Source organism: Nymphaea colorata, chromosome 7 (genome assembly GCF_008831285.2).
Source record: "Nymphaea colorata isolate Beijing-Zhang1983 chromosome 7, ASM883128v2, whole genome shotgun sequence".
In the NCBI taxonomy this organism is placed as follows: domain Eukaryota; kingdom Viridiplantae; phylum Streptophyta; class Magnoliopsida; order Nymphaeales; family Nymphaeaceae; genus Nymphaea; species Nymphaea colorata.
The window spans coordinates 10,340,794-10,412,882 of NC_045144.1; the positions used below are offsets into that span (position 1 = coordinate 10,340,794).

Below are 72,089 nucleotides of genomic sequence, written 5' to 3' on the forward strand. Positions count from 1 at the left end.
GTCCATATTTGATTGAATGTCCTTATAGGGTAGTTTGTACATGTATATGTAAATTTCCACAAATGACCTTTGTGCTAGAAAAGGTATATGTGCATATTTACTTGAATGCCTTTCCATTGCATGGATGCAACATATACTTACTTAACTTTCACACTGCATGTATTGTTTTGAGCAAAGGAAGGAAGACAGTCAGCAAGAAGAAAAACAAGAGAGAGAGAGAGAGAGGTAGCTGCTAAAGGAAGGAAGGAAAGAAGAGGTTGCCGGTGAAGAAAGATTGGCCTTGAAGCAGAAATGGCGGGAATGACAATAGAAGGAAATGATGGTGAGTTCACAATGAATTTGCTGTGGTCTTTTGTTTGTGAACATTAAATGACAAAGGCAATGGCTTTTGTATGGCTTTTTTTCAGTGGTTGGACAATCGAAAAAATTAAAGGAGTAGTTCTTGAGGAACTAAAGGTGAAGGTGATGACATAGCTTAAAAAGGAAGTGTCGACACAACATGTAATGAGTGCATTCCAGTTCATGTGGTAGATAATGTTAGGATGTAATGGTCTGAGATAGTTCATTTGAGATAATGAAATTGTGGCATAATGAATGTGTGAGATAATGACTTCAGCAGATAAGTTGATGCATCCCAGTTTATATCATTATATTTTGTAACCATTCCTCTCGTTATTGATCAATGGAATGAGAGAAGACACATGCACAAAGTAAGTGAAAAGTAAATGAAGAAGAGATAATGTGATCACATAAGGAAAGGAATGGTTATAAAGTAATGAGATAACAATGAGTGTACCACGAAGGTTAGGAATGGTAACAAGATAAAGAGATAATAATGAGTCTACCACTAAATGGTGTGAGATAAGGTCCGATCAACAGACTTTATGGTTAGATAATGTTGAATGTTATTTGATGGAAGGTATTTATGCGTGAAACAAATAATTCATGAGATAATGTTAAAATGTTATTTACTTTCTATCGACTGTATACATTGCATATGGCACAATGTATGAAATATCTACATCATCGAATGGCGACAAATAAGAGATTGAGTCATGCTTTGAGAAAATGAAGTATCCTAAAGAACATGCTTCTTCTATAGGAATGGAGTTCGAGATGGAGGAAACCAAAGAACATGGTCATGCTATAGGATTGGATCTTCCTTTTGTAGGAATGGAGTTAGAGATGGAGGATCCCAAAGAACACGCTCTTGCTGTAAGAATGGAGTTTGATATGAAGGACGCAAGATACAATTTCTACAATTCTTATGCTCTTCTCCACGGGTCCAGTGTAAGGAAGTGTAGGATGTAAAGAAACACACAGGGCGTAGTTGTGCAAAGGACATGTTTGTTCGAAACAAGGATGGAAGATATCAGTAACATATTTAACCCTTTGCTCTATTTGTGTGGATGAACCATCACTCCAAAAGTTTCATTTCGGTGATGCATTTTGCTTTGATCAGACTACTGAGATATTTGAGTAGTTATTCAAGGTATTCACTGATGCCATGAATGGAAAGCACACCTAAAGTTGTACTGACTGATGGTGATAGTGTAATAGCAATTGCAGTGTCCCTCATATGGTCATAAGCGCATCATTGTTTGTGTTTATGGCATATATTCCAAAATGCAGTGAAGAACATAGGGCATGTAATGAATAAAAAAACTGGCTTTAATCAGAGTTTTGCAAATTATGTCCTTAAGTGTGAAGATGGTGAGACTTTGAATGTATGTGGACACAAATGATTAAAGCATATAACCTATAGAAAAATACTTCACTTCAAAAATTGTATAAGGACAAAGAAAAGTGGACATTGGCATATACAAGACAATACTTTTGTGCAGGCATGATAAGCATACACAGAGTAGAGAGCATATGCATGGTACATTGAAAATGGGATTGTACTCTTGCTTAAAAATATGTCATTTCATGAAACACTATGATAGATTTTTGGATGGACTTAGGAAGTACAAGCTTGAAGACGATGTCAAAGCATTTGTTTGTTACCCTCAAAGTCTAGGTATGAACATCCTTGATCAAGCTGTAGTTGTGTACACATCAACTGCATTTGAATGGTTTAAGGAAGAGTTCATTCAAACTATGACATAGAATTACATGAACAACAATCAAGTTGACACGTATCATGTGATAAAAAGGGGAGAGATTCAACTAAGATCAAAGATGCACTCATGAACTATGTCATCAAAACAGGTGATGTTGAACTTTCTTGTAAGAAATTTGAATTTAAAGGTATTTTGTGTTGCCATGCTCTAAAGACTCGATTGAGAGAACATTCGGGAATTGCAAGAGAGATACATCCTAGGTAGATGGATAAAAAATGTTAAGATAGAACTAGTGAAGATTTCTCCTAAAATTCCTTCATGTGATGGTCAATAGTCCTGCAGCCTATCCTGCTACCAGCATCTATGCAAGACACTTACATATGTTGCAAACCTAGCAGCAAGAAATGGCTAGGTTTATGAATACATGATGTAGTTGGAGAACATAGCTGTATAGATCATTTCAAATATATGTTGTGACAGCAAGGTGACAATGAAAATCTAGCAGGAAGAAACAAGTCCCATCACCCCAGACCCCTCGAAGAAGAAGAAGTATCATGGTTCTACTAATATGGTGTTCGATAATGTTGGGGTGAAGGTTGTAAAATGTGAGGGAACTAGTCTACTGGTCTCGGCTTTCAAGAGGAAGCCTGATAGGAGTTTGCATAGGACAAAAAGTGCCCTAGAGAAAAGAGGCAGAAATAGGAAAATCAAGCAAGAAAATCATTCTCAACAAGTTGATTATGTTTCATATATAAATGGTGCAATTGAGACCTGCATGTCATCCACATGTATGCAAAATATATATGATCATGGTGGTTTTACGGAAATCATGATAAGTTTATTATATTATACATATTATGTATGTTTGAACTTTAAGCACATTTTGATAACATATTTTATGTAATTGTTATAGTGTCGTATGGATTCTGTTTGTCAATCCCAATAATAGCCATCTCTCTCAATGTATCGTATAGTAAATGATTTTGTAACAGCCTTTGAGATGGAGACGCAATAATGTGATAACTACACACAAACCTGGTGCAGGAATGAATACGAGAGAATGAGATAACAATGCGTCTACCAAGAAGATGATAAGAGAATGAAGATGAATTAATGCGATAACTGCATAAAGGGCCATACGAATAAATTAACGTAACAAAACAATGAGTTTACATTAATGAGAGAACGCGATAATGACAAGAAAGGCCTGAACAGATACGAGAGAATGAGATAATAATGTATCTGCCTAAAGACGATAAATAAACATAGACAAATTAATGCGATAACGCAACTACAAGATTTGTTATATGATAGCTTATCTCGCACACATATGATAGGAATGGTCCATGGGAATAAGATAACAACATAATACGAGTTGTATATGGACACCAAAATATGAATAAATTAATGTAACAAAACAATGAGATAACAACAAGTCTACATTAACCAGAGAACGCAATAATGACAAGAAGGGCCTCAACGGATACAAGAGAATGAGAAAACAACACATCTGGCTAAAGAACATGATTACAATGAGTCTACTATACCAGTTTGTTATATGAGGAACAACACATGATATGTACTATCGGTTGTTGTTTCCGATACCCATTCAGCTGCATTTAATGAAACGTCAATTGCTGCAGCTGCATTAAATAAACACAGTTGATAGCACACAACACACAATGTACGAGCAACATCCCTCCCTCTACTCTATCTTGGCAACACAAAATGGAAACGTACCACTGCAATATGTGGCATGGTGGGAACAATTTGAACTATATTTGTAGACACTATATAGACTGCGATGATACATATCGATAGTACACAATGCAAATGAGATTACAACGGAAAGCGATAAGTTATCAATGAGACGAATTAATATGATAATGATGGGAAGGTCCTGAACGGATATGAGAGAATGAGACAACAATGTGTTTGCCTAAAGACGGCAAGTGAACAGAGACAAAATAATGTGATAACACAACTGCAAGATTCATTATACGGTTGCTTATCTCACATGCATACGACAAGAAGGGTGTGTGGAGATACCAATGGAATGCAAGATATATATGGACACCAAAAATGCAATAAATTAGTGTAACAAAACAATGAGACAACAAGTGTACAATAATGATAGAATGAAATAACGACACGAAGGCCCAAAATGGTTACAAGAGAATAAGATAACAATGCGTCTATCTAAAGATGATAAGTAAACAAAGACAAATGTGATAAGTGCATTTATACGATTGTTGTGTTTACAAATGTGATAGATGATTTTACAACTGTGTTAACTAAAATAAATGGTTACAATGACATGAAAATTAACAGAAATGGTTACAAAGATGATATTATTCAAATTTTAGAATGTATACTCATTTGAAGCAAGTTTCTGATAGATCTTCTCATGTTATTGATAACATCATCTTGGGTGAAGCTAGGTTTCTTTCCTAACATTATCTCTTGCATAAATTTCATCACAAACACATCGCAGTCATAGTTGTTTCTTTGTTGTGGATATTTTACTAGTCAAAGTTTGTATTCGTCCAACATTTGGATGCCGAAGACATGTTGGAGACAACATTTCTGCAAACAAACCAAAGCTTATTAAGAAAATAAAAAAAAAAAGCTACCTTAATAGTCTGTAGAGGTCTTCCACAATTTGGTAGTCATCATATCCAATGCATGAACTGGATATCCGCACTTGTTTTTTGATGTTGTGAAGGACATACAATACCCAATGTTATTTCTCCACCCACACAAAAGGAAATAAAACCCAAAACAGATGGACGTTAGAAAGCAACCAAATTATGGTAAAACAAGAGCAATAGATTTAGGAATCTATGGAAGGAGAAACAACCATTTCAACATCAGTGATAGGTTGGCTCTTAATTCCTGAAACATTTTCTATGACATCTTTTGTTATAGCTGCAGTATCGTCTGTTAATGGAAACGACACAACATGTGTCAATATGGTCAATACTAATGTCAACGTGAATGTCACTTAATGGAATAAGACGAAGGATATGTTCCATGAAATTTGATCTTATAGGATACCTTCCAAGGCCTAGATTCCAACGCCTATGCTCTAAAAGGTCAACAAAATAATTGAGACTAATGTTTGTAACTAGAGAGTAGATTGTCCCTAAGTTCCCTCGAACGTGTCTCGGACTCGCCGGCTAGTTTGTTGGACTCGTCAGCTGTTTTGCTAGACTTGTGGGCTGCCTTGCTGGACTCGCTGGTTGGTTTTTTGGTTGAACATCTTCTGGATTCACCGGCAAGTTTGCTAGTATTGCTGGCATCCGCTTTTCTAGTTGAATGTGTCCTCATTGTTGCAAAGCAGGGCAAACTTGTGGTGTCGATGGGATGCTTATCCCTCATCATGGAGTCTCTCTTTCTTTCTTCCATGAGTCAATCTTCCTTTCTGCCTAAATCTACCCTAATTTATTCTAAACATCCTCTTTTGTTATGGGAAACTGCAATGAAAATATCATTCCTATTGATATGAGCCAACAGTTGTTTTGGGTTAACGATGTTAATTTATTTTTAAAAATTTTGTAAACCACCACATTCTCCTATAACAACAGCACTAATGCTTATGTTCACACTTGAGCAATGATAATACTACTCATACATGATTACCTCATCTATGATATATCTATATGATTGTCATATTATGTGTGTTACAATAGTATTATCTCATCCATGAAGTAACCATATTATTATCATATACATATGTGTAAGAATAGTATCTGAAATATCCTCATGGTTGTCATATGTATCTATGTAAGAACAATGTTATCTCATCACTAATATATCCATATAATTGTCGTATATATTCACGTAATAACAATATTATCTCATCTCTGAAACATCCATATGATTGTCATACCAATCTTAGATAAATGACAAAATAACTAACATGTATATCCATACCAAGCTTATGTTCATGTTTGAGCATCGATAGTACTGCTCAAACATATATATACACATATGGTTTTCATATGTGCCCAATCAATCAAAGATAATAATTCTTATGTGACATTTCGATCATTGGAAATCATATGCTCAAATTAGATCTTAGATAAATGACCAGCTAATTGACGTGTATCCATAGCAAGCTTATGTTCATGTTTGACCATCGATAGTACTGCTCAAACTATGTGCACAATCGATCAATGATAACAGTACATATGTGACATTTTGATCATTGAAAATCATATGTTTAAATTAGATCTTAGATAAATGACAACCTAATTAACATGTATATCTGTACCAAGCTTATGTTCATGTTTAAGCATTGATAGTACTACTAAAATATATATACACATATGGTTTTCATATATGCGCAATAAATCAATGATAATGGTGCCTATGTGACATTTCAATCATTGAAAATCATATGTTCAAATTATATCTTAGATAAATGACAACTAAATTGACGTGTATATCCATATGCACCCAATCGTTCGATAATATTGTTCATCCAATGATTGTCACATTAGATCTTCAAAAAATGAAAATCTGTTTGATGTTTGAATATAAAATAACGCATTTGGCTACACCAGTTTGTTACCAGTTTGGTATGCACTTCTTTTACGATAAGAAGGCACCTACTAAATGGCGATCAACACTCAGATGAAATAAATTGCTTTAATGCAACTACATGATTTGTTATACGATACACTCAACAGAAATCATGTTTATAAGGAGTGATACCCACTCAAAAAAATTAGATGTGACAAGAACAAAATACAACGATGACATAGTACCAAGTGATTTTACGATAACCAGGCACTTACTAAGAGGATGCAATAAACACTCACAAAAATGTAATGCAGCAACGACATTGTATCGTGTGGTTTTACAATAGCAAGGTGTGATAAACACTCAGAAAAATGTAATGTGACAATGACATTGTATCTAGTCGTTTTAGATTACAAGGCGCTTACTAAGAGGATGCGATAAACACTAAAAAAAACATAATGCGACAACGACATTATATCGAGTGGTTTTGCGATAACAAGATATGCACTTCTTTTACAATAAGAAGGCGATACTAAAAGGTAATAATGTGTGGTTTTACAAATTGCGATAATGCAACTATAGGATTCATTATACGATATGCTCAACTAAAATCGTATTTATAAGGATGCGATACCCACTCAAAAAAATCAAATGCGATAAGGACAAAATGCGACAAAGACACTGTACCGAGTGGTTTTATGATAACAAAGTGCTTACTTAGAGAATGTCATAAACACTCAAAAAAATGTAATGTGACAACAATGGCATGCACTTCTTTAGGATAACAAAACACCCACTAAAAGGCGAAAAGCACTTGGAAGAAACAATTGTGATAATGCAACTGCAGGATTAGTTATACAATACACTCAACTAAAGTCGTGTTTATAAGGACATCATACCCACTCGAAAAAAAATCAAATGTGGCAATGACAGTATATCGAATGGTTTTATGATAAAAACACACTTACTACTAGAATGCAATAAACATTCGAAAAATGTAATGCAACAACGGCACAGATATGTAGTTCTTTTACGATAATAAGACGCATACAAGGTGAGAAGCACTCAGACAAAATAAATTGTGATAACACAACTGCAGGATTCGTTATACAATACATATAAACTAAAATCATGTTTATAAGGATGTGATACCCACTGAAAAATTAAATGCGACAACAAAACTGTATTGAGTGGTTTTACAATAACAAGGCATTTACTAAGAGAATGTGGTACCCACTCGAAAAAATTTAATGCGACAATGACCCTGGTATGGACTTCTTTTATGATAAAAAAGACACCCACTAAAAGGTGACAAGCACTCGGATGAAACAAGGAGTGACAATGAAATAACAATGTGTTTATGAAAGAATGAAATAATATTAAGTTGTTATCGATCATTCTTATGAACAAAAGAATGTTGTTTGTAAGCAATAAAAAAAAAAAAGATTATTTTCTACCATGTCGTGATAGGACCATCAACTCAAAATTTCTCAAGTCAAATCAGCAACATGATCAATCAACGATTTTACTACTGTGACTGAGCTCTTTTCCACTTGGTGGTTAGGACTTTAGGTTGCATTCTCCACATGGTCCTGACATTTTTTGCTTCTTACCTCTCTGCCCATATGGTCCCAGCTTTGTTTTCTACTGTTGTGCTTGTTAAGCTCTATTTAAGCCTTTGTAACCCTTATTTCAAAGTGTGAATAAAAATTAAGAGAGAGAGTGAGCTCGACAGCTAGTGAGCACCAGATCTTCTCTATCGTGTTTTTTTATCCCTTGAGTCGAGGGTTTTCCACGTTAAGATAATCTTCTTGTTACTATTCTACATGGTATCAGAGCCAACGAGGTTCTAGGTTTACTGTACTTTTTGGACTAAGAATCTTGCTGTCACCAAAGTTGCCCGACTCTGCCATGTTTCCTTGAAGCACTGAATCTTCTCTATCATGGTTTTTTTATCCCTCCGCCTTGCAGACACTGTCGTCTCAGTCTTCGCCTAAACCCAACGAGGGTCTTGCTCTTGTCGATGGCAACATCTACCCGATGAGGTCACCTGCGCAGTCGCTCAAGCATTTTGCGTATCGTCTGAGCTCCTATCACCTACATGCACATATGAGCCCCCATCTACCACCCGACCTTTTTGCTTTCTTCGCTCCAACCTTTGCCACTAGACCATCTACTGTGACGGCCTGCGCAGTAGAACCATCACTGCTTCAGCTGCATTTCGCCCTTGTCGTTGCCTGCTTCTACTGCCACCTGCACTTGCTTCTATCGCTGCTGATTGTGCATGCTTCTATTGCCGCTGCTTACGCAGTTGCAGTCACTGCTTCTATCTACAGCTACTGTCACTACTTCTACTTGCAGCTACCATCGCTACTTCGTCGTGCTTGGACTTGAGCCTCGATGATGGCTGAATTAGATTCATTGACTATTAGTACTGACCGGGCAGATGTTGGGGTCTTTAAAACCAAAAATATTCATGTTCAAGTCACCTCTATTTGTCTCACCAAGGATAATTATCTTCGATGGTATGCTGCCATCACTATGGGGATTGCTGGTCAGTGGTGAATTGCCTATGTCAATGGGAAGAAGACTGAACCGCTTCAAACTAGCCTAACATAAGATATGTGGTTTCTTGAGGACAACTAAGTCAAAACTTGGATTGTAAACTCTATGTCTTATGATATTCAACCCCTCATTCTTCGTAAAAGGAACGTCAGGGATATGTGGATTATTTTAGAACAGATATATGGCCAGAAGAAGAAGGATGTTCATGTATATTAGTTGATGAAGGATGTCTATGCCCTACATCAAGGAGAACTTTATGTGGCAGACTTTTATGTGTGTTAAAATCAAAATGGAAGAACTTGACTACTACTTCGAAGATGCTTAGAATTGTCCCCAAGACCAGCTACGTCATTAGGCCAAGGAATGGAAGAACAAGGTTTTTTTGTTCTTGGCTGAACTGAATGGTGACTTCGAATGTATTAGAAGTCAAACTCTTAATTCAAAAGATATGGTCAACATTGAGGATGTCTACTCTCTCGTGGAGGCTGAAGAGCAATGACGTCTTGTTATAATAGGAAAAATGAGGGCTCATACCACATGTATGAGAGGTCTGGTTTGTTAGCCGATCTCCTATGGGGCTACCTAATCCTTTCGAAAATGTACTCACTGCAAGAAAGCTGGTCACACCATTGAGTTCTGTTGGGATTTGCATCCTGAGAAGAAGAATAGTCGTGGAAGACCTTCTAGTGGGAAGAAGTCTATTTCTGAAGTTGATATTCCAAATAGGGGAAAAACAACAATCTCTGCCGATCATATTTGTGAGCTTCGGGCATACCTTAGTCGAATTGAAACTAGTCAGGCCAAGGCATTAGATGATGTGAAAGTTAATCAAGTCCTTCCTATCTCTGAAGAAAAAGGTAATTCTTGTATGGGAGATTGGATTGTTGATAGTGGTGCCACTCACCACATGACCAACAATCCTAAGGTTTTTCATGAGTATAAGCTCTCATCCGGGAAGGAAGGAGTTTCTCTTGCAGATGGTTCCTCTATATTTATAGCTGGGAAAGGGAGTCTCTCACTTTTAAACAAGTTTGTAGTTCACATTGCCTTACATGTTCCTCACATTCTCTTAAACCTTTTGTCAGTTAGCAAGATTATGAAAGAGTTAAATTGCGAACTTATTTTTTCTGCTAATTGTTATGTCTTGCAGGGCTTGGTGACGGGAAAGAAGATTGGGATTGGTTTGGTTTATGAGGGGTTATATTGATTACCCATGCGTGTTGCCACAACTCTCATGATGGTAGTTAGCAAAACAACGAAGAGTAGAGAGGACTTCCTTCAGTTGGCCTTGTGCGCCTTAGGCATCTTTCTTTTGGAATACTTAGATAGTTGTTTCTTGATTTATGTTCTAGTCTAGATATTACTATGTTATCTTGTGATGTGTGTCATTTGGCCAAACATGTTAGGGCTTCATACCATGTATCTACAAATCATTCTAATGAAGTTTTTGCTTTGATTCATTCTGATGTGTAGGAGCCTTCAAGAATTCCTTCTTGCCATGATTTTTAGTACTTTATAACTTTTATAGATGATTGGTCTCGAAACACCTCTGTGTATTTGCTGAAGGATCATAGTGAAGTGCTTAATGACATAGAGACTTTCATCATTCTTGTGGAAACTCAATTTGGAACTTCTATTAAGACTTTTCAGTCTGACAATGCACGTGAGTATATGTATCATTCTGTTGATAGTTTCTTTCATCAAAGGGGATTGTTCATGACATATTATAGTTATATCCTCCTCAAAATGGGGTTGATGAAAGAAAGAATCGTCAGTTGCTAAATGTCAGCAGGGCCCCCTTGTTCCAATGGCATCTTTCAAAGCAGTATTAGGGGGATGCTGCGCTCACCAGTGCGTATTTGATTAAGAGTATGCTTAGACGTGGATTGAATATGTGAACACCTCATTCTATGTTAGCAGGGAGTTGTCAACCTTTTTCTCTTCCACCTCAAGTTTTTGGCTATGTTAGGTTTATTCACAATCACAGTCATAATATTAAAAACTTGATCCGAGGTCGATTAAGGGCATGTTTCTAGGTTATTCCCCTACTCAAAGGATATAAGTGTCTATGTTACCAAAGATGTGACCTTCCTAGAACATATTTCCTATTTTGGTGAGAATTCTCCTCAAGGGGAGACGTCCACAACAAGAAAAGAGTATTCTCCAAATCAAGAAATTTAGTTTATAGATTTTCTAGAGTACAAAAAGGAAGAGATTTAGGTTAGAGACCTTCTAAAGCACAACAAGGATAATGGTTGATCAATTGGGAATAAAGAGAAATGTGACTGCAGGTTTGGGCAGGTTTACTCTAGGAGAAGATTAACTGCAACTGAGCTCACTGGTGAGTTGACTGGTGACAAAAATTCTACTCCCAATCCTAATGCTACACCTTCCTTGCATGACCCAAGTTGTTCTCAGGAGATGTTGGTCGCAGGTACTCAGATAGAAGCAAAAAACGAAGAGTTACTCATTGCTCTTAGAAAGGTTATCAGGTCATGTACTCAACACCCTATTGGTAATTTTATATCATATTTTAAACTGAACAAGAACTACAAATGTTTTATACAATTTCTTTCTATAGTTGTGATTCTCAGGAATGTAACTGAGGCTTAGGGCAATTCCAAGTGGGCTCATGCGATACAAGAAGAAATGGAAGTACTGAATAAAAACAGAATGTAGGAGGTGGTAAATATCTCTGAAGCAGCTCATCTGATAGGATCCGAGTGGGTCAACACCATTAAATATAAGTTAGATGAGAGTGTAGACAAATATAAAGCTCGCTTGGTTGCCAAGGTGTCCAGTTAGAAATATGGGATTGACTACTTGGAAATGTTTGCTTTTGTTGCAAAGTTAAAGACAATTAGAGTTATTATCTCCTTAGCAGTAATAAAAGAATGGAAAATATACAGACTTGATGTTAAGAACACATTTCTTAATGGAGACCGTGAAGAGGAAGTGTATATGTGCATGCCTCTAAGATATGAAGAACTTGGAAAATATTGCAGGTTGAAGAAAGCTTTGTATGGACTCAAGCAATCTTCTCAGGCATGGTTTGAACGACTTAGATTTGTAATGAGACAACATAGATACCATCAAGGGAATAGAGATCATACTCTATTCGTGAAAAGAAATGAGCATAAATTTACTCTTCTATTGGTATATGTTGATGGTATGATTGTCATAGGTAAGATGAAATAACAAAGTTAAATGAACTGTTGGCTATCGAGTTCGACCTCAAGGACCTTGGTAAGTTGAAATATTTCCTTGGCATTGAAATTCCTAGATCAAACACAAGTTTTGAGTTAAATCAACATAAGTACACTTTATATTTATTAAAAGAGACTAGAAAACTTGGGTGTAGACCTACTTCTATTTCTCTGGATATTGGACACAAGTTTAGTCTTAGAGATGAGGAGCCTCTCTGTGAAGATGCCAAGGGAAGATATTAACGTCTTATTGAAAAGTTGATTTATCTTACTCTCACTAGACCTGATATTATCTTTGCTGTGAATGTGATGAGTCAGTTCATGCATGCTCCTATGGATGCTCACTTGAAGGCTATTGACAGGATTTCATGTTACTTAAAGAGGAATCCTAGCAAAGGCCTCTTGTATGTTAAGCAAGATTCTCTTGAGATTGAAGGGTATTCAGATGTTGACTAGGCATGATGTATTGATACTAAGAGATCCACTTCAGGCTACTGTATTTACTTGGGAGGGATCTCGTAGTGTGGAGGGTTAAGAGACAAGACGCTTGCTTTTGCTCCAGTACTGAAGCTGAATGTAGAGTTGTGGGGGAGTCTTTGAGTTGTTGTGGCTGAAAGTGCTATTGGCCGACATCACAATAAAAAGTAAGGGACCAATGAAGATGTATTGTAATAGCAAGTCTGCAATCAACTTGACCAACAGTCTGGTATTACATGATAGAAAAAAACATGTAGAGATTGACTGTCATTTCATTCGGAAGAAAATTGATGTTAAAGAACTTGTTATATAACACATGAAGTCCAAAGACCATACATGTGATGCTCTGACCAAGGCCTTGTCATCAACTTCATTTGAGAGAAATGTATCCAAGTTGGGCATGTTTGATCTGTACGCCCAACTTGAGGGGGAGTGTTGACTTGTTTGTATGTTTGGGTCCGGGTTTAGACTGTATCTAATCCATTGTTCTTGTTAAGCTCTATTTAAGCCTTTGTAACCCTTATTTCAAAGTGTGAATAAAAATTAAGAGAGAGAGTGAGCCCGACAGCTAGTGAGTGCCAGATCTTCTCTATCGTGGTTTTTAATCCCTCGAGTCAAGGGTTTTTCACATTAAGATCGTCTTCTTGTTACTATTCTACAACTACAAATCTTCATTTAATGTTGTTCAAATTTTATTTTTTAATTAAAATACATTTTTAACCATTCTGATTCACAAACAAGTTCAATTAGAGGTGGGCATTGGGCCGAGCTGGATTCAAATTTAGTAAAAAAAATTTAATATTTATATTATATGCAAATATATGTATAAGAGATATATAAAAAATACATTTAAAATTAATACAAATAATTGAAATCGGGTAAATGTCAACCCAGACATGGGCCCAAGTGCACCTAGTTTCTTGTTGGGGCCTGGCCAGCCCAAACCCATTTTCATGCCCCTGGCCCAGCCCAACCCAACAAGCCCTTGGCTTAGTGTCCAGTCTTAATTCTTGTTCCAATTCGATTTACTGCTTCGCTAAACTTTTAGCTTTTCGATTTGATTCAAAAAATGACTTTTGGCAACATTGGTTTTAAAATATTTAAATTTCTACTCTATTTTTCCCACTAGCTGGTAACCATATAGTCACCTATAAGTTAAGTTAATGTACTTTTATTTTTAAAATGGTTTTAATTACATAGTTGAACCAAGTGAGCTTAAACAAGTCGAATTCTTACAACTCAAATGGACTCGTTTAAGGTTTAGAGTATGAGTTAAACTCGAGCTTAATTCATTTCTGAACCAAGCCGGTCTGACTTCTTAATTCCTTTCCATATTCAGATTTCGGATCTATTTGGATATCAGCTTAAGGTTCAGATTCAGATATCAGCTCATGATTCAGATTCAGAGTGATTCATGGTTCAGATTTGGATCTGTTTGGTGCTCATAATTTCGGATTCAGAATATTTCAGATACCTGAATTTGGATTGGGTATTAGTTTATGGATTCAGATTCAGATATACTTCTTACGATGCATATTATCTGATCGGGTATTTATTTAAAGCTGAGCCCTGAACTTGTATTGATCAGATGTTATTTCTTAAATCTGAATCCGGTCTGACTTCTTAATTCCTTTCCATATTCAATTTTTTTAAGTAATTGGGTCAGATATCTGATACAAATCCGATAGCGTTTACACTCTTATTTGCCCAAAAGATCGTATTAGGCCACGCATGAAAAGAAGCATCTACGTGCAACATTAAGTTATGGCCCCAGTCAAGTCTTCATAATAGCCTCCATTCAATTTTATTGCTACCCTATTCAAGAATCGCAAGCCTTGCTTGCCGTAGAACTAATAATATGTGTACCAACTTGTATGTTGGACACTGCTATTTCTTTGTTGTGACTACATACCATTGGTCTCGAAACAGACTCTACAGCTTCAGACAAACTCATATGCATGGTTTGCCTATAAATGATGATGTGCATGGAAACTTCCATACATGTGAGTTGGTGATCTATTTTGTTTTGCGGTTGTATAGTGTTAGAGAATGAACGACATTGTTATATTGATATGAACGAAAGGAAAACGTGATGGAGCTCTTTATGAAGATCGAAAGGGCATCTTTGTCCTTTTAGATGCTCTTGGTGTTGATGATCCAAACCCTGGTAAGTATTTCTGTTTTTTATTGTGGTTATTCAATTTCACATTTAGGAAATTGTATCATCTATTTATCACCATTCAAACTATTGATTTTGTTTTATGTATCAAGTTCTTGTTTTCGTACTTTTAGTACATCATGTGAAACATTGCTTATTTGCTAGGCAAGATGGAACTTGCAATATTACAAATGTGTACTAGAAACATGATGAAGCAGGAGGCAAAATGAACCCCAATGAACTCCAGTTCATGCAAGACCCTCTAAGAGCCACAACATGGGACAAATTGAATCAAGGTAATTATGGTTTCGACTTGCTTGAGAATAAAACCATGTTTTTTACTTGTATCTATATCAAGGGGGTTAAGTGCATGATCTGACCAATATAGTTACAAGAATCTCATGCTTTCAAAGCTTTACAAGAATCTAATTTTCCTGAATACATTTGTGAAGGTAATATTTTTTTCTACGCTTGCATATTTCATACCGCTACTTCCTTCATCTAACTTCTGGTGGTTTGTTTGCAATGGCTCATGAAGGCTATTTTTGTACTGTACTGTTGTTTCCTTGCCAATTGCAAGTGATATTATAGCCAGTTATGATACGTTGCAGGAGATTGTCGTTTTTTGGCCTTTGTATTGTCCTTGTCTTACTCAGTAATAGTAACCGGAAAACAACAATAGTAACAAATTTTATTCAGGGTAAATTTTTCGTGTTCAACTAACTTAGAAGTTTTTTTTTTCCCTTTTTTTAAAGAAAAAAACCCTGAGGCCATCAAAGAATTGGGAGAAACACCCGTCCTACACTTTTTCTGGATTTTTTTACCATGAAAACTTTAATCGCAGCCTTAAGGGTGAGGTACAAGTCAAAAAGTCCCATGACTTGGGTTTCCAAAGAAAAAAAAAATTAAGACAATCATGATATTTTGTTTAAATAAAGTTGTAAAAATTTTCAAATACCACTGAAGCCAGTTGATATTCACTCGACATAACAAAATTCTTTGGCACCCAAATGGCATTAATTTTACCGATCTTACTGTTTCTCAGTATTTGCTACGCATTCTTAAAAAGGTCTTAACTTGTCATCACGATATTTTCTTCGTACGAAGAATCTGTGGCATTAAATTCAAACTACCCGGTTTTTAACTTATCAACCACCAAACCGAACCAGTTGGGTAATGACAAAATTCGACGAGTAGAAAAAGTTCAACGGAGAGAGAAAAGAAGACAGAAACAGTTTTTTTATTGGGAAAAACAGCCTATGAAGCATCTCGCGCCACGTGAAACGTAAGAGCATTTCCTTCGTCAAAAGTGTGTCATTCTTCAACATGGATGAAACGGATTGACCTTCACGACAATATCGGTAGACGGTGGTTTTTTTTCTTTTCGAAAAGTTCTTTTGGTGTCGACGCGTTTCCGTGGCCGCCGGTCTGGAATCGGGCTTCTCCCCATTTTCTCTGTTCTCCCGTTCGGCTTGAGCGAGGAGGAAGGCGAAATGGGTTGTTGCGCGAGCACGGAGAGGAGCGTGACTGCCTCGAGGGCGTCGCGGTGGCGATCGACGGGCATAGTAGCGATGAGAGATTGCAAATTGAAGGTCAGAACTCCTTCCTGGCTTCGACGTTTTGTCCTTTGGTGGATTTTCTAATGATGGATGTTTTTGAATTTCGAAGGTATTGATGTGCTTTGACTTTTGTTCCAGAAAGGAATTACTGTTTAGTTAGAGAAATTTAGATGGGTTACTGTGGTAGTTGAACATTTTTTTTGGCGTCGTCTTTAGAAGTATCGTGAAAGGTATTTTGGTTAAAGAAATCCTTATGTTTCTGTATGATCACCTGGCATTTCTGTTCCTCCTTCCTGCAGAATTGGTGGTCTAGTCAAGGTTGGTGTTCTTGACACTGGCAACTCATGATTTATAAAGAGAAATTATTTAGATCTTTCTTTATATACTGGGTCTATAAAATATATGAACTGACTATGAGCCACTCGATCAACTTGATTGATTATGAATTTACTTTTTTAAAAATGTTAATGAGTAGCATCTTGTGAATCCTTAATCATATTGATCCGATATTACTTAATCTACATATTCCTATATAAGGGATCCTCCAGATAATTCAAATCGAAGTATTTTGATGTCCTACTCGGCCCTCACCCCCTGAAAACAACATTTCTTTGGAAATACAAAAGAAGATTTTTTATCGAAGGGAAAATGAGAGATTTTCTGTTCCACACAGGGCTGTAATCACAACAAGTGATTGCTGAGATTCGTGCTAGAACATCCATTTTCCATTTTAAAGAGAGCGTTCCAAAACATCTGACTTAGAGGGAGAAATGCGGTGGAGTACAGGTGTGTACCATGCAGCAAAAGGAAGGAAAATCCATGGACCGACCCTATTGTCTCCACTCGTAGGAACTACTGCACCAGGTGCATTCCCCCAAGGGTGTTCCACACTTCCTCCACCGAACTGTAGCGTGGAATCATCCCAAATATTTCAACCTAACCTAAAATGAGAAATTGGGATTTTCCAACTTGAGCAGTAATCAAAGGGATGAAATGGAATCCGTTTAGGTTGACTGCCATAGTGTTGATACGTAAAGCGGTGAACCAAATACCTATAACAGGCCAAGCAATTAGGAAGAAGTGTAAGTAACGAGAGTTGTTGAAACTAGCATATTGGAAGATCATCGGCCAAAATAACCATGAGCAGCTACGATATTATGGGTTTCTTCCTCTTGACAAAATCTGTAGCTTCGTTAGTAGACTAGAAAATGTTCAGACTTTTTTTGTTGAAGTAAGGGCAAATGATCTGATTCAATATTTCATAAAAATTGATTTGGTGAAGTCTCCTATTTTGCATACCGGAAAGAGATCAAAAGAAGAACAAATAGTTTATCGTTTCTTTGTGGATTCCTTTAAGAAGCTTTTGTATATGTGTCTCCGGATACTCCTTTATCATTTCATCCAATAAAAATGGTTCTTCTAATGTATGAATCCTTCTAGAATGTTCTTTTCAAGAGAAGATGCGTATGAAGGAGATATCCAGCAACAAGAAGAAGGAAAAGGATTGGATAGAGGAACTCCCAAGCATTTGGTTGTCTCAGATGCATCCACTTCAATGGAATGGGTGACTTATTATTTTGATAAATCATTTCTTTGGGTAGAAGAAGATTCTGTAAACACTTACTCGAAATCCATTATATATATATATATGTGTGTGTGTGTGTGTGTGTGTATATATGTGTGTGTGTGTGTGTGTGTGTGTGTGTGTGTGTATATATATATATATATATAAAGGCTTGCTTTGCCAAGACAGAATTAGGTTCTTTTAGTTGTTAGTCTATATGCTCATTGGATGATCTGACTATTTTGATCTTTGATTGGATAAAGTAGGATCAGTTATTTGAGAAGTCTGTTTTGCTATCATACTCATTGTGCATGGATACTAGGGACTGCAGGTTCGGTGGTTCGAACTTATGCAATACTAATTCCCTGCATAAATCTTTCCAGGTTTTGGCGTACACCTAATAGAGGGATTTGTAGCTAATGACAAGTTAGTGTCTCTGAACATTTCAGGGATGCATGTATTGTGATAGGTATTTTACTTCTTAGGTTGAGAGAAGCCTGTGATGTTTATGTTTTATACAATTGAACTGCAAAATGTTCTTTGAAGTTATATTCTATTTCTGGACTTGGTGCTGCCTCATGAATGTGGTTTGTCAAAATCTCTATCATCCACTTTGTTGACCTGGACAACTTCTCCAAATTGTTGCTGCAAACATTTCGTTGTTTTCATTTTTCTCCTTGTTGAAATGATGAGTTCAAGTGGCAGTAGCCATTCACTTTAGTGAAAACTGAAGCAACATTTCTTACTTTCAGACTGCTCATTTTTTCACCTATATGTTACTATGCAGGTTTTTCCAAGTGAAGTTATTGACCTTGAGAGATCTGTTAGGACTCTTGACCTAAGTCATAATAAAATAGGTACTTTTTTTATTGTAATAAAGTAGGTAGTTCTTTTATTGCTTTTGTTATGTTTAATTCATGCCTCTGGTTGTTACATTTAAACTAAATAAAAATTCCAGTTAATTTGAAATTCTGTATGAACTTTTAATAATAAAGTCTGCCGTTTGTTTTGTGGCTAGAATACCTCCCTCAGCCAAGCTTACTTTTGGTATATTTCTCTCGTCATTTATTGTCCTAGAGGGCTTGTTAGAGTGCAGTTGGTCTATGCACATATGCAGTATGCAGGAATATATATAGATTGCTTCATAGTAGCGGAAGTTTTGGTGCACCATGTTATTCATATTTTAGGCATACCAGTAGCAGATACCAGAATGAACTTAGCTTCTGAAACCTCAAAATTGGAACATCAAATGATTAAGATTGTCCAGATCAATTAGGAGGCTTGTGCATTCTCAAGCAGCAACTGGCTTTTAGTGTATCATAGATAGTATTGGACTCCTTTCAATGCTTTGACATGCAAAATAGTATCTTAAGTAATTGAAGCTCATTAAAATTTCTTGAGAATATCAATATGTACTGCAAGTAAAAGAGTAGAAGAACCTTTTAAACTTTCGTGCAGCCATCATCATTACATTGTAGCTGTAGGATCATGGATATCGAAGAAGAGAAGAGAAACACGGGTTTAACATGGAAAACCCTTCAAAACTGAAGGAAAAAACTACGACGGAAGTGGAGGAACAACGCTCACCAGCTGCAGTTCTCTCACTCTCTTAATTTCAGTAATAAACAAATTAGGGTTAAAACACCCCTCTTAAGTGATGACAGTCACCACACTTAAGAACTAGATGGGTCGAGTCTGGACCAGCGACCCGTCTAGATACAAACTTGTTAATGCTCCCCCTCAAGTGGTGCATACAAGTTAAACATGCTCAACTTGCTTACGTTCTTCTCAAACTGAGTAGACGACAAAGCTTTTGTTAACACATCTGCAACTTGCTCATCAGACTTTATATATGGTAAGACAAGCTCCTCGGAGTCAATTCTCTCACGAATAAAATGTCAATCAATCTCCACATGCTTGGTCCTATCATGTAACATTGGATTGTTTGCAAGATTTATAGCGGACTTATTATCGCAGTACATCTTCGTAGGTCCATCAATCTTAGTCCCGATATCAGCCATCAACACCTTTAGCCACAAAATTCAGAAACTCCCATGGCTACAGCACGCTACTCAGCCTCGACAGTCGGCACTCGAACGGGAACAAACATCTTGCCTTTTACTTCTCTACATTGCCAGGTTACCTCCCAAATAGACACAATAACAAGTGGTAGACCTCCTCGTATCAATGCAGCCGACCCAATCAACATCAGAATATCCTTCAACGTTCAGCTGATCTTGTCTCTTATATAGAAGGCCTTTACCAGGATTTTTCTTCAAATAGCACAAGATCTTCTCAGCAACCTTCCAAATGAGCATCAATAGAAGCATGCATGAATTGACCCATCACATTTACGACAAAGGTGATATCAGGTCTAGTGAGAGTTACATAAATCAACTTTCCAACTAACCGCTGATATTTCCCTTTAGCTTCATCATTAAGCAGCTTCCCATCTTTAATGCTGATCCTAATACTAACATCCATTGGAGTAGGAGATGGTTGACAGCCAAGTCTCCTGATCTCTTTCAACAAGTCAAGAATGTACTTTCTTTGATTTATACAAGGCCAGTACTTGGCCTAGCCATCTATACCAAGGAAGTATCTTAACTTTCTAAGGTCTTTGAGATCAAACTCTGAACCTAACATCTTTTTTAGCCCTGTAACCTCTTTTTCATCATCTACTGTAACTATCATGTCATTCACATAAACTAAGAAAAGAGCAACCTTGTTCTCCCTCTAGGATCTAACGATCCTCAAAACACACAATCTAGTTGGCCTCAGGCCGGGATTTGCCTGGAATGCCACCATACCTGTCGCACGTTGTCAAGATGTCCAAAATGCCTCAAGCTACAACCTAGTCACTCAAGGTTTACTGGACGTGCCCATGTACCTGCAAACACAATGAAAAGGTAAGTTCTACACTCGCTTCGCTTTACAATTCATACAAGTGTAAAATATAATCATTGAGGCATGTCATTGCCTCAAAAGGGTGTCGACGAGTAGTATCGACTCACAAAACCCTCCAATAGGCCTCTTTCTAATCCTTTGAGGTTGTGACCAAACATCTAAACTCAAAGCTTCGATCAATCCATCACTAACACACTTCTCAATAGCTTTCTTTAGTTGAGTGCCTACCCAAAAATACACCCAACTTACATGCTCTTCTCCAACTAACAAAGAAATACGCCCATCGCAATAGTATGAACCGCAAGTTGTAGTAACAGTCCTATAACTTCTCAACCACGTCCAACCTCTACCATGTTTTCCAATAGCTTCAAAAATCAACAACTCATGCTAAAGAGATAGATATACACATGGATTCTTGTTCTTCTCAAAAATAGTCATAAACTTCCTCCAAAATAACAACATCGCTAAAAAGCTATCCAAAACATCAAATCATGAGTCTAGCATGCTAAAACAATAATTATACATGCTCTAATAAATATTACTCTGCAATCTAAGCTCGATTAGGTCTTGCTCACCCCAATTTAAGAGCCCAAACTGCTTCAATGCTTCCGGCAGCCACCTCACGAGTCCAAGTGGTCTCCAAGAGGCTAAAATCCTTCAATGCTGCCACCACCAAGGCCTTCAAGTCGCTGTTATGAGAGGGAAGACCAGTCCCCCAAGCTGAAATCTGATCAAACAATTGTAAATAGGGTGAAAAAAGAAGGGTCTGCCATTTGAGTAGGACCTCCCGTAGCTGCGAGGGAAGAGGCTAAAGTCAAATGAGAGAAAGAGGGCACGAGAGGATGGGAGTGGGGCTGCACACGTGAGGGAGACGGTGAGAGAGGAGAAACCCAGTGTTCAGGTGAAGGAGAGAGAGACCGCATGAGCAGGAGAGGGGAAGCGTGGCAAGAGAGAGAGAACGTGGGCAGAGAGGGTTCAAATAGAGAGGAGAGACAGACGGGGAGGGTGAGAAGGCGTGAGAGAGGCGGAAGAGGGAGATAGCATGAGAGAGTGAAGGCTGGGCAAGGGGGAGGCCGTGCGAGAGGGAAAGGGTGTGGGCAGAGGGTCGAGAATGCAGCGAAGGAGGGAGAAGGAGAAAGAAGAAAGATGAAAGCAAAGAGGATTCGGGAGGGCTTACCCGAGTGTCGCCCTCCACCTCTGTCGTCGCTGCCTGCTTCTCTGTCGCAAGAAACGGTGAGAGATGAGAGAACGAAGAAGAGGGAGGTTTTGCGGAAGGTAAGGGAGAAGAGACGGAGAGGAAGAGGGAGCCAGCGTTGGGCTCCCCTTCACGCCTGGACTTCGGGTCCGGGTCCGGACTCGCTCCAATCCAAACCTGAATTAAAAGAACGAGCGTTACATCCTACCCTCCTTAAATAAAATTCCTCGAAATTTATATCGTACATCAATGCAAGAACAAGTGTGGATATTTCTTTCGCTTCTCCTCCTCGAGTTCCCATGTACTCTTCTTCAACCCATGGTGTTGCTATTCTACCCTCACTAAAGGAATTCTCTTCGTGCGAAGCACTTGCTCTCTTTGATCCACAACTCTAATAAGTTTTTCTTCTATTGTCAAATCATCATTCACCTGAATACCTCGAAAATTTATCACATGTGTAGGATCCGATACGTACTTTCAAAGCATGGAAACATGGAAAACATTATGAACATGACTCAAGTCAGGTGGTAGTGCCAATCTGTATGCCACCTCTCCAATCTTCTCTAATATCTCAAAAGGTCTTACGAACCTCGGGCTCAACTTTCCCTTAATACCAAATCGAAAAACGCCTTTAGTAGGTGAAATCTTTAAGAACACATGATCACCAACCTCAAAAGCCAACTCTCTACGTCGAATGTCGGCGTAACTCTTCTGCCTACTCTGAGCAGTCAATAACTTTTTCCTTATCAGTTGCACTTGGTCGGTGTAGTGTTGCAATACTAAAGGGTTCTCGATCTTGCCATCACCCATTTCGGTCTAACAAGTTGGCGATCGGCATGGCCTTCCATACAAGGCCTCAAAAGGCGCCATACCGATACTAGAGTGGTAACTGTTATTATATGCAAATTCTGTCAATTTTGCATGTTTATCTCATTCTCCTTTCCAGTCCAAAACAGATGCACGTAACATGTCCTCTAATGTCTGGATGGTCCTCTCAGATTGCCCATCAGTTTGGGGGTGGAACGCTGTGCTCAACTTAAGCTTAGTACCCAAAGCCTTTTGCAATTGGCCCCAAAATCTAGAGGTAAAACGTGGCTCTCGATTTGCAATAATGGACTTTAGCACTCCATGCAATCTCACTATCTCCCCAATGTATAACTCTGCGAGACTCTCCAATGATTAACTGATTATAATTGGCAGAAAATGGGCGGACTTCGTAAGTCGATCAACAATTACCCATATGGCATCATGTTGTCTTCTAGTGTGAGGCAAGCCAACCACAAAATCCATCGTAATGTCCTCCCATTTCCATACTGGAATATCAATCCTCTGCAGCAAGCCTCCTGGTCGTTGATGCTCTGCTTTGACCCGCTGACAAACTAAGCATTTGGCCACGTATTCTGCAATTTCGTGCTTCATTGCAGGCCACCAGAAATTTCTCTTCATATCCTGAAACATTTTTGTACTGCCCGGGTGTATGGAAAATTTGGATTTGTGAGCTTCATCAAGCAACTGACGCTTTACCCCTTCATCTCTAGGGACCCACAATCTTTGTCGAAACCACAATGAATCATCTTCATCTTGATGCCAAAGAGAATCTATCTTCTTACTTTCTTCCATGTTTTTAGCAAAATCAGGATCTTCCTTTTGCTTCATGACCAACTCTTCTAACAGAGGGTGCCGTATTAAGGCAGTCATTATCGCTCTGTTTTCGTCACCTAGGTGAGGCTGCCATGCTATCAAATCTTGCAACAATGTCCAAGAACGAGTCAACATACTGCACATAGTTGCCTTAGCCTGGCTGCTCAAAGCATCAACCACCACATTCGCTTTTCCTGGATGATATGATATTTTGAAATCATAATCCTTCAAGTACTCAATCTATCTTCTTTGTCTCAGGTTGAGATCCTTCTGGGAGAATATGTACTTCAATGACTTGTGGTTTGTAAACACCTCAAATATTGCCCTGTAGAGATAGTGTCTCCATACCTTCAATGCGAACACAACCGCTCCCAGCTCCAAATCATGAGTGGGATATAGTTTCTCATGGTCCTTCAATTGTCTCGATGCATAAGCCACTACACGACCATGTTGCATCAATACACAACCATAACCAATTCCAGATGCATCAGTGTACACAACAAACTCGGAATGACCCGATGGAAGTGTCAAAATAGGGGCGGTAGTAAGCTTATCCTTCAAAGTTTGGAAACTTTTTCGCACCCTTCATTCCAAACAAACTTCACTTCTTTTCTCAATAGCTTAGTCATGGGCGTAGCTATTTTCGAAAAGTCTTGTATAAACCTACGATAGTATCTTGCCAAACCCAAAAAGCTCCTAACCTCAGTTACATTGCACGGTGTCTTCCAGTCCTGTACAACCGACACCTTAGCTGGATCGACAGAAACTCCATCCTTCGAGATCACATGACCAAGAAAGTTTACCTTCTCTAGCCAAAATTCACATTTCGAATACTTGGCATATAACTTATGCTTGCGCAAAATACTCAACACACTCCTTAAGTGATCTCTATGCTCTGCCTCGCTATCTGAGTACACCAGAATATCGTCAACAAAAACAATAACAAACCGGTCCAAGTAGGCTTGGAAGACCCGATTCATGAGGTCGATGAACGCTGCGGGAGCATTGGTCAATCCAAAAGGCATGACCCTGAATTCATAGTGCCCATATCGAATTTGAAAAGCAGTCTTAGCAACATCTTCCTCTCGTATCAAGAGTTGATGATAACCTATCCTCAAATCAATCTTGGAGAACACCTTTGCATTCTTGAGTTGATCAAACAAGTCTTCAATTCTAGGAAGCGGATACTTATTCTTGATGGTGACTTGATTCAACATGCGGTAATCTATGCACAAGCGCATTGTTCCTTCTTTTTTCTTAACAAACAATACAAGTGCTCCCCAAGGCAACACACTAGGTCGAATGAAGCCCTTATCCAAGAGCTCCTACAATTGCTTCCTCAGTTCTTCTAACTCTGCTGGTGCCATTCGGTATGGTGCCTTAGAAATGAGAGTTGTCCCTGGCAACAACTCTATCTTGAATTCCACTTCCCGCGTTGAAGGCAAACTCGATAGCTCTTCAGGAAACACATCAGGGTACTCATTCACAATGGCAACATCCTGTAACTTCACCGGCTCAGTCACACTGGTCAACACGTTGACCAGGAATGCAAAGCTTCCCTTTTCTAACAGTCTTTTAGCCTTTAGTGCAGACACCATTATCTTATCAGTTCGACTAGCTTTACGAGCTTGGAATTCCATGGGTTGCATCTCAGGAGTCAACAACAGTATCTATTTTTTTGTGCAATCCATGTTGGCATAATACGCATATAGTCAATCCATGCCCAAAATAACATCAAACCCAGTAAGACTAATGATTACCAACTGCGCAGGTAAGTGGTGTTGATGTATCTCCACATCTACATCAAGTAGATACTCGCTACACGACTCTTGGGCATGCATAGGGCTGACCACTTTCAAAACACACGACATCATCCTAGCCGACACTTCTAGTGAAGAGGCAAATCGACTAAATATAAACGAATGAGTCGCCCCTGCATCAAACAACACTCTAGCAATATGAGAACCAACAAGTAAAGTACCTTCAATAAGGTCGTGGGCCTGCAGCTCCTCCACGGTAGTTGCGTATACACGTCCGGTTGTCCTTTGTGCATTTGAAGAACCGGCCTCCTGGTTCTTCGACTCTTTTCCTGCCATGATGGGGCAATCTTTGATGAAGTGCCCCATCCCTCCACAGTGTAAACACGCCCCGGTCATCCGATAACATGGCTTTTCGGGGTGCACACATGAACAAGTAGGGCACTTCGGTGGAGTCGGAGTAGTCATTGCCCCCTGTGTGACGTCACTCTGTGGTTTGGCCTGCTTCGCCTGAATGTTCGATCCTCACGCCTCTCATAAGGCCTAGCCCTGCCTGCAAAGTGGTGGTGCTTGACTGGCATACGTCCACCATGTGTGTGTTGGGTAGTCTTCTTCTGATGGTCTTTCTGAGTCCTAGCCCAATCTTCTTCCATGCGTCTTGCCATAGTGACCGCCTCGTCCAAGTCGCGAGGTCTGCTTGACATAACTCTGCCTCGTAGTCCATCACGCAACCCATGTACAAACTTGTCGGCTTTGGCCTCATCTGTAGTGTAGAGGTGTAGGCAATACACTTCCAAGTGTCGATACTTAGTAATATATTCCTCCAAGTTCAAATGATTTTGTTGCAATTCAAGAAACTCTTGCATCTTCTTGTTTCGGGCATGTGTTGGGAAGTATGTGCCGAAGAACGAATCTCTGAACTGCTTCCAAGAGATCGACTGTTGGTCTGCAAACCGGATCTCACGAGTTGATTGCCACCATCTTTTGGCATCACTTTTAAGCATATACGAGCCATAGTTTACTTTGTCACCTCCTGGCACCTTCAGAACCTCAAAGATATGTTCAACCTCTTCGATCCATTCTTCTGCCTTGTCTGGATTGCCATCTCCAGTAAAGACAGGCGGCTGCATCGACATAAAATGCTTGAATGACACCATCGTTGCTTTCTCCTTAGGTGGTGCAGTGGTGTCTCCTGTAGGAGATGCTTGGCTTCTCTGATTACTGACCATCGACTGTACTAGCGAGGTCAGCGTCTGCAACGTTGTTAGCAATATAGTCTGCTGATCCACAGGTGGAGTTTGTCCCAGTGGGGTTTGAGCACCCCCACCCATCTGGGCATACTGGTGCCCTGACGTACTGTCATCATGTGGGGTATGTGCATCAGAATGGGCCGGACTTGGCTCTCTCTGTGCCTCTATAGACGGCCCAACTCGCTTCTTACCCCTTCGTTGGTACTCCATCTGTACAAAAAAGAACTCTCATGCTCATTACAAAGTTTGAGACAACTCTTACAAGTCTCATTTGCAAAGATGCATCACAATCATCAAACATCAATTCATCATATACACGTATATATATATATATATATATTTCATAGTAAAATTAAACCTTCAATAAAAGTGAACTCAAATAGCACGAACCTGGGCAACACGGTTTCACAGATAGGCGTTAACTTACATACATAGTGGGGTTTGCCATGGCTCTGATACCAAAACTATCACACCCCAACCCTTTTGACCCTCATAATTTTTTTTCTAAACATAAAACATTGAGGTGCGACGACACAATGATTCAAAATAAGATGAGCCAAACAATTCAAAACAATGGGGCAAAACTTTCATTTATATAACAATTTCAGTTGATACAAAAATTACATCAATATGTATGACCAAAAATTGCCCCAAACCATATGACTGATGCCTAACAACAACAAGACATCAATATAACCTAAAACACGACGCGCCGGCACTACAAACGACCCAAAACCTCCCCAGTAGGATGTGAGTGAAGCATCTGCTCAACCTGTTGCCTCGGGTCTGCCAAATCCTGAAAAAAAAAACTGAAGGCTTAGCCTTCGCAGTATGGTAACAAGCCAGAAAAATCCCTCACCTTTAAGGTAGGGGCTCATAAATGAACTAATCACAAATAACATACAACTCTGCATAACATATCATTCTCATTCTAATCATTTACATTAACTTTAGTGAATTAACAGTTCCTGCGTGCACACCGCGGGCTGCCTACAGCCGGGAGACAACCCCCATGGTGGCCCAAATCGATATGGATCCATTCACGCTGCAGCGGTAGAACACTCATCCATGGATGTGTGAATTCCAAGGACTCAGCCTTCCCTAGGACACCTTGGTTGGGAAGGCGGGAGCCCAACGCTCTAAGCACAACACACAACAGTACCCTGGGGCCTTGCACTGCCTGCGCTCTGAACAAGCGAGACCAGTGGCGAAAGCGGGACGTCTCCCAAACACATTGCCACAACCCACTGGCCTCTCATCTCTTATTATTTCTTATTTAACATTATAAAAACACAATCACAAGATGACCAACTAGCTCATGAGGTTGGTTCACTCCACGAGTGCACCCATACCTCCAAATGCCTCCACACGAGGCTACATATATAATTAATATTCTTAGCTAGCCGTCATAGCAATACGGGTATAACTACCCTTCAATTCCATTCATTTGTATCATGCCCAAGGCAAAGCATACGAAAACATTATAACATTCACAATTCACATCACTTATCACATCAATTATATCTTTCAAAACTTAGCCAAACCACAGAGAGTAGTCTCGATCCGTGATTGGCTCGTAGCTGTCCTATGCAGTTATCATTCTAGGATGCTTTCTAATCCACAGTTGGGGTCGAGGAGACACTCGACTCGATACCCCACCTCATCTGTCCTAACAGTTATCAATTCGAGCATGCACATGTAATTTCGTAGTAATTTTCAAAACAAAACTTATCACATAAACATTCAATTCTCATGTATACAATCATTCAATCACATCATGGTCATAGGATCCAACGATCCTCAAAACACACAGTCTAGTTGGCCTCAGGTCGGGATTTGCCTGGAATGCCACCATACCTGTCGCACGGGCTACAACCTAGTCACTCAAGGTCTACTGGACCTGCCTGGTGTACCTGCAAACACAATGAAAAGGTAAGTTCTACACTCGCTTCGCTTTACAATTCATACAAGTGTAAAATATAATCATTGAGGCATGTCATTGCCTCAAAAGGGTGTCGACGAGTAGTATCGACTCACAAAACCCTCCAATAGGCCTCTTTCTATTCCTTTGAGGTTGTGACCAAACATCTAATCTCAAAGCTTCGATCAATCCATCACTAACACACTTCTCAATAGCTTTCTTTAGTTGAGTGCCTACCCCAAAATACACCCAACTTGCATGTTCTTCTCCAACTAACAAAGAAATACGCCCATCGCAATAGTATGAACCGCAAGTTGTAGTAACAGTCCTATAACTTCTCAACCGCAAGTTGTAGTAACAGTCCTATAACTTCTCAACCACGTCCATCCTCTACCATGTTTTCCAATAGCTTCAAAAATCAACAACTCATGCTAAAGAGATAGATATACACATGGATTCTTGTTCTTCTCACAAATAGTCATAAACTTCCTCCAAAATAACAACATCGCTAAAAAGCTATCCAAAACATCAAATCATGAGTCTAGCATGCTAAAACAATAATTATACATGCTCTAATAAATATTACTCTGCAATCTAAGCTCGATTAGGTCTTGCTCACCCCAATTTAAGAGCCCAAACTGCTTCGATGCTTCCGGCAGCCACCTCACGAGTCCAAGTGGTCTCCAAGAGGCTAAAATCCTTCAATGCTGCCACCACCAAGGCCTTCAAGTCGCTGTTATGAGAGGGAAGACCAGTCCCCCAAGCTGAAATCTGATCAAACAATTGTAAATAGGGTGAGATTTAGTGAAAAAGAGGTCAAAAGAAGGGTCTGCCATTTGAGTAGGACCTCCCGTAGCTGCGAGGGAAGAGGCTAAAGTCAAATGAGAGAAAGAGGGCACGAGAGGATGGGAGTGGGGCTGCACACGTGAGGGAGACGGTGAGAGAGGAGAAACCCAGTGTTCGGGTGAAGGAGAGAGAGACCGCATGAGCAGGAGAGGGGAAGCGTGGCAAGAGAGAGAGAACGTGGGCAGAGAGGGTTCAAATAGAGAGGAGAGACAGACGGGGAGGGTGAGAAGGCGTGAGAGAGGTGGAAGAGGGAGATAGCACGAGAGTGAAGGCTGGGCAAGGGGGAGGCCGTGTGAGAGGGAAAGGGTGTGGGCAGAGGGTCGAGAATGCAGCGAAGGAGGGAGAAGGAGAAAGAAGAAAGATGAAAGCAAAGAGGATTCGAGAGGGCTTACCCGAGTGTCGCCCTCCACCTCTGTCGTCGCTGCTTGCTTCTCTGTCGCAAGAAACGGTGAGAGATGAGAGAACGAAGAAGATGGAGGTTCTGCGGAAGGTAAGGGAGAAGAGACGGAGAGGAAGAGAGAGCCAGCGTCGGGCTCCCCTTCATGCCTGGACTTCGGGTCCAGGTCCGGACTCGCTCCAATCCAAACCTGAATTAAAAGAACGAGCGTTACACCAACTGTCCTAGTCTGTTCTAGATCCCTATTCACAGGACTGAGATAGGTTCTATTCATCAGGATATGTGTCAAACAAGTAAGCAAGGCCTTTTGTAAAGTTTCTGAAGGGCTAAATGGCATGTATGCCCTTAATGGAAGAAACTCTAATATATACACATATAACTAATTACTAAAACTGCAGGAAATATATACACATATACTAATTACTAAAACTGCAGGAAAAATAATCAAAGGTATTACCTCAAATAAGTTACGTAAATCTCACAGGATTTACTTCTCTTAATGTTCAACTAGTAAAGATAAGGCATCTCATTAAGTAGAAAAGAAGCATACACTGAACAGGGACATCAGTCTAGAAAATGCCAGCAGCTCCTCTAGCTGCTGGCAGCCATCCAATGGCTAGAAAACTAGTCGTTTGTGGCCTCTAGTTGCTGGGAAGCAGCAGCAATTAATGGAAAGGGACATAAAAGGAAAAGAAAAAAATATGGAGAAAAAACAAAAAATACAAAAAGAAAATTAAAAGAGATTTTACAATGAAAGAGGGAATACATATTAATATATCATAGCCACAAGTATAGTTCTTAGCTTTTGTTAGCAACGCTCTTGAGGAAAATCTAAAATTAAGTGTGCTTTTGTTATATCACCATGTTCTTGTAAAAAGTCCTTGTACAAATAGATACACTTGTATGCATAGATACACACAATGTATATCAGTATATGCATACATAATATATATACTAGATATACATATACACACTCATTTATGGGTCTGTATACATAAATGGAAATATGTTTATTAATATGCACAACTTTAGACCCCATGGTATCACGACTGAAAGTTTGTTGATGATAAAAGAACAAGAAGGTGATACAAGAGACTTAGAGAAGAGGTCAGCTTGTTTGAACTCTGAGGAAACATGAGGTAGTTATACAGTTTTCTTAAAAAATACTTCAAGATTTTTGTGAGAATTCACTTGCATGTGCTAAATTTGCTCATGAACAGTGTAATTGCTTGCTATGCAAATAACATTTTATTGTCACATTAAAGCTTGGTTGGTGTCAAAACTCCGATGTCTTTAAGAATTATTATTCAAACAATCTCCATAATTGTTGTAGCCATGATCAATGCTCAACCTTTGTTAATTATATATATATAATTATATATATTTTTAGAAGTCAATAATAGGGTGCCGGTTATTTGGTCCACAACCAATGGAAGTGGAAGTCAGTATATGCAACGGATTCCAATGAATACAAGGACAAAAAAATAATTTGGTGGGAGTACGTTTGATGTACCTAATGATTGACAACACACTCTCATGTTAACTGAAGCGTGGGCTTGTTAGAATTTACTTACAGCATGGATAACTTGAACAATATTTGGTCTAGTAATAGTAAAATGAGATAAGGCTCTAACAAGTTAATATAGTGGTCTCCATCATCAGATTTCATCTTCGCTCAACACTAGCGTATGTCACAGTTGTTTTAATTCTCCCAAGCATTCCTTGTAGACTTTTCTCCTTGTTGAGGGTCGGAATTTTACTTGTCTGTTTCATTTATGTGTCAAATCTTCCATAGCATGCATTTCCTTAGGACACTCAATACTTTAGCTATTCTTGACAAGCAAGGCAATCCTTGTTTTGTGGGATCTATAATGGGGTTTGAGGGGCAGAGACAAGCTTTGGCCCCTCAAACTCCCAGGTGGTGAACCAGAATGAGAAGACTCTCGTGAAACAAAATGGGCACTCTGACCTTGTGGTGGTGTCCTTTCCTTTGTCTCAGACCCCTTTTTGAAAAACAGAGCTGTATCATAAGACACGGCTTGTATTGGCTGCATCATATGATATACATGGATAAGATACAGCCGATACGGACACGATACACATGCATTTTGTGTATCGTGCCCGTATCGTAAGATATGACTCTGTCTTATAGGATATGGATAGCACTGTTACCGATGGTTTATGATGGTTTTTCCTTTACGTGCTACTTCTATTGGGGATCCCTAACTGGCCTAGAACTGAAAGACCCACACCATTCAAAAATAGTTGAAAAATTGCAAAATGATGGATCTTTTGACAAAGAAACAAACGCCAGTGGGGGAATGAGCAAATCATGCAGTCATGTTCCTACAAGTGAGGATGCACATGGTGACTGACTCTTGTTTCTCTTTTCTATTATAACACTAGTCATCATTTTCATGTAAACCTACTGATCCATTAGTCTGTCAGTTTTTTATGAAGAATGTTCTGATTTTGCTGATGCAAGTTGAACCTTTTCCATTTTCTAGCATTTGATCTTTGTATTATAAATACTTTATTGTTTCATAATTTTCCATATTATTGATTAGTTCCTTGAAATTTGGCAGTTGATATACCTGTTGATATCAATAAACTCAGCAACATGCAGCGCTTGGTAAGGCTGATATTATCATCTTGTCGCTTGTCAGAAATTTGTAGTGCACACAATTTAGAATTTGAAACAATGTTTTTTGTATTCGTTTGTATTTTCATTTGATACAATTTCCTGCCTTCAGATCCTCGCAGATAATCTCATCGAGCGGCTTCCCCAGAATATAGGGAAACTTCAGTCAATAAAGAACCTCATACTAGATGGAAACCACATTAGCAGCTTACCTGATGAATGTATGAATTTGCATAATATTGTGATCCTTCAAATGTAGTTGATGCCTTACATGCATTTGTGCCACAATAAATGGTGTGGCATTTAAAGCTCCTGTTAACTACTTTAACATGATGATGACTTTGAAAATGCAGTGGGACTACTAGTGCGACTTGAGAAGCTATCTCTGTCAAGAAATCTGTTGTCAAGCTTGCCAGAAACTATTGGGAGCCTACGAAATGTAAGATGGTGTAACCCCTGTATTTTGGCCTTTGTAGCACTAAAATATATATATATAATTCTATTTTGTTCTTAACTATTTGATATATATGTGCACGTGTGTGTACGGCCGTACCCCCGCACCCAAGTTTTTTGAAAATGGTCCGTACCCGTACCCGCACCGGTACCCGTACCCGTACCTATGTGACATAGATACTTGGGTGAATACCTTTTTTTTCTTTCTTGATATATGAAACTATACTTGGGCATGGTAAAATTAGATAGTGCAGAGAGTTTAATAGCAAGCTGCTATACTCCAGAAACTAAAAAACTACCCCAACTAAGGTCTGAGACAGGCCATTTGACTGAAGTATAGACAAAGATAGACACCTTTGTTGAACGTTTACAGATACCTAATAATGTAAATCATCATCCATGTTACTCTGTTCATGCTAAATTTACTACCACATAGATAAGATATGAATCATAATTCCTGGATGAATTTTCATTGGCCGATTATTAGATATGTTGTGGGGCCAATAATGTGTGGCTTAAGGACTGACTAACAAAATGAAATTCCTTCGCTTCAGTGAAACATGGGTGCAGGCATGGACATGGCACTCGGCAGCCTTAATTTTTTGTATGTTTTGGGTATATTTTAGTCTTTTTTTTCAGTAATATTTTTGTGAATATAAACAATGAATTGATGTGTTTATTTATTTAACTAGAATCTTATGACTCTCTCTTTCTCTCTCTATATATATGTGTGTGTATAGAGAGAGAGAGAGAGAGAGAGAAACCATGTCCCTATACCTAACTCTTTGAAAATTACTTTGCGCCCGTACCAACACCCGCACTGGCACCCGTATCCATGTGAGACATAGCTTCACCTGAAACTAATGTTGACCTTGACCAAGAGTATAAGGCACACAAAGTTCTCATTCAGTCGAAAAGCTCCCTGCTGAATGGGTTTAATTAGAAGTGTAGGGCAGGGTGATGGATAATGGGGATATTGTCGAAAGGCCCAACACACCTTAACAGGAGGAACTTATGATACATTTAACTTTCAAGAAGTTCAGTAGGTTTTTGAAGTATATTTCTGATCAAAGGCTAGGTCATGGTTTTCTTCATGCAGCTCTTGCTGTTGGACGTGTCAAACAACAAGCTAAAGGTGCTTCCAGAATCAATTGGAAGCTGCTTCTCTTTGGAAGAACTGCAAGCAAGTGGTACTACTCAATGCCAATGTGGAAATTTTCTTTCTATCTGATAGTGACATTGGATGCATTAGTTGCTCATTGTTACAGCTTTAGTGATAACAACTTTATATGAAGTTGCAGGTCATAAATATTGTTGCCTTTGAGGTTTTTATTAGCAAAATGAACCCAGATAGGATCTTATTCTCATACACACAAGCATCCTCGTTGCTCTTTGACTTTTATGTTCTTTCTTTTTCTTGGGCATCATGAACATGTTTCATCTTACTGAATTTGAGTTTTACTTCCCCTGACTGTCTATTCCTGGTTCTTTATCACAATTCACATGGTTACTCCAACAACACTGGTGGCAGGTTCCATTTCCCGATACTCTTTCTGTGACCTTGAAAATGATATCCCATAACGCTTACACAGGCATGGATTGCTTGTTAATTCTTTTTAGGCACACAACAATTTGTCTGAATTGAAATAAAGAGGAGACTATAGTGTCTACATCCTGCAGTATAGAGAAAATCTTAAAAGATATCAAAATTAAATATCAAGACCAATAAGCCAGTCAGAACAGCCACAATACTTGAACTCAAATGTACACAAAACAGGAGAGAGCTAGCCACTAGGCTTGTTCTAGTAGCCTGTCATCTAGGCCTTAAGCTAGCATGATGACGGGCTTGATATTATAGTCTATAACCATAATCCTTCCACAAAAGAAAAAGATAAAATGATAAATTACAGCATTGAGAAATGGAAAATTGGTTTCACACACACACACAGTACACACACACACACACACACACACACACACACACACACACACACACACACATATATAAATATAAAATATGTAAGTATGTAGAAATTGGTAGGTACCAGACCCTTAAATGGTAGGCCTATAATAAATCATCTTGCCGTTGATCTTTTGAAGATGGATGATTGAGAAAAAAACTAGGAGAAAAAATTATTAGCTAATATTGCATCACTAAAATATCCTATCTTCTTTCTTTCATTGTTCTTCTCTCAGCCATCTATCTTGGAAAGATCAACGGCCAGATTGCTAAAACATTTAAAATCTGTTGGTGAAAGCAGCATAAACTCTTGTTAAAATCATCATAAACCCTTGCTGCACTATAAATTATTGCTTATGCCCCTTTCACCACTGTTTTTGGCAATTGACTTTTATTTTTAGTCATCTGGCAACATCTGACATCTGGAAGATTTGAATCCTCCTATATATAAAGTTAAATATGTCCTGATTTCTATTAAACATGAACACCACAACAACTATTTCATCAATCCTCATAAAAGGTCCAGTTGTCCCGACTCAATGTGATGACATAGATGTGTTCACCTTGATAAAAACAATTTAGTCAACTCTTTATTTATTTTTTCTAACCAATTATTTTTGAACTGCATTTTGGACATTGTTTTTTGGATCATGAGAAGAACTTTGTTATACATTTTATTCTGGTGCTTCAGAAACCCGTCTCCATTAATTGCATCCTATAGGTCAATCTATTGGTTACTAAAAAATTAAAACTGAAAATATCCAACTAAATTGAAGATATATACACTGAACTGTGCCTTCCAAATTTGTGTCTAGTATGCTTACTATCTTTATTTAGGAGGAAAAGGAGTGGTGCAGCCAATAGGTGCAAAAGATACAAAGTTGAAAGACCTAATTCTGTTTATATGTATTAGTTGATGATTCACAAGATGTTGCATGCAAAGTCACTTTTGAAAAGGTGAATGAAAATTAATATTTAACTTTAAAAAAGTAACTTTATATGTGACACCTTGTAAACCATCATTTAGATTGATCAGATGACTCTTAGTCAGCATCCGTACTCCCAATATTTAGTCTGTTAATATTTACTATGTCCAAACTGACCCATGTCACATAGGTACAGGTACAGGTACAGGTGCCAGTATGGGTACGAACCATTTTCAAAAAACTTGGGTGCGGAGGTACGGCCGTACACACACACACACACACGTATCTATCTATCTATATATATATATATATATATATATATATATATATATATATATATATATATTACAAACAGCGTAGCATATTCATAAATCATGATCCAAAATTTATAAATGTGATAAAAAAGCAGATGCCTAGATCTCTCCTCTTGTTTACAAATGCGATCTGCAAGCCCGAGAATTGATGGAAAGAAGGTGAAAGACCAAGGAGTTGGTGCTCCGAATGCCAAGAACCAACACCGAAATCTCCGAGAAGAAATCTTTTTCCTCTTTTGGGGAAAGAATATTGGGTAAACATGCAAAGGGAAATGCCTATGGTGGGAAAATACCTCAAACGAAATGGACCTGCTGTTCTTCGTCGCGAGTCGTCTTCTTTTGCTGTGCACAGGGCAAAAGAGAGGGCACAGTACGAGAGGGCGAGAGAGAGGGCACAGGACGAGAGGGCGAGAGAGAAGGCACAGGGCAAGGGGCAAAGGTATTGTGCGAGAGAGGGAAAAAAAAATCGACTTTTAAAACGTGTGATGACTTGGACCCTTTTGGACTCAATCAACTTTGACCGAGTCTGAAAGCTGATGGGTTCATCCTCAGGTACGTTGACTGTACCCGATATGGTCAACGGCGTACCCGGGCCATACCGTACTGGTACGATTCAGAGCAATACCCATGCTACATAGAAATTGACTTGGTAGGTGAGATTGGAGACTATGCCTCAAAATCTGTTGTTTGAATGTGACCTTATGATCTCAATTTCAATCAATATAAATCCTTATAGAATTTGATATGATCTTCTGCAGCAAATATATATATTTTGCATCCAATTGTAAATTTGGATTTCTATGAACTGGCTAAAAAAAGGGTTGGATTAATGGGCTGATAAATATAGATGGCTGAATTCACAAGAGTATGTGGATTGTGGACTAAGTGGATATAAGGTCTATGTGGACTTATTATGAGCAATCTAATCAACTTAGTTAATGGTTCAAAATGTGTCACATGTAAAGTTACATTTTCAGAAAAGTGAATAGTTTCATTAATTTTTTTATCACAATCACAAAAGCGGCTTTTACATTTTGAATTTCTTGAAATAGGCCTTAGAGTTGCTGACAATTGTGAAATAATTATTGCCACAGATATTGTTTGTTTTTATGGACAAGTTTTTGTTCTCAAATATTAAATGGGAGACTTGTTTCTCTGAAAAATCTTGGGAATTCAAAAAATTTTAAAATATAAGAAAGCAATAGAAAAATTTATGAAAATTTTAGTTTTATATTAATTTTCTTGCAAAAAAACATTAAAAAATCCAAAATAGTTATGAAAACGTTGAAAGAAACATTAAAAAATTGAAGTAGATTAAAAATCTATTTTTTTTGTGAAAAAAGGAAAAATGTCATTTGAAATATCCCATTTTTTCATTTTTCTTTATTTTCTTTTTATTTTCACATTTTTCTAAAAGCAGCTGGATACCTGTGACAATGGAAATAAGGGTCTACCTATACTAGAGCCCCATGACCTTATCAAAGGTTTGGTAAAGTTGAGGGAAATGAAACTTATGTGCCTTTTCTTTTCATGTCAAAGTGAAAAGTAGTGTCTCACCAAAAGGACAGTATTGGGTATGTGACATGGGTGTCTTGCTTAGACTGCCACGCCTGTGTCAACACATCATAGTTGCGGCAAGTGCAACAACAAGATATAATAGAAGACAAAGTTGAGGAAGGAAGAAGAGAAGGAAGGAGGAGGTGGAGGAAGATAACTTGCTTAGAGGAGGTGGCAATGGCATGGTAGTTAAAGGGAGAAAAGAGAGAGAGAGAGAGATTTATAAGGGGACCTTAGGCTTTTTCTTTATTTTTATTTTTAAACCTTCTTTCTGATAATTTTAAAGAAAGTCCTGGTACAACGTACACATCTTCTTTCTGGTAATTTACAAAGACGTCCTTATGCAGTTCATACACAGAAGACATTTTTCATTATATATATATATATATATATATATATATATGTGTGTGTGTGTGTGTGTGTGTGTGTTGCATCTGCAACCAAAATTTTATGAAAAATGTTGCAGCGTTCTCTGCATCCTGTGGTCATGTGACATAGAGTGTCCAAAAACGTAAATTTTCATTTGTTCTATCATGACATGACTTTACAAGTTTCTGACTTGCAAGGACAATTGCAAGGTATATTCATCTGAAAACTTGTGAGCCCCAACCATGTCTATGGGACAGCTATCTGTGGTTTTCATGGTTTTTATTTCCCAATTTTAGGAAGATACATGCACATATGCAAACACTCTTACATATGAAATCAACAGTCTTAGGGTTTGTTCAAGGGGCACATGTATTCTTTCTGAATGTGGTTTACCTTGGAAATTCTAATTAAATATAATGTTAAAAGTTGTGAAAGTGCAAGGTCTCTAGTATTTCTCATGCAAAACACAAAGAGAATGTTGATAAATTACAAAAGAAGCCAATGTTGATAGAAATGATTATGTGAGGCTTTTCTCATTAAATGAAAAATGTCATATTATCACAATTTTTTTTTGTTGATATTTTGTAAATATTTTTTTCTAGATATTGTGTTTTGGAGCTTTTTCACTAATAAAACTGCATCATTTTCAAATTTATTTGAGGGCTAACTAAAAAACTTTGAGACATTCATTTACATGTTCTCTTTGAATATCTAGTTGAACATTTGAAAAAAGAATTAACTGCACAGATGGTATGAATATGAAAAGGCATGATAATCCTATGTCTAGATCAGTTTTTATGAGCTAAGAAAGTAACATTGTTAGTGTAAAAGTTAAGGTCCTTAGAAAATCTGATTTATACCAAATTTTCATGATGTTCTTAAACGTTGATAATTTGCATTGTTGGAATGATGAAAATTTGCTAGAAAATGAGTGAACTTGCCAGACGACTCCCAGGCAACAGATAATGTGGACTGCGTCTCTTCAGCACTTGCAAAAATCTTCTAGAAAACGGGTAACCTTGCCAGATACTCTCACGCGAAATATAAACATGGATTGCACCTCCTATGCATTCATACTTCTAAGCCACTTTTGTCACAAGCCTCACCATGCAGCTATTATCATTATATGAAAAGACCTATGACAGTATAAGTTTTTGTTCTTTTTGATATTCAAGTCATATTTTATCTTCCCAAAGTGTTTAGACTGTTGATTGCTAAATCTTTATAAAAACAATCTTAAGTACACATCCAGAACTACCCTATTTCTATTCCTTTTAAGGGAAACCGAGCTTCTATAATATGAGCACTTGTCTGCTCTAACTTCCAAACTGGCAGACCTCATTTTGGATATTTTTGACTTGGATAGTCTTCACATACTGAACTCGAACAATTTGGAGCTATTTAATTGGTATGGAATAAGGAGTATTTGGAGCAGGCAGAGTGATACTAGTCATTAGAATACTCTCACAAGTTACCTTTTTGTTGATTGCTTTGTCAAGTTTTACTTGTCACTGAGCTCCTTGACTTTTGGAAATTCCAATGTCTTATTTTTTTGCAATTACTACATCATGGTGCAGGAAATTCCATTGAAGAGCTTCCTTCATCAATTTGCAACCTTATCCATCTAAAGTCTCTTTGCTTAAATAACAACAATTTGAATCAGGTAGACACAATTTTTTTTCTACTACTCTTCTGATCCCTGTGAGTTGTGCCTCATTTTTGCTTTTGAATCACTTTGATTTTTCATCTTCCTGTGCAATAGTTTGTATTGATGCCATGCCACTGACCAGATTCAATCAGGACTGTTCTGTAGTGTTTGACCCAAAACTAGAAGATTGGGAAATCACAATATGAAGGCACTCTGTTCCAGTACATGAACAGCCAAAAATTTTGTGAGACACAGCTCCTATGAGAGTTTCTTAGTTTTTGCAGACTCCCAGTGGATCATGTTTCTGCTTCTTTCAAGCTGCTGGTTGGCATTGGACAGATGTACTTATCATGTTCATCTGTCTCAATAGTTGTGCATCTAGCTGTGAAGGATTGATTTAATCTTGAGGGAATGAGACCCAAGCAGCAGTTGGCATAGGGTAGATAATGGTAGATCTTGGCTAAGTGATACCTTCTGGCTCCATGTTAAAGGGCCAGGCATCTAATGTGTGTCTGGGTCAGTCTATTAAGAGAAGACTCCCATTCTAACCTTAGTCTTATATTCTGTGTCAATTGTTGCACATAGCCTGTCAATGGAGCTTGCTCCATTGTCCATGATAATGGGCTCAGGTCTAGGTTCAGTGCTATATTGGTCACTCCAAGTTGAAGGTCCAGCATCTAATTCTATGTCCATAGGAGTCCAACAGACGACTTATAATCAAAGCTCAAACCTGTATTATATCTCAATTGTTGCAGATATCCCATCAATTGACTTAGTTTAATCCCCAGATTATCTAAGGAGATGTGCATGAAGTCCATCCACCTGTAGGGGTGGAGATGATGGCAACTCTGAGCCAAGCTGAGGCAGGTCAATCTTGGCCAGGATAAAGCTCACTCTGCCCAAGCTTGAGTTATGCTTGCCTAGACAAGCTCAAATTTTGCTCAAACTTGGTTCTGCGTAGTTGAAGCAGATTGAAACAAAAATAAACTTTAAATGACACCAATTATAACTTGAACTTGTACCCTCCTTCTTGGAAAAAGACAATGGCACCAGTACACGACACAAATTTTCAGCTAATGAAGGTGAAAAATGATATACATATGCTCCTTCTGGTAAGCCCAACCGAGTTAAATGAGCTCCACGGTTGCTTAAGCTTGTGTTATTAACTAAAAGTCCAAATGAGTATCTCATACAGGCTCGAGCTTGACTAGTTTATTCTACAAGTTAAGCTCAAGCAAGTTTAGGTCAGTCAACCCAAGTCAGGTTCAAGCAACTTGACTAGTTTGTGCACTATTATGCACTAGGCATGCAAGACTGGCCTCCATTATGCTACTAGCCTACTAAATTTGGGAGGTGGGACCCAGCCTCATGTGACTTCTTTATATTGCACATGCATGTAAACATGTACTGACGTGTTCAAGCATGTATACAAACTTAACGCAATGGCCATGCATACTGGTAAGTATGATTCTCAAAGTACGTATTTCTCCTTGGCTTCAAGACCATAGAGTTTGGTGCCTTGAAACTCCCTTATTTATTTCTTGTCCTAAGTCAAAGTGGTTTTTGTTGTCCTTATACTAAGTGTCCTATAAGAGAAGTAATACAGATTTATGTTCCTAAGGCAATACATATTGGACATTCTTTCACTATGCTTTTTTCCATAATATTCGAGGCACATGTATTTTCGCAATTATTGTGAAACATCTTTGTTTTTTCGTTTCCTTTCTTAATTGCAATTGATCATGTGTAGGGGATTGAATCACGAGGTGTTCATTGGAGAAATCCTCATGATCAGGGAAGTTGGAAAAGTAGGAAAGAACATGGAGAATTATTTAGGAAGTAATTCGCTGGATATAGTAAATTGATATAAATGACACTTCTAAAAAAATAAAAAATGGAAGTCAGCTAAAAGTGAAGAGGCATGGTAATTGGAGGTTCCCACTGCCAGGAATCAGGACTCCTGATGCTTCCTCTCCTCAGTTGCTAAGAATCAGGATTCTTGCTTGAGTGGTTATGCTAACTATGGTTGCAGCAGCAATTTTTGCCTTAATATAGGGGATTTGAGCCACAGTCTCCAACATATGATCAGGTTGTTCCTTTCCTCTAGTGCAGATACCTCAGAATTTATTGAAAGAATGTAAATCTCTGCAAAATATTTCACTTCATGACAATCCTATCTCAATGGAGCAGTTTCAGCAGGTATGTGTTCATGATTTCTATTCTATACTTCTCTTTCTTGTTCTTTCATACTAATGCTGAATCTTTCCCCTGGTTTAGCTGGAAGGGTTTGAAGACTTTGAATCTCGAAGGAGGAAGAAGTTTGACAAACAGCTTGACTCAAACGTGATGATCAATTCTTCTGGCCTTGATGAGGGCGTTGACTTGTGAAGCCTCAAAATTCCACATGCATCTTATGCAAGTGAATATCAAAGTGAGTCTTTTAGTTAATAATTTGTTATTGAACTTTTTTTTTGAGTGACTGCTTATAATGTTTTCATTTGAGTTATAGGTTAAGTGAGGCCAGTGGGTTTTTACTGTCTTATGCAGTCATATAAGTATCACAAGTTTTTTTGTCATGTATTGTGACTGTGTGTTATGCTACGTAGTGTAACTATGTGGTTTCTTGATTCAGTCCATCCTTCAGTTTGATAGTACTGTTACTGTTGTGTAACTTACAATGCTTTCCAGCATCTTACATTACGATAGAATATAGGGTGTATCTTACTTTGAACACAAAAAAGTGACTTTCTTTTTTAAATTTGAAGTCATATGAATTCCTTAAGGCTCAAAGTTAAGTTTGTAGAGAAACATTTGTATACATTTTTGAAGTTTAAAAAATAAAATTTACAGCTGATTTAGTGCACCAAAAATTTGGGGTTCATGGTTCTTCATGTAGGAGCATATTTCTACCCTCCGAAATGAAAAATAAAATATGTTTTATGAAGACTAATTTGTAGAAAATTTAAAGGAGTGAGTTATGCACATTAGAACTTATTTATCTGATACTCATTAAAGTACAGTAATTTGAGCTATTAACTTTAATTATATCTACTTAAAAGTGCAGTGTTTGGAGCATATACTTGTTATTTTATTATATTTATACAATCCATGGTTTTTCATGGAGAGCAACTTCCCGTTTTCCCATGTTTTATCTTTTTATTGCTTTTTATTGCGAATTTTAATATTAAAACAGTAATTTACACTTTGTTAATGCTATGTATCAAACTTTGGACTTAATCAACATTATTTATTTCACACATTTTACAACTCGGTCTTAGGATAAGATCCAATGCAATTCAGTTTTTTCCTGTGCCTGTCATTGTCAATGTGCGTCTTCACTACAACTTTGCCTAGGACACTATCGTAACTCCAGCTATTGGTGGCAGTGGCTCTTATGGTTGACTAACTTAGGCAAGAGTGCTGGTGCTACCGTCAGAACCAAGGCCAAAGTACTGTCAGTGTGCTTTATGATCTTTTTCTGGTTATGAAACTAAAAGATTGGCTTGTTTTATGGTTCCCGGTTATTTGCTGAGATGTGTAAATGATATTCAGGGGTTTGAGATTTCTCGTGGGGCCTCGCACAAGGATATCACTGGTTTTAATGTTTTGAAGAATTATGGTGGGGAGTGTGCAGAATCACTTGTTCAATAATTCTTTTATCTTCATCATGCTCCTCAGTGATCAGTGATCCTAGGCGATGTACATTTAAAGTGGATGATACTAGAAGGTAAACATGCATTTCAGATTGTGTCAAGTTTGCAAATGCTAATCATGTATATTCTTTGTATGGAGGTAGACTTCATTTGGTTTGACATTGAATAAAGCTCCAAGTTAACATTGGATTATTGTCAGATGCATCTCGTTTGCGGAAGTTTTAGTTGTTCTTCTGCTCTTGTATATAGCTGTTCTTTCATTTGCTTTCAGATTGTACTGTATCTTCTGTATGATTGGTAATAAATGTAGGAAGCAGAACCTCCGACAGGGTGGGTTCAAAATACGCGATTAGTTTCTGCTTGTGTTCGGCTGTACCATGCGTTGCATTTTCCATTATGGACCAACAATCAGATGACCCTTAATGGTACACGATAAGGCCTATGGAAGATGAACTGATCCAACTTCTCCATCTTAAAGGGTGTTCAGGGCACCATCGGTGGAAACTTGTACACCATATGAAACTGAGTTTTTTCTTTATTTCAATTCATTGCGTGATGAGGACAAGCAGCAACACGTGAAAACCAATAGAGAGAGACTTTCGGATTATCATTTCTTGCTCAGCATGGCGTTTCCTGGCCCGTGACCAAGGTGGGGACTGATTGAGGACATTTTCCAGCGACTTTTTCCTAATGTTTTTCGGTGCCCCCATTCCATCGACTTCCGGCGAACGAAATCGGCGCCTTTGGCGAGCACTTCTTCCTTACGTTGGTTTTGCCCTGAGTTTTTGGTCGCATAAGATTTCCAATGTTGGCCAGCAATGTCTGCCTCCACAGAGTACTTCATCCCTGTTATGAAAATAAAAAAGAAGAGGCAAGATGCCATTGCCTGGGTAGCATTTCCTGCCATCATCATTCAACAGAGGGTGGCTGGCTGCAAGCGCAAGTTGCCGCCCTCTGGAGAGAGGCCAGCCACTAGCTTCCAGAAGGAGAAACCACGGCTGCCTTCCGCACCTTCCCTTGTTTTTTCGCTTATAAACTGTTTAAGATCATTTTAAGCGTAATCGATCGAATCTAAATCTGGTCTTGATTCCATTTGAACCAACCCAATCCAATGAAGCATTGTGGATATGGTCTTCAAGCCGAATCTGGAATTTTTGATGTTCTGGTTTCTGGTCTGATCGATTTATAATCTAACTTCCTTAACTGGTTCTGGATTATTGGCATAGAGAAATAGAACCATTTTGATCCCAAGCCAACGGTTCCAAAATTGAGCAGATCGCTCTGAACTGATCTGGGAGTGGATCTGGCCGGCTCTTCAGGTTTTGGGATCGGTTTGATGGATTCCAGACCAGCTGCTAATATCTCAGGCCTTTTCGGTCTCATCTGACTTCTGAAGCTGGTTTCTGATGCTTTATGACCGGTTCATTGTACTTAATTTAAACCCCTTCCGTCTATAAGTGGACCAGTTCGTAAGGTTATGGAAGTGTTTCCTTGTTTTATCATTCTGGTTTGCAAGGTTTCAATGCCAGTCCATAAGGTTTTTCAATTACTTTATTGCTTTCCTCAACCAGTTCATAGCATTTTTCTTACTGGTATACAGACATTTTTAATCAATTTTTGCATGTTTTTTTTTTCCAATTTTTCATTGTTCTAGGCTTCTTAGTGTTGGTTTTATTTTCTCCGCTCGTAGTTAGTAGAGGGACTCTCGTGCCTACTTTCATATTTCCAATAACGTAGAAACATTTCTAAGAAAAAAGGAGCCTGCAAAGTATGAAAGAAACAACTCCCAGGAAATGTGTTCACATATAAAGGTTGTTGGCACTTGCAAAGTTCTTTTTAACGCTGCTTTTTGTATGAATTTAGTTGATGCACTCTATGTGTTCTATGATATGGGAAAAAGGTCTATGTTTATTTCAAGACGTGACAAACTTGGTTTCTAAATTATTTATTTATAAGACTGGTTACAAATGGTTTTGGATGCACCTCTGATATATTCTAAAGGGAGAAAACTTGGTTTCTGTTTGAGAACTTTTAGCCATTAAAAATGACAACTGATGTCGTAGAATTCAAGATCAGTTGCGTATGCTCTGGTATCGCCGACTGGAACATATATGGAAGGAAATAATTCAAAAACATGTAAAGGGAAGGAGACGAAGTTCGTTTATTTTATGGTTTGAGAACCATGTATAGATTGTACAAAGTGCACAAACTAATACAGACAAAAAATATCAAAGAAAAGTAGTTTTGTACGGAAAACAATCTATACAGGGGTTGTAGACCCTTTCTATATATATACATAAGTGAAAAATATTTGCTACCTATACTGATGATTTTTTCAGATATAAGTATTTTTACCTCTTATTTGAAACTTATCATAAAACGCTATAAAAGGAGATAGAAAAGCAAATTGGTAAGATTCTTAGGATGATGAGGATAGGTAGAGATGCCAAATTATTTTGTCAAGATGGACAAAAGAAAGAACCATTAGTGTGGTTTCTAAAAGAAGAAAATGTTGCCAAGTAATGGTTATATATGTCAAAATGGCGTAGCCAAAAGAACTATATACTTGAAAAAAAAGGGAAAAGTAGTGTCAAATTACTCCACCCTTCCAATAATTCAAGAGAGTGAAATCCTAAATATGCAGATTTTGCATAAGATTTCTGCTAAAGGTTGTTAAAAAAAACTCCATATAAGCTATGAATAGACAGGTGACTTTCTTTATGGTAAATGCATATATGAGATCGCCTTCTTGAGGCTAAGTTGTATATATTTCATCGTAAAGTCTAAAAATAGCAAAATAAATAAGGCAGAATTCCTAAAAGATGAATATGTTGGAGTTGGTGAATTACAAAAGTTCAAAATCACACTTCCAAATTGACTTTTTCTCAAACAAGGATAAAGAAGGTAGTCTGGTCTACGATGCACCACCTCTAAAAAAAAGTTTATTGTGCATAATGCTAGCCAACATGATCAACGTGCTCAAATTCGAAATAAATATCAAATAATGCCCACATGGAGATCCACAAGAGTAGGAAAATCTATTAGTCACATAGACTAGTTTCCATTTTTGTCTTGTATATTTGCCTTTACCTTCTATATTCCATTTCAGGTTTATGTTCTGAAAGTGCTATTTAACGGTACCTCGAGCTGCTCTTATATTTCTTTCTTGCTAGCTAGAAGTCGATGGTGGAAATACGTCAACAATAGTCTCCTCGCCTTCTGGCACTGAATTTATTAATCCTTTGTGTTTGATGCCCATCCATGGATATTTTACCAGGAAAAATCAGTTCCTAGAATTGGGTAGGAGAGAATCTTTTTCCACCCATTCCATTTTTTTGTGTTTGATAGACACAAAATTTCAAGCGTTTGAAGAGCATGGAAGAAGATCCTGGACAAAATTTTAAATCACTTCTCCCCAACAAAACAAACTGTTAACGCCCAATAAGGGAAAACCAAACTCCAACCAATAGAACAGACTGTTTACACCCAATAAGGAAAAGTCAACTCCCAACAAAACATACCACTGGCACCCCAGTAATGGAAAACCAGGCTACTCAAATGGTAAAAAAGAAAAACAAAAAAAACGCCCTTCTCACTTTCTCTCTGTCTGTCTGTCTGTCTGTCTATCTGTCTCTACCATCACAGTCAGCTTGCAACTTGAACAGATATTTTCTTAACGTTTCAAACACAACATTCAAGTTCAGGCTGCATTCAACAAGCAAATGGATCGTGGAAAAGAGAGAAACATCCTGCCCATGAAACAAGGAAAAACACCACAAAATAATCTTGCTTTCGTATGAAAAACATTTGAACCTGAAAACGTAAATGAAACAACGTTTAAGCAATTGAAGTACCCCCTGCGCATTGCTTAGTATCTTGTTTCATGTCTTTAATACAACTTCCAGTAATTTGCGAGAAGAATCGACTTAACTTCAATTCCTTGCAGGCATCCTATAAGTGCCACATTCCTTACATGTCAATGTTTCAGAAACTCCCTACACTATATATGACATAAATATGCATCGTATTGTTGAAAATTATGTAGAAGTAAAAGAAGACATGCATGGTCATAGAAAAATTTGAAGCCACTCTGTCATTTCTCAACATCGTTAAGTAATGCTAATATTTCGAACTGACTTATGAAAGCATTATAAATAAATAAAAACTAAAAACAAAAGTTGTCAACCAATGTCAGGTAGGTTTGACTATGCACACCATTTAAATATACTGATGTATCATCTAATGTATGAATTGTATCATGTTGGGCATGGAAATACAAAGCTAAGCATATTGCATAACTAAACTGAAGTGTCTTATTGATGCAGTGGGATGGAAGATTCTACTCTAAATCACAATCAACTACATATATTAATGAAATGAAGGTAATAATTAATGTTTGAAATAATCCCCATGGGGGTTGGTGTAATGGTGGAGGCAGGGGCTGGTAGGCAGCCAGTCTCCCCCCTTTGTCTCAATTTTCCAAGATATCCTTGAAATTTCTAAATCGCCCTTGATTTCACCCGAAACTAATGTTTGAATAAACTAAAAGGATAAATGACAAAAAAAGAAGCCATATTTTCTTCCAATCGTTTACAGAGCTTACTCGAGTTTTATGGTCAACCTAGGAAAAGAATAATAAATTAAATGGGTCTACAAGTAAAACTATCCGACAACTTGAAAACTCAGCTGGCTTTGCTATGCTTGCAGTACACCTCCTTTGCCCTTTTGTCAGTTGAGTTAACCTCTTCAATTGTGCCTTAGCTTGACATAGATCTCGACTCACACTAGGATCTATGTTGGTGTTCTCAAATAATGCTCCCTTCTGAGACAGATCCCTAGACGTGCTTAGCAAGTATGGATCAACCATGCTTTTTCGGATCTACTTTGCATCATTCTCCCTTGTCTGAAACAAATTCAACTCTGATGAATTTGACACATCATGATACAAAGAGAAATAAAAAATGTTGAAGATGAGTAATATGTTCCAATCACCCAACAAATCAATCAAGAATACATTGTAATTAAACTTTTAGGGGATCCTAAATGGACCATATTTTGGCCTCTTATACACACTCGTTCAAAAAGCTCTATACATAAGTAGAGCATAACTAGATCCCCAACCTCTAGAAACTCCTTTTAGGATAATCTTATAAACCTAATAGCTTTAACTGGCTTCCCTGCAGTATGAAATCCTAGCTCCTTGAGGGGAAGAAGTTTGGTAGTTGTCCCATAAACTCTAATAGTGTGTGTGTTTTTATGACTATCATGGATGATCTTCCTGAAATCCTGTTAGGTGGCACACATCCACTGAAGCAATGGCACATCATATGGTATCATTATAGCGTGATTATGTAGAGAACTTAACAAGTCACCTATTCACAATAGAACACTCATTTTGTTACGTGCCTACTGTCTGACATGTTCCCCTACCGGATTCCTTCATGGGCCTCTTAGTCATTACCTCAATCACCCTTCTTCAGGTCACCTTGCACACCACAATCACCCTTCATCATGGCTAGCTTGAGTCTCCTACCAGATTCCTTGATGGACCAATTAGCCGTCGCCTCAACCATCTTCCTTCCTTAGGGTATCTTGCACATCTTCACAACATTACATCTACAAAGACGTGTGTTCGCTGGATTCTAGTTGCATATTAGTCTAGCCACATTCCTTGTGTGGTTATTATAAAAAATGAAGGATAACCTCAAAAATCTTCTCATCTTAATAGAATTAGCTTAAAACATGTGTGGTTATTATGTTCACCTTGACTGCTGAGTCTTGTATGGAGTTGTCAAGAGCTGACAACTCTCGAGTCTTTGATGGTTCCTTCACAGGTTTCCTGTCGTCCTGGGTTCGCACAGTTTGAGAGAGAAGGGTGACTAGCAGTGTCGTCCCAAAGATTGTTGTGTTGACATTTTAGTTGGTCGGTCTTAAATTTGTTGCACCCTATACACTTTTTCTACATGAATTTGTACTAAATTTCCTAGGAGATTTAGAGGCTTCTTGCCACTAGGAACTCCTAACTCCACCTGAAACGTAGGTTGGAAGCCCAGGGCAATCTCAACGCATAGTCTAGAAAATGCATTCTAGAACAAGTTTTCATGAAGGGGTTGACGCCGAGTTGCACACCTTCCAATCCCTGATCGATGTCTTTGAACACCTGCAAGTGCCAAAGGTCTGGGTGCAAGTTGAGGAGATAAATCAAGATTGGGCATTTTCACACTCTAATCAACAATAGCTTCTTCATCTAAGACGCCATCTACTTGACACCAGTAGTTTGCGGGCAACCTTGATGTGCTCTTCTCGAGAATCTCGACAAATGCTTCTGAGCATTTCAGATAGGGACAAGCAAACCTTCCCCATCCAGAAATGCAAAAAATATTGGAGTTTGCGACCCAGGTGACTAACACTTCAGTGGTTCCAATGCAAAGCCATAATTAGTACTTACCTTTGAAAGGTCATCCATTTTGAAGGCAATATTTGACCAAGAATTTAGCTGGGTGGGGCGGCGGGGTTGGGGGCGGGGGGTGGGGCTTGGAGGGAATATGCATTGGGGACTTAGCCTTGTTGAGGTTATCGTTTCTTAGGGGCTACCTTCTTTTCTCTCCACCGATGGCCAGAGTCTGGGATAGGCTCCATCTCCATCTTTGTCACCTTTCCTCTAGATGGAAGGGTCTCTCATGAATGGGAGGTCGGAGCCCATTGAGCTTGCTAGGCACAGTGTCATTGCTTAGTTGCCTTTTCAAGTGGACCTGGTTATATACGCTGGCCCCATGTATATATTTTCATGCGTCAAATTAATAATGATAAAAAAATGTCCATGATTAAGACAAAAAGAAACTTTTGTTAAGGATAAAAAAGAAACTCCCAAACATAATATTTGTGGTATAGGCATATCGTTATGACCAATATTTCTCTTTAAGTGGTAAAAAAAGTGTCTTTGTTTTTTCGTCTCGCTCATAGCCTTATCTCATTATCTCATAAATATTTTATTCTCATAAACATTATCTCATACATCTGTTCATTATCTCCTTATCTTATAAATCATTTGCAAGTTCATGCACATTCTTTCATACTTATGTTTAGCATTATCTCATACATCCATTATTATCTCATATACCTAGTTGTTATCTCATACACATTATCTTATACCTATTTGTTATCTCATATCTATTTATTATTTCATACTTATTTATTATCTCATACACTTTATCTCACATACATATATAATGTTTGGACATGAAAGTAAATATGTATATTAGTAATAGGGTCCACACCTGGCGTATACACGGAGGTGGTGTACAAAATCGGTCACTCTTTCAAGAAGCTTTTGAACGGCCTCTCTCTCTTTTTCACACACACACACACATATATATATATATACACACACACACAAAAAAAGCAATAAATTAAATTGCTGTTTACAACTTTAAAAAACAGGTTTTTTTTAAAAAATGTTAAAACTGAAAAAAATCGTTTTAAATGCATTTTTAACGCGTTTTTTTCACTTTTTTTTAATTTTTAATGCCAAACAGTTTTTTTTTTTATCTTTTATTTGTTGCAAATCTACTTATTCTTTATGTTTGTGTTATTAGTTTCTCACTTATTTAATTTTCCTCCTATTTTTAGTTTTTTTTTGTTTAAAAAAAAATTATCATATTTTTTCCAAACTCGTTGTATGCGTTCATGGTGTAAGTCGGTAAGGTAAAGAAAAAACCACATTTAGAACCAAACAAAGATGCACGGTAAGATAGGACGGTAGGACCATGACAGTGTCCAGCAGTTAGCATCTGGCTAGATAGGCCATGACGTCGGGTGGGCTTATTCAGCAGCTTCTCCATCTCCTTCGGGATGCTCATCAGCTGGTTGAGCGTCGACAGCAGCGGCTGCTCCACCATCACCACATCCATTTTCCTACACCTTTTGCTTTTCCCCTTCTTGGTGGTGCGGAATTGGTTTCTGCGTCTGCAAATGGAGATTCGAGAGCACGATCGCGGTTTGATTCTTGCTCTTGGGGTTTGATCGAACGATTGTTGATGGGGGAACCACAAGTGCAGCGGCCCAATTTATAAGGGAATCAAAGACGTTACAGAGAGAACTAGAAGGTGCCCGATGGAGGGAGACGGTGATTTCCCGAAGCTTCTTTCTTGCCTCTCGAGATTTTTAGAGCATTCCGTATTGCTTGGACGCAGCAAAAGAATCTTCTGGAGGGTTTGCTTGAATTGATTCCGCTATCTTTACATTTAATAAATTAAGATAAGATCCATAGTTTTCCAATTTGAGTTCAATCTGATCTGTTATATGTTTATAATTGATAAACCAAGCTAAGATCCAAATATGCATTCCGTGTGTGCTCTCCTGTCATGGATCTCTTTTAGGGCCTAGTAGTGTTATATCTGATTTTTCAGGATCTATATGGTTGAGCACTCTTGAAATTCCATGATTTCTGGGTTTTGTTGTAGTTAACCATGTTACGTGGATGTTCCATTAAAAAGTTATCTTTCAATGGTCACCTAAAAAGTCTCTCATTCATTTTACAATGTCTATCAAACACAGTTAAATTTACCAAGTTAAATTCTTCATGTGCATCAAACATGACTTCAAATTGGAAGAGGGTTAAATTTCATTCTATTTTTTTTTTTCAGAAAAATTTTCTAGAAAAATTTACCACGTTAAATTCTTTCTTATGCATCAAACGCCCCTTAAGGCACTCACCAGGTATTTGCTCGCCCTGTATTTGATAGAACAGGCCAGTTAACATGAGCGGCTGCTTATCCTGATGTGACCCAAAATTCATATTTGCACTCCCTGCACAAGGTTGATTCTGCAACCAGTTTGTTCCTCCATAGCCTGCTTCCTTATTGGATCTCTCTCTCTCTCTCTCCCCAAGCATCGATTCTGGCCCAACTAAATGCATGTAAATGGAATCAAAATTTTCACGTTACCAGAAAGAAAAAAAGGAATCATGTTATGATGATGCAAAAGTACTCACAATTTAGTCAATCATGCATGTGACTACGTGCACGTTCTCATCTCTGTTGGAATTTGTTTAATCAAGAAGAAAAAAAGTCCAATTTCCAATTTTTTTATATTTCTTTTTCGATTACATATTTGAGTCCCTTCCAGCACAGATTTCTGTGTCGTCGCTGGCTCTAAACTTTCAGGTTGAAGCAGACCAAGAATCTCTCTCCCTAAGAAAAGGTTCGGTTAACATCGATTTTTCTTTTTTCTTTTTTTTTTTTTTTTGGTGAGAAAAGGGAAATTTGGGTGGTCTCCGCTACTTGGACAACTAAAATATGACACAATAAATAAACACTTCCTACACTGTCAATTTTTTGCATATCTAGAAATCATGTAATTTTCATGAACAGAAATCAGCACCAGTATGGCTCAATTGGCACGAAGAAGAGAACCCGAGTGAATACATAAATTACATAGGAAACAAGACCAGTTCCATTTTTACAGAAAGCGAGAAGCACATTTTCCAACCAGACTACATGTCCCAGATCGATTTGGATATGACTCCATGTGCATGAATGTGCAGCACAGTCATCAAGCCATATCATGTAGCATACCACCTGCTTAGTCACTGACAGCAGAAAGCGACCAAGCAGATCATACGTTTACAAGATTTCAACCTTGCATTAGATTCTAGAAAGCAATGTGTTCTCTAGCACTCTGAATGCTGCTTTCGTTATTCACAGGCACTTGACCAGTTCCGATGACTCATTGAGACATTACAACCATATGATTTGCTCCAACCTTTTGAAGAATGAACATTTCAGATTCTTAGATTGAAGACACAGAATCATCGCCAATGTGAAAGTTATTATATGTCATAAAAAAAAAGGCACCCATGTCATTTAAGAGAAAAACATAACAACTGCAAGTAGACAAATTTGCCAATTATTAGAAATCAATTTTTAGTTCAAATGTTAAGCAATGGGTCCGTCCAGAAGTAAAAAATTATATGTAAAGGAACTTTTTCAAGGAGAAGCCAAAAATCAAATCACAGAGACCATGAATAAGCTGATTTGGAATAAGTATCCTATGACACGGTAACCTTCTTTCTTCTCTCTATACCATTGTTGGCATATTCTTGACCCATGGATCCAGAGGCTTGCCAATGGAGTAAACTATAAAACCAATTTTCCTCAGTTTTTCAAGATCAAGAATATTCCTCCCATCAAACACAAAAGCTGGCTTCTGCATGTCTGTATAGATCCTCTCAAAATCCAACTTCTTGAATTCATCCCACTCCGTGACAATGCAAATTCCATGAGCACTCTTGGTGGCTTCATAAGCATCCCATACCACATTCACCTGCTTAACAGAAGTTGGGCTTTTCGGCTGCAAACTGCCTTGGTAACCCCAATCAGACTTGATCATGGAAAGTTCCCTTCTAATTTGATCTTCGGTCACCTGAGGATCATAGATGCTGATGTTTGCCTTATCCCTCAGAAGGCCATTGCAAACATCGATTGCAGGTGTCTCTTGAGTATCCCCTGTGTCTTTCTTGAAAGCAAAACCCAACACTGCAATCTTCTTCCCACAAACAGTGTTAAACATGGATGATACTACTCGGTTCACAAACCGAGATTTCTGGTAATCATTGATCTTTATCACCTGCTTCCAGTAATTTGCAACCTCAAACAACCCATTGCATTCACAAATGTAAATCAGGTTCAAAATGTCCTTCTGGAAGCAGGATCCACCAAAACCAACACTTGAATTTAAGAACTTTGGACCAATTCTTGAATCTTTACCAACAGCATGCGCAACTTCTAAGATATTGGCTCCAGTTGCTTCACAAAGAGCAGATATTGCATTCATAGAGGAGATGCGTTGAGCCAGGAAGGCATTGGCGGCCAACTTAGACAGCTCGGCAGACCATAAATTGGTCGTGATGATCTGATCTTCAGGCACCCAATGAGCATAAACTTCTTTAAGAGTCTGTACAGCCCTTCTGCCTTCCAGAGTCTCCCGACCTCCAATCAGCACCCTATCAGGTTTAAGAAGATCCTGAACTGCAGTACCTTCAGCCAAAAACTCAGGGTTGGAAAGGATGTGAAATTTGATGCCTTTTCTGTTATATGTCAAGATCTTCTCAATTGCTTCTGCTGTTTTAACAGGAACTGTGGATTTCTCAACAACAATCTTATCAGTCTTTGAGACATCAGCTATCATGCGAGCAGCACTTTCCCAGTAAGTGAGGTCAGCTGCTTTTCCAGCTCCAAGACCTCTGGTTTTTGTGGGTGTATTTACTGAAACAAATATAATATCTGAATCAGAGATATGTTTCTCTATGTTAGTGCTGAAGAAGAGATTCTTTCCCCTGCAACTTTTGACAACATCTTCAAGGCCTGGTTCATAGATAGGAAGTTGATCACTATTCCAGGCAGCAATACGTGAAACAGATATGTCAACAACAACAACTTCAATTTTTGGACATTTGCTAGCAATCACAGCCATGGTCGGCCCCCCTACATAGCCAGCACCAAGGCAACATATCTTCACCATTTTATTCAACTGCAAAATGAAGACAAACAACATGTGATTAAACCAAATGCACTTAAAAGGGGCGTGAGAGTGTCTAATGTGACAGTCTAAATTAACCTGTCTATAAAATTCAGAAAATAGAGTATAAAGATAACCATCCAAACCATTTGATACCACAATATATATAGGGTTCACAGAATATGACCGCTTATATGCATTGACTCAATCTTTTGATCTAAATTAAATGATTATAAAGGGTGCTAATTCATGAAAAAAGACAACTAAAAAAAGGTAACAAGTATCTCACTTTTTGAAGGATTATTTTACGACTTCATTTGTGAACCATCTAAATCATGTTGATGGGAGGTTGAGATTAGGGTGCACCACAAGTACTCACGTTTCAAGAAGACCAGTCACAGTTTCTCAGTTGGATATGAATATCATCCGGTCCGCTCATAATTTAGAACACACAACAGTCTAAAGCAGTGTATAACAGACCAGAGGTCTGGCTTTGGAATTTGGATTTGGTCAAGTATGTTATGATATCTAAAACAACTAATAAGATAAATGTCATAATGGAAGCGCTGGGGAAGACAAAAGGAAGAAAAATGATGAAAAAAGAGAGCTAACAAACATCACTAGAGAGATGTGAAAGCAGCATTTTCAAGTCTCTATTCATGTTGAGGAAAGTGGAAAATTGACAGTCACATACAGAACAAGGAACCAGAAGGGAAGAATCAGTAAACAAAAACCAAGCAAGCCTGCAGTTATTACAAACAAGAAATCAACCCACAGCTTGAAAAATTTCTCCAGCTGCACCCTAGCAACAGTAATACTGGTCAGAATTGTGCATGTCAGGAAACGAAAAGACTTGAGTTACACAAGCGTACTACTACCAAGATAAAAGAAAATCAGTATATCAAATGGTTATAACCATCAAAAAGTGTTTAGCTCGATGGGCAATTTCAAAATTAAACCTGCAAAAAAAACGTCATAGAGGCACCATGCATGTACTGGAGTTTTTGCTAAAAGTGGACATAATGCATCGAATGATCAGATCTTCTAACATGAAATGCATGTCCAATGCGAGGATCCATCAGTTTAAAACTAAAAAGGAAAACATCAATACTCAGATGATTGAACCGAGTCTTTTTTTTTTTGTGACAAGAAAACACTACCTAAATCATCAGATAAACATAAAAGGACAACCTAGCGAATTCAAGACAAGACCAATAAAACCAAACAGAGTACCCTTTATGCTGCATGAAACAGAAAAAAAACACAGAAGAAAGGAAGCACAAGGGGTACTCTGTTTGGTTTTGGTGGTACTCTGTTTGGAAACTCGGAAACATAAAGATATACCACCTGTTGTAAACCACAGAATAAAGGAAGCATAAAGAATAAACAGGGAAACTGTTGATGCTGAAACTGACAAACAGGAAACCACCAACTCAACACGGAAGCAATCAGATCAACGTTTTCATTTATAACTACTCAAATGCCTTGCAAGAAGGAATAGGCAGTCTGCAGTCACTATTTATGGAGAAGCTATGAATTCACAACCAATGCAGAAGCAGGAGAGGAACTGAGGATAATAGTCCTTCCTTCCCTGCATGACAAATCTCGAGGAATCAACCCCTTATATATGCAACAGCCATTTGAGATACACCCACCTGTGAATATTTTATATCTGCTCGTGAAGTACTTTTACCAACAAAAGACACAGGGAACGATTGCTCCGGAAACGAAGAAAGTAGACCACCAGGATTCAGTATATAGAACCAGCATACTGATCACCATGAGATGGAGGAAATAAAGAAACCCCAGAAAACTAAAACAAGCGCAAATATTTTTTCTTCCCGAGATTTTCGTATGGGGGTCACGAGATTTCTTTTACCTCTGAAATCGGGATTCTTCTTTAACGCCAAAAAAAGCGGCGTGAGCAGCACCCAGAATTGTCAAAAACTGGTGAAGCCGTTGACACGGAAAGAATCTTAATTGATGGTGACAGGTAATGCGTGAAATGGAACAAAAGCTTTCGTTGAAACCGTTAGTTTGAGAGCAAATGAAGCATGAAGGAAGCAGGGAGGTGGACATAAAACGTGCACTACAATTGTGGGGAACGAAAGGTTTTCTGCTTTTTTTTCTTCAGGCCCTTTGATGGTGTGGAAATATAGAGTTGAAAATATACTTTTAGAAATATATTTTTTAAAATAAATATTAATAAAAAAACAAGTTAAACATTTGAATGAATGACAAAAACACGCTGTCTCGGCTACTGCATGGAGTCACTTGAATGATGATGCAATCACACTAAATAGGCGGTTAAATCAAATTTTTTGAAACGTGAGAATGCTTTAGAGAGACACTGTATCTTTTTCATTTGGCCTGTACCGAGTACATTCGATGTTGAGTTCTCGTATATTTATTTAAAAGTATAACTAGTTTCAACCTCCTTCTAGTGAGAATTCATTTTGAATGAGCACAAAAAGTATTTCATCCTATTATTTAACAAAATAGTTGAAGCCCTCACCTAACTCTTTGTATCGTGACCTATTTTGGTGGTTCAAAGTCAAGGTACTGCTCTTCATGTGCTTTAACTTGTATAGAGTTGATGTATGAAAATTCAAAATAAAAACTGGCTGTCTACTAGTTCTGTCCTAACCATTGCTCCCCGTCCCTTCATATACATGTTTCATTTCATTTGACGAGTTTTGTTTGTATGAGAACTCAGTCGCACCGAACCCGATGATTGATGAGATTCTCATCATTTTCGACCAAGGAGTGCCAAAACCAAGCTTGGTCATGGAGGAGCTATAGGACCGAACCCTGACTCTCTTTATGACGACAGCCAAGCCAAGTTCCTTTGCCTCCCTTTCATTCTGAACTGGTAACCGATTACTTTCTCCCTTTCAACCTCGGTGCTTCTTTTTTCTTAAAGAAAAAATCCACCTTTCTCGCCCAACTTGCCTTCATGCACAAACCATCGAGCACGTGACAAGAGAAGAATTGCAAAATCTGCGTGCCAATTTGACTTTGTTGTCAAGAAGTTTAATCACTCCATGCTTTGAACTTTCAAGTGGCGTTGTTCCTTGACCCTTAAGAGCCGGGCCTCGTCCGTGGCCTGCCTTTTGCTTAAAGGAAAGGAGATTTTGAGAGATAAATTATGTATGAAAGATTCTGGGAAACATGCCACAAGTATAAGATAAATTTAAAATAAATGAGGCAAGTGTTTGAATTAGCAGAACTGTTCGATGAAATTGAATTTTAAGAGTTCTATCGGCCAATTTTAATTAGCATAATGAGGATTTTAGGAATGTTAGGATGCCATGCTGCATAGCCTGCATTAAGTCTCAGTGCTAATATTTTGTTAGCTTGAGTTTTCCCTTAGTGATGTTCTTGTAAGCAGGGGTGGAGCCAGAAATATTTTATGACGGAGGCCAAATTATAGTTTCAAAATTTTGACAGGGGCTAAAATGTCATTTTAAAAAAAAAATTATAGGACAAACAAATTTTTTAAAAATTTACATGTAATTTTTTATTATTATTACTTTTTGATTGAGAGGTGGGGGGGGTAGGGGAGGTGGTTGAAGCAGGGCTCCTGCTGGCTCTGCCCCTGCTTGTAAAGCATGCACCCTCAATTAACAAAAAGGAGTATCACATGTTATGAATAGATGGTAAGAGGTAAATATGAAGGATGTCAAGTTGAAGACATTTGAATCAGATCCTAGACCTGCCGTTTTGCTATTATGAGGGTGTTGTCTTGTATAGAAATCTTAGTTAGTCCGAGCTACGTTCATCAGCAGCAAAGAGAGTAAAGTTCAAGGAATGCCTAACTGGTCTCCTTTTTTCTCCAAAAAAGAAATTCAAATGTCACCCAACTTCCGCCATTGTGCATTGTGCACCTGAATTTAAAAGATTATATGTAATGACTAATAACATGTCAAGAAATTTGGTCCACTTGGTTAGGGAGTTGAATTTAAGAGTTCTAAGTTGAAAAAGAAGTCAAGATTTTAATTGTGTTAATCCGCACGTCTTCGGGCATATATAGAACAATAAGAGTTTGGACTTCTAGCTCCAAGTTGCCAATTAGGAAAAAGGCATTACTGGCATTATGCAGATGCGAAGATAGTACTTATCTTCATTAGGATGATTATCCCTGATATCTTCCAACACTTAGAGTGTCCTTTTGGCCGTATGATGATAGCTTAAGTTTTGTTAGAAAGTAAACACGTGCACCATTCTTACGCTGATTATATTGAACCAAATTAATATGCTAATTATGAGGTATGGAGGCAACCTGGCAAATCGCATTTCCATTAATGTACGAACATCTAGTTAGTTAAACAAAGTGGACATCTATGCCATTTTTTATGGTAATTTTGCAGAAATACATAAAAATGATAAATGTGGAATATGCATGTGATCTACAAAATCATGTTTCTATTGCTCAAACATTGGATTTAGCAAAATATAGTAAAAATAAACGCTGTTCTTATAATAATTTTGTCAAAACAAATAAAAGAGTTAAGTGGCTCTTATGTATACAATCTACAAACCATGCTTACAATGTTTAAACATTGAGTGAGAAAAAGAAAGTGAACATACTCATGTTTTGGTTAATTCAGCAAGAGTGACATGCGCGTTGTCATTAACTCAGCATACTTCCATCATGTACATGAATGATGCGAAGAACTGAAAGTAAAACCATTGTGTTACTCAACTTTTGCATATCAAATTGATTGAACACATGAAAAAGGGACACACATACATTCTGAACTTCAATTAAATTTTCTTTATTAGATGGCAAAATTCATAGTGCTATTCAAGAAAAGGAACACACATGCCTTACATGTGAAATCATATAGGGATATTATGATAATGAATGTCACAAATATTTACCATGTGATGCTTATGCCTATCCATTATTCCTTATAAAGCTTTGACCTCAATGCAGTGAAATATTTTCTTCAAATGAAACGACCAACCATGCCACAAACCCTCTTAGAGGAAAGGTGAAAGGCAAAAAGAGTGAAAATGTTTATTCAGCTCCTATTATAGACCAATTGGAAGTGAATGAGAAGCTTTTGGTAGTGACATGCAATGCAGGATGTGGTGGAATTTTTTTAGAACAATGGTGATGGACCTAGGGAGGTCATATTGGCTCTAGCAAAATAAAGGCAACAATAATAATTCTGGTGTTTGCTGGTTAAGAATGCCAAAGGGTGGCAAAGGATTGTTTTTTGTGAGAGAAAAATCTTACACCGGTCCATCATCTTCCTTGAAAAAATTTGAAATCAATAATTTGCCTTCTTTTTTGGTAGTATAGAGGTTATTTCTAATGCCACACACTATGTAAAACATTGTGTTGTATGTCTTTAATTATCAAGTGCCTTTTGTGGTATCCATTTACATAATTTCATTTTCATGTATCATTGTACTGCATTGGATGTAACTTGAAACTAATGAAACTATAAATAAGTAACCACATTGGACCAATGAAATTGAAACAAATGGACAAAGTATGCACCTTGAATATGAAATTCACCTATGCCAATGGTTATGCAACTTGCATAAGCACAAGTATGCACCTTTTGGTTACTCTTTATACTTATTCTCTAATATAATGCTTGTTATAGCATGAACATGTTTGCAATCAAAAGATTAATCTTAATCCTAATATAACAGCTGTTCGCATTGTGAGCTTCCTGCGGCATGTGGGAGAGGGAAGGTCATGCCTGAAGCAGCAAAATTTGGGGTTTTCTTGAAAATAGTTTTTTTTAGGAGAAAGGGACCTGCCCATTGGTACGAGAATCGATCGTTTATGCAAGCATTAACAAGGATAATCAATCTAAGGTCTAAGTTTTCTCAAGCTTGACAAGTCATTTTCCTATATGAATGTGCAGGGATTAGATTTTAGATTTTTGGAGTTCATTTTGAACAAAGATTTGGATTTCATTGAGAATGTTTTTTACATTTTAGAAATTTTGAAGATTGGGATATTGTATTTAGAATGAGATTTTTGAACTAATCCTGGATTTTAGCAATTGAGCTTGGATTGGGTCCCAAAATTGGAATTTGTAATTGAAAATTGAGAGTTTGAATAGAATTGGTGATTGGATAATTGAAGCTCATTAATTATTGTTGAAACTTGGAATTATGAAATTGAGTTTGATCTAGACTTAGAATTTTGAGGATAGTTGGGATTTGAAAATTAAATTGGATAGTTTCATTTGAAATGGATAGCTGAAGTCTAGCTGGAACTTTTGAGATCAATCAATTGAAAATATATTCAGATTTGGAATTTTGAGTTTTGAGTCTAGTTTTGAAAATATTGGTGTTTTGAGAGATTTTGAGGAAACTTGATTTAATTTGGTTGGTTTTGATTTTGCAATGAGATTTAAAATTTAGAATTTTGGGAATCCAAGTTAGTTTTAAGAGAATTTCTTGATTGGAATTTTGATTTTTTAGAATTTTGATAAAGAACATGCAATTTTGCTTGACTTGAAAATTGGTTTGATTTTTTGGGAAAATCCAATCATGGAATTTGATTTAAAATTGATTTTGAAAATTCAGGTTTTGTAACCGTTTTAGAAATTTTGTATTTTCACATCAAAATAAGTGAGGTGCTAAAGTTTTTGTTGCAATATGACTTGGTCATGGTAACGACTCCAACTTGACTCCCTTAGATTTTTGCGAAAGTGAGTGAGTGAGTGCACGCGTGCACATATGAAATAAACTACACATACATACTTCACTCTATTTCTCTCCATGCGTAATTCAATTGGATCTCACATGAGTATGGGTCCGCCCTGCAAGTAGAAGATGTAGGAGGTCAACAACTCATTTCTTAATGTAGAGGAAATTTTTGGAGATAATGTCCATGAGCTTAGGTTTTGGAAATTTTTAGTTTCGTAGATTTCCTCTACAGGGCTCCTGCTGGCTCCTGCTGGCTGAAGGGGAGGGGAGGAGGGGAGGTGGTTGAAGCAGGGCTCCTGCTGGCTCTGCCCCTGCTTGTAAAGCATGCACCCTCAATTAACAAAAAGGAGTATCACATGTTATGAATAGATGGTAAGAGGTAAATATGAAGGATGTCAAGTTGAAGACATTTGAATCAGATCCTAGACCTGCCGTTTTGCTATTATGAGGGTGTTGTCTTGTATAGAAATCTTAGTTAGTCCGAGCTACGTTCATCAGCAGCAAAGAGAGTAAAGTTCAAGGAATGCCTAACTGTTCTCCTTTTTTCTCCAAAAAAGAAATTCAAATGTCACCCAACTTCCGCCATTGTGCATTGTGCACCTGAATTTAAAAGATTATATGTAATGACTAATAACATGTCAAGAAATTTGGTCCACTTGGTTAGGGAGTTGAATTTAAGAGTTCTAAGTTGAAAAAGAAGTCAAGATTTTAATTGTGTTAATCCGCACGTCTTCGGGCATATATAGAACAATAAGAGTTTGGACTTCTAGCTCCAAGTTGCCAATTAGGAAAAAGGCATTACTGGCATTATGCAGATGCGAAGATAGTACTTATCTTCATTAGGATGATTATCCCTGATATCTTCCAACACTTAGAGTGTCCTTTTGGCCGTATGATGATAGCTTAAGTTTTGTTAGAAAGTAAACACGTGCACCATTCTTACGCTGATTATATTGAACCAAATTAATATGCTAATTATGAGGTATGGAGGCAACCTGGCAAATCGCATTTCCATTAATGTACGAACATCTAGTTAGTTAAACAAAGTGGACATCTATGCCATTTTTTATGGTAATTTTGCAGAAATACATAAAAATGATAAATGTGGAATATGCATGTGATCTACAAAATCATGTTTCTATTGCTCAAACATTGGATTTAGCAAAATATAGTAAAAATAAACGCTGTTCTTATAATAATTTTGTCAAAACAAATAAAAGAGTTAAGTGGCTCTTATGTATACAATCTACAAACCATGCTTACAATGTTTAAACATTGAGTGAGAAAAAGAAAGTGAACATACTCATGTTTTGGTTAATTCAGCAAGAGTGACATGCGCGTTGTCATTAACTCAGCATACTTCCATCATGTACATGAATGATGCGAAGAACTGAAAGTAAAACCATTGTGTTACTCAACTTTTGCATATCAAATTGATTGAACACATGAAAAAGGGACACACATACATTCTGAACTTCAATTAAATTTTCTTTATTAGATGGCAAAATTCATAGTGCTATTCAAGAAAAGGAACACACATGCCTTACATGTGAAATCATATAGGGATATTATGATAATGAATGTCACAAATATTTACCATGTGATGCTTATGCCTATCCATTATTCCTTATAAAGCTTTGACCTCAATGCAGTGAAATATTTTCTTCAAATGAAACGACCAACCATGCCACAAACCCTCTTAGAGGAAAGGTGAAAGGCAAAAAGAGTGAAAATGTTTATTCAGCTCCTATTATAGACCAATTGGAAGTGAATGAGAAGCTTTTGGTAGTGACATGCAATGCAGGATGTGGTGGAATTTTTTTAGAACAATGGTGATGGACCTAGGGAGGTCATATTGGCTCTAGCAAAATAAAGGCAACAATAATAATTCTGGTGTTTGCTGGTTAAGAATGCCAAAGGGTGGCAAAGGATTGTTTTTTGTGAGAGAAAAATCTTACACCGGTCCATCATCTTCCTTGAAAAAATTTGAAATCAATAATTTGCCTTCTTTTTTGGTAGTATAGAGGTTATTTCTAATGCCACACACTATGTAAAACATTGTGTTGTATGTCTTTAATTATCAAGTGCCTTTTGTGGTATCCATTTACATAATTTCATTTTCATGTATCATTGTACTGCATTGGATGTAACTTGAAACTAATGAAACTATAAATAAGTAACCACATTGGACCAATGAAATTGAAACAAATGGACAAAGTATGCACCTTGAATATGAAATTCACCTATGCCAATGGTTATGCAACTTGCATAAGCACAAGTATGCACCTTTTGGTTACTCTTTATACTTATTCTCTAATATAATGCTTGTTATAGCATGAACATGTTTGCAATCAAAAGATTAATCTTAATCCTAATATAACAGCTGTTCGCATTGTGAGCTTCCTGCGGCATGTGGGAGAGGGAAGGTCATGCCTGAAGCAGCAAAATTTGGGGTTTTCTTGAAAATAGTTTTTTTTAGGAGAAAGGGACCTGCCCATTGGTACGAGAATCGATCGTTTATGCAAGCATTAACAAGGATAATCAATCTAAGGTCTAAGTTTTCTCAAGCTTGACAAGTCATTTTCCTATATGAATGTGCAGGGATTAGATTTTAGATTTTTGGAGTTCATTTTGAACAAAGATTTGGATTTCATTGAGAATGTTTTTTACATTTTAGAAATTTTGAAGATTGGGATATTGTATTTAGAATGAGATTTTTGAACTAATCCTGGATTTTAGCAATTGAGCTTGGATTGGGTCCCAAAATTGGAATTTGTAATTGAAAATTGAGAGTTTGAATAGAATTGGTGATTGGATAATTGAAGCTCATTAATTATTGTTGAAACTTGGAATTATGAAATTGAGTTTGATCTAGACTTAGAATTTTGAGGATAGTTGGGATTTGAAAATTAAATTGGATAGTTTCATTTGAAATGGATAGCTGAAGTCTAGCTGGAACTTTTGAGATCAATCAATTGAAAATATATTCAGATTTGGAATTTTGAGTTTTGAGTCTAGTTTTGAAAATATTGGTGTTTTGAGAGATTTTGAGGAAACTTGATTTAATTTGGTTGGTTTTGATTTTGCAATGAGATTTAAAATTTAGAATTTTGGGAATCCAAGTTAGTTTTAAGAGAATTTCTTGATTGGAATTTTGATTTTTTAGAATTTTGATAAAGAACATGCAATTTTGCTTGACTTGAAAATTGGTTTGATTTTTTGGGAAAATCCAATCATGGAATTTGATTTAAAATTGATTTTGAAAATTCAGGTTTTGTAACCGTTTTAGAAATTTTGTATTTTCACATCAAAATAAGTGAGGTGCTAAAGTTTTTGTTGCAATATGACTTGGTCATGGTAACGACTCCAACTTGACTCCCTTAGATTTTTGCGAAAGTGAGTGAGTGAGTGCACGCGTGCACATATGAAATAAACTACACATACATACTTCACTCTATTTCTCTCCATGCGTAATTCAATTGGATCTCACATGAGTATGGGTCCGCCCTGCAAGTAGAAGATGTAGGAGGTCAACAACTCATTTCTTAATGTAGAGGAAATTTTTGGAGATAATGTCCATGAGCTTAGGTTTTGGAAATTTTTAGTTTCGTAGATTTCCTCTACAGGGCTCCTGCTGGCTCCTGCTGGCTGAAGGGGAGGGGAGGAGGGGAGGTGGTTGAAGCAGGGCTCCTGCTGGCTCTGCCCCTGCTTGTAAAGCATGCACCCTCAATTAACAAAAAGGAGTATCACATGTTATGAATAGATGGTAAGAGGTAAATATGAAGGATGTCAAGTTGAAGACATTTGAATCAGATCCTAGACCTGCCGTTTTGCTATTATGAGGGTGTTGTCTTGTATAAAAATCTTAGTTAGTCCGAGCTACGTTCATCAGCAGCAAAGAGAGTAAAGTTCAAGGAATGCCTAACTGTTCTCCTTTTTTCTCCAAAAAAGAAATTCAAATGTCACCCAACTTCCGCCATTGTGCATTGTGCACCTGAATTTAAAAGATTATATGTAATGACTAATAACATGTCAAGAAATTTGGTCCACTTGGTTAGGGAGTTGAATTTAAGAGTTCTAAGTTGAAAAAGAAGTCAAGATTTTAATTGTGTTAATCCGCACGTCTTCGGGCATATATAGAACAATAAGAGTTTGGACTTCTAGCTCCAAGTTGCCAATTAGGAAAAAGGCATTACTGGCATTATGCAGATGCGAAGATAGTACTTATCTTCATTAGGATGATTATCCCTGATATCTTCCAACACTTAGAGTGTCCTTTTGGCCGTATGATGATAGCTTAAGTTTTGTTAGAAAGTAAACACGTGCACCATTCTTACGCTGATTATATTGAACCAAATTAATATGCTAATTATGAGGTATGGAGGCAACCTGGCAAATCGCATTTCCATTAATGTACGAACATCTAGTTAGTTAAACAAAGTGGACATCTATGCCATTTTTTATGGTAATTTTGCAGAAATACATAAAAATGATAAATGTGGAATATGCATGTGATCTACAAAATCATGTTTCTATTGCTCAAACATTGGATTTAGCAAAATATAGTAAAAATAAACGCTGTTCTTATAATAATTTTGTCAAAACAAATAAAAGAGTTAAGTGGCTCTTATGTATACAATCTACAAACCATGCTTACAATGTTTAAACATTGAGTGAGAAAAAGAAAGTGAACATACTCATGTTTTGGTTAATTCAGCAAGAGTGACATGCGCGTTGTCATTAACTCAGCATACTTCCATCATGTACATGAATGATGCGAAGAACTGAAAGTAAAACCATTGTGTTACTCAACTTTTGCATATCAAATTGATTGAACACATGAAAAAGGGACACACATACATTCTGAACTTCAATTAAATTTTCTTTATTAGATGGCAAAATTCATAGTGCTATTCAAGAAAAGGAACACACATGCCTTACATGTGAAATCATATAGGGATATTATGATAATGAATGTCACAAATATTTACCATGTGATGCTTATGCCTATCCATTATTCCTTATAAAGCTTTGACCTCAATGCAGTGAAATATTTTCTTCAAATGAAACGACCAACCATGCCACAAACCCTCTTAGAGGAAAGGTGAAAGGCAAAAAGAGTGAAAATGTTTATTCAGCTCCTATTATAGACCAATTGGAAGTGAATGAGAAGCTTTTGGTAGTGACATGCAATGCAGGATGTGGTGGAATTTTTTTAGAACAATGGTGATGGACCTAGGGAGGTCATATTGGCTCTAGCAAAATAAAGGCAACAATAATAATTCTGGTGTTTGCTGGTTAAGAATGCCAAAGGGTGGCAAAGGATTGTTTTTTGTGAGAGAAAAATCTTACACCGGTCCATCATCTTCCTTGAAAAAATTTGAAATCAATAATTTGCCTTCTTTTTTGGTAGTATAGAGGTTATTTCTAATGCCACACACTATGTAAAACATTGTGTTGTATGTCTTTAATTATCAAGTGCCTTTTGTGGTATCCATTTACATAATTTCATTTTCATGTATCATTGTACTGCATTGGATGTAACTTGAAACTAATGAAACTATAAATAAGTAACCACATTGGACCAATGAAATTGAAACAAATGGACAAAGTATGCACCTTGAATATGAAATTCACCTATGCCAATGGTTATGCAACTTGCATAAGCACAAGTATGCACCTTTTGGTTACTCTTTATACTTATTCTCTAATATAATGCTTGTTATAGCATGAACATGTTTGCAATCAAAAGATTAATCTTAATCCTAATATAACAGCTGTTCGCATTGTGAGCTTCCTGCGGCATGTGGGAGAGGGAAGGTCATGCCTGAAGCAGCAAAATTTGGGGTTTTCTTGAAAATAGTTTTTTTTAGGAGAAAGGGACCTGCCCATTGGTACGAGAATCGATCGTTTATGCAAGCATTAACAAGGATAATCAATCTAAGGTCTAAGTTTTCTCAAGCTTGACAAGTCATTTTCCTATATGAATGTATGTGCAGGGATTAGATTTTAGATTTTTGGAGTTCATTTTGAACAAAGATTTGGATTTCATTGAGAATGTTTTTTACATTTTAGAAATTTTGAAGATTGGGATATTGTATTTAGAATGAGATTTTTGAACTAATCCTGGATTTTAGCAATTGAGCTTGGATTGGGTCCCAAAATTGGAATTTGTAATTGAAAATTGAGAGTTTGAATAGAATTGGTGATTGGATAATTGAAGCTCATTAATTATTGTTGAAACTTGGAATTATGAAATTGAGTTTGATCTAGACTTAGAATTTTGAGGATAGTTGGGATTTGAAAATTAAATTGGATAGTTTCATTTGAAATGGATAGCTGAAGTCTAGCTGGAACTTTTGAGATCAATCAATTGAAAATATATTCAGATTTGGAATTTTGAGTTTTGAGTCTAGTTTTGAAAATATTGGTGTTTTGAGAGATTTTGAGGAAACTTGATTTAATTTGGTTGGTTTTGATTTTGCAATGAGATTTAAAATTTAGAATTTTGGGAATCCAAGTTAGTTTTAAGAGAATTTCTTGATTGGAATTTTGATTTTTTAGAATTTTGATAAAGAACATGCAATTTTGCTTGACTTGAAAATTGGTTTGATTTTTTGGGAAAATCCAATCATGGAATTTGATTTAAAATTGATTTTGAAAATTCAGGTTTTGTAACCGTTTTAGAAATTTTGTATTTTCACATCAAAATAAGTGAGGTGCTAAAGTTTTTGTTGCAATATGACTTGGTCATGGTAACGACTCCAACTTGACTCCCTTAGATTTTTGCGAAAGTGAGTGAGTGAGTGCACGCGTGCACATATGAAATAAACTACACATACATACTTCACTCTATTTCTCTCCATGCGTAATTTAATTGGATCTCACATGAGTATGGGTCCGCCCTGCAAGTAGAAGATGTAGGAGGTCAACAACTCATTTCTTAATGTAGAGGAAATTTTTGGAGATAATGTCCATGAGCTTAGGTTTTGGAAATTTTTAGTTTCGTAGATTTCCAAGACAAGTTGCATTGATGAAATTTTTACTCATTTTGGTTAGAGCATAGAGGAAAATGAGTTTGTATAGTCAAAACCCAACGTTTGAAAAGTTTGGGGATTTTGAGAAAATTCTCTTTGGATGTGGAAAATTTCATTTGTGAATTCCTTTATGTTGGAGTATTTTGAGAAATTGATGTTAGAGTTTTGATTTTGTAAATAACTTGATTTGAGAAATAACTTGTTAGCTGAAAATGGCATGTATTGGTTTTTGGAAATGATTGGATATTTGAAAATGCATATTTTGAAATGGGCTTGGTGAGAATTGGATTTGTTTTGTGATTTTGCTCTCGACCAAAATCCTTGATTTGGATCTACAGATTTCTTTTTGAAGCTCAACTAGAATATTCTGTTGATTGTTGATTTCAAAATCATTGGAATTTCTAAAAATTTCAGAAATAAATGGGTTGAGCCAAGCTCATTTCCGTTGCTATATTTTCAAGATAGACTACACTCATAAACAGAGTGGATCCAATTCTTGTGGAATTAATTTAACATGATCATGGGAGCCAATTCATTGCACATGCAAAAAGTAGGATGACATTCATGCTTTATTCACCTCTTTTTCTTTGCATACATCCATAAAAATGTTCAATCACATAGATGAATAAATCAACTCCCAAACCATGGTGGTCATCTTCCTCTAATTTCACAGGAATGGTACTCTTTGAAAATTTGATTTTGACAATGCTACTTTCTGGTTTTCAAAACCAAAAACTTGATTTGGATTGATTGTGAGGATCATGGGAATGCATGCTTATATGCCTTTAACATGTACATTTCTTTCGTGGTGCCCCAACTGGATGTCATTGCACTGGGAAGTAGGTGTTGATGAAGGAGGTCCGGAACTATTTCCATGAGATTGATTGTTGGTTTGCAAATTGGATCTCACGTGTCAATTGGCGCCACCGTTTAGCATCACATTTCAACAAGTATGAGCCATAGTTCACCTTATCTCCTTTTGCCATCTTGAGAAGCTCAAAGATGTGCTCTACCTCATTGCCCCACTCTTCTGCAGTGTCTGGGTTGCCATTTCTAGCAAAAATAGGTGGTTGCATTGACATAAACTATTTAAATGTCACTGAAACCACCTTTTTTTTGGCAACACACTAGTCTCTCCTATAGGTGGTATGTAGCTCCTCTGGTGCTGACTATTGACTGGACTAAGGAGGTCAGTGCCTGCAATGTCATCGGCAATATAGTCTACTGACCATCAAGTGGGCACATCTTCCCTTGCCAATCAGCTTCCTTTCTTTTGCTGGCTTGTTATTCTTGTTCAGCTTGAAGAAAAGACATGGGGGCAGGCTCATTTGTTGGTTTCTAAGCAACTCATTTGTTTCCAAGGAAGAAAGGAGGGGGAGAGGGGGATACCATTTTATGGCTGTTCCCTCTTCTCTTAACCAAAAAAATTTTGGTTTCATTCTTGAAACTAGACTTATATGGCACACCCAGCTGGGCTACCATTAAAAATTTTTAATTTTTAAATTTCATTTGATTTGCTTCAAATCGGAACTAGGGCAGTGGAGTGTCTATTTTAGGCTGCACCATTAATCATTTGGGAAAATTCTCAAAGAGCTCAAAGAAATCGTCTAATCTTTAGACACTTTTTTTTTTTAATTTCAGAAAACCAATTATTTTCTAGAAATGGTTCATTCCGGAAATGTTGAAAATAAAAAGAGTGAGTTCACTTGAGCAACCCTATATCTAAAATTGATCTAGATCATTGTCGATCTGGTTCTAAGGTGAATTCTTGATTTGCCTAGAGGTAGGCTTGACCATAGCTTAATGAGATATCTCTTTCTCTAGAATTGAACAAAATTTTTCCTGTTTTAATTTGGAATGGATCAGCTCAGTTGGGGTGGATTGGAACCAATTCTAAATTTGGATTCTTGTTGATTAGAAAGAGTAAATTTTTGAAGTAACTCTAAAATAATTTTAGAAAATTAAGTTCTCGTTCTAGGTGAGCCATTCTTATATTGTTTTTTCTTTGATTGGTCTTTGAGAGAGAGTCATGCCGATTTATGTTCTCTGGCTATGTTGAAATAAGATTGAAAGAAGACTTTAACTCTTAGCAATGAGAATTTTAATCTTGATTGAAAATCTAACCCTTTATATCTTGATTCAGATTGATCTCAAAAATTTTGTTCAAATTTGACAAAAAAAAACTGATTTTGCAATTCATTGTTGTAAATTGAATTTGCAAGTGGCCTTAGTCTAGGATTGGGTCAGGCAGACATCAACTCTGGTCCGAGATATTTTATGAAAATTTTCAAAATTACAATTTGAAAAAAAATTAGGGTGTAAATAGATGTCCGTCTTTGCTGCCGAGCAAGTTAGAGACTCTGCTTAGCAACAAAGACACACAGAGCAAATTTTGCAGTTGATTTGAAGTTTGCCTCTCAGCATTGAGTAAATGGCCTTTTTGTGAAGAGCAATATTTGAGGTATGAGTTTACATGTATAATCTCTTCCATTATGCCATAGAAATCTTGTAGAGGAATTGATATTGGTTAGAGAAATTTTGTAATTTGTTAAAAGCTTTCGCATCTGGCGATTGAAGGACTTGGTACTTCATGCCTTCTATCCCTTGACAAGTGCTATTTCGTTTGCTTTGCTTTTGCCTTTTATAGCTTTACCTTTTTGAATTTTTGATTTTCTTTCAAGCCACCCTTCACTCATGGGGGAAATATTGCACCACCTCAAAAGCTACTATAGAGTTCCACCTCTTTAGTGGTTTTGTGTAGTTTACTTTGTGCAACGTCATGCTTATCATACTTTCTATTGAACCAGACCAGCTGGCCTTAGTGTATTAGGCGCAAAACACCCCTTAGACTTACTTGCTTGAGTCCATAAGGCTTTAGGAGGCATGGCATAAGCAAAATGTTCATGAATTGTTTTTAGTTTCATAAGCATAGGTCGTATGCATACCTGCTATCGCAAAGCTTTGAACAAGAGGAACATCTACACTTACCCCGAGCTCATCGTTCAACTCATTTTATTTGATAGTTTTTTCTTTGTCTTGCCAAAGTCATTTCAACTACAAGGGCTCTTCCTCTGCGGCATCTCGTGTTAGACCTTCGTGATTTGTTTTATTTGTCAAGATCAATATCAATTTCTGAACATCGATCCCTCAATTTCGTTAGAATTTGTCAAGCATTGCAAACCAATGCCCTTTGTGTTAGTGGTCGTACCCCTTCCCGTAACTGTCTTTTGGTTGTAGAAATTGGGAGTTATGTAAAGCAGCAAATTTCAAATTGGTTGTTAAAAAATTTCAAGTGAAAGA

The 72,089-nt window shown here is 37.5% G+C and overlaps 2 protein-coding genes across 5 annotated transcripts; one reads left to right on the forward strand and one right to left on the reverse strand.

Annotated features, from left to right (window-relative positions):
- The first annotated feature begins 16,245 nt into the window (after positions 1 to 16,245).
- Positions 16,246 to 43,898, forward strand: LOC116257847 (plant intracellular Ras-group-related LRR protein 7). Of its 2 annotated transcripts, XM_031634844.2 has the most exons (10): positions 16,250 to 16,588; positions 18,907 to 18,976; positions 32,619 to 32,665; positions 32,787 to 32,895; positions 33,028 to 33,113; positions 34,227 to 34,317; positions 39,831 to 39,916; positions 42,014 to 42,100; positions 42,179 to 42,332; positions 43,454 to 43,898. In XM_031634844.2, exons 1-9 carry the CDS (start codon positions 16,490 to 16,492, stop codon positions 42,287 to 42,289), a joined length of 786 nt encoding a protein of 261 aa, XP_031490704.1. In that variant the 5' UTR covers positions 16,250 to 16,489; the 3' UTR covers positions 42,290 to 42,332; positions 43,454 to 43,898. The 2 variants fall into 2 exon arrangements, with proteins under 2 accessions (XP_031490705.1, XP_031490704.1); XM_031634845.2 differs by lacking the exons at positions 42,014 to 42,100; positions 42,179 to 42,332; positions 43,454 to 43,898 and adding an exon at positions 41,652 to 42,007 and having other exon boundaries at positions 16,246 to 16,588.
- Positions 43,899 to 53,444: 9,546 nt separating this feature from the next.
- On the reverse strand, positions 53,445 to 57,192 carry LOC116257312 (UDP-glucose 6-dehydrogenase 5-like). Of its 3 annotated transcripts, none has more exons than XM_031633930.2 (2): positions 56,951 to 57,192; positions 53,445 to 55,083 (listed from the first exon to the last, which is right to left on the reverse strand). In XM_031633930.2, the coding sequence occupies exon 2, from the start codon at positions 55,072 to 55,074 to the stop codon at positions 53,632 to 53,634; it is 1,443 nt and encodes a 480-aa protein (XP_031489790.1). In that variant the 5' UTR covers positions 55,075 to 55,083; positions 56,951 to 57,192; the 3' UTR covers positions 53,445 to 53,631. The 3 variants fall into 3 exon arrangements, with proteins under 3 accessions (XP_031489790.1, XP_031489788.1, XP_031489787.1); XM_031633928.2 differs by lacking the exon at positions 56,951 to 57,192 and adding an exon at positions 56,727 to 56,918; XM_031633927.2 differs by lacking the exon at positions 56,951 to 57,192 and adding an exon at positions 56,419 to 56,668.
- Between the last annotated feature and the right edge of the window lie 14,897 nt (positions 57,193 to 72,089).

Bases quoted from the DNA above. Each gene is read 5' to 3' on its own strand.
- LOC116257312 (XM_031633927.2), bottom strand. From the start codon at position 56,448: ATGCTTCCTTTATTCTGTGGTTTACAACAG. The intron at 55,084-56,418 runs GTGGTATATCTT...TTCATTTTGCAG, and splicing joins TATTCTGTGGTTTACAACAG to TTGAATAAAATGGTGAAGAT.
- LOC116257847 (XM_031634844.2), top strand. From the start codon at position 16,490: ATGGGTTGTTGCGCGAGCACGGAGAGGAGCGTGACTGCCTCGAGGGCG. The intron at 18,977-32,618 runs GTACTTTTTTTA...GAAATTTGGCAG, and splicing joins CCTAAGTCATAATAAAATAG to TTGATATACCTGTTGATATC. The intron at 34,318-39,830 runs GTACTACTCAAT...ATCATGGTGCAG, and splicing joins GGAAGAACTGCAAGCAAGTG to GAAATTCCATTGAAGAGCTT.